A 72,089-nucleotide genomic window follows, 5' to 3' on the forward strand; every position below is an offset into this window, starting at 1 on the left:
ACGATCCCCTGCCGCGAAGAATCGTTGTTACATCCAAGTACTCATTTTACTGTTGAGTTAAACAGAGGCTAAAGTTAAGGATTTGCGCCCAGTAAATCCTCCCCGGCCAGGATACGAACCCATGACATAGCGCTCGCGGAACGCCAGGCGAGTGTCTTACCACTACACCACGGAGACTGTTAAAGATATGTTGGAAATTCCGGGCTGTGACGGGTTCAGAGATTACATAACAGGAACTATGACAATGGGTGGACCTAAGATAATAGTTGCGGTCATTTACAACCCTCCCCTAAACGACAGAAGACCCAGACAGAAGTTTGATAGAAACAACATGGCAACCAATCATATAATAGAGAGAGCAGCTTCAGTTGCCTGCAGGTGTGGCTCCAGACTCTTAATCATGGGTAATTTCAACCATGGAAAGATAGACTGGGAGAATGGGGACCAACATGGAGGTGAAGATACATGGAGAGCTAAAATCTTGGAAGTAGCAACAGGGAACATTTTGAGCCAGCACGTCAGAGAACCCACAAGAATGAGAGGCAATGATGAACCAGCTAGACTCGACCTGATATTCACATTGAATGAATCACAAATAAGGAAAGTCAAATTTGAATCCCCAATAGGAATGAGTGACCTCAGAGTATTCATATTTGAGTATCTGGTGGAGGAAGGGATAACATATCCAAGGATGGGATCGGAAGGGAAAAGACTAAATTACCGAAGAGGAAAATATGATGAGATGAAGAACTTCCTAAGGGGAATACCATGGGAAACAGAACTCAGAGAGAAGACTGTGCTGGATATGATGGATTATGTCACCCAGAAGTGCTAGGAAGCTACAGATAAGTTTATCCCAGTCCAAAAGGAGAAAAACGAAAAACAACAGAAGAATCCATTGTTCAACCAGGAATGTAAGATAGCGAAGAAATTGAGTAAAAGAACATGGAGAAACTACAGGAATAACAAAACACCTGAGAGCAGGGAGAGATACCAGAGGGCAAAGAATGAGTACCTCCGAGTGAGGAGAGAAGCAGAAAGACATTTTGAAAATGACATTGCGAGTAAAGCTAAGGCCCAATCAAAACTGCTCCACAACCACATCAGGAGGAAAACAGCAGTGAAGGAACAAGTGATGAAGCTTAGAAAAGGGGAGAACAGATACACAGAGAATGACATGAAGGTGTGTGAAGAACTCAATAGGAGATTCCAGGAGGTCTTCACAGAAGAACAAGAAGCCCATGCACTAAATGAGGCAAACCAAGCAACCTTGGAGGAATTTAACCTCACCAGTGATGAGGCCAGGTTTACCATAGAATTCTATGACCAAGCAACAAAAATTACGCAAGAAAGAGAAGGGTGGGCAGACTGCATTTTCTTGGACTGTCAGCAAGCCTTGCACACAGTACACCATAAAAGGCTGTTACAAAAGTTGGAGCAACAGGCAGGAGTAAAAGGAAAGGTGCACCAGTGGATAAAGAAGTATCTAAACAACAGGAAACAGCGAGTAACTGTTAGGGGACAGACATCAGAGTGGCGAGATTTCACCATCGGAGTCTGAGTTGGAAGATGGAAATCAGCACATCAGCAATCATGTTTGCTGATGATGCAAAAATTATGAGAAGAATCAAGACAGATGAAGATAGACAGAGACTACAGGATGACCTGGACAAACTGGAGGAATGGTCTAGAAAATGGCTGCTAAAGTTCAACTCAGGAAAGTGTAAAGTTATGAAATTAGGCGAAGGGAGCAGAAGGCTGAACACAAGGTACCATCTGGGAGGTGAAATTCTGTAACAGTCAAATAGAGAAAAAGATCTGGGGATTGATATCACATCGAACCTGTCCCCTGAGGCCCACATCAAAAAGATATCATCAGCGGCATATGCTAGGTTGGCCAACATAAGAACTACCTTTAAATACTTGTGTAAGGAATCGTTCAGGATCGTATACCACTGATGTCAGACCATTTCTGGAATATGCAGCTCCTGCCTGGAGTCCATATCTAGGTAAACACAAGACAAAGTTAGAGAAGATTCAGCGGTATGTCACCAAACTCGTCTCGGAACTGAGAGGTATGCGCTGCGCGGAAAAGCTAAAGGAGCTGAACCTCACGTCCCTGGAAAACTGAAGAGTAAGGGAGGACATTATAATCACCTTCAAAATTCTCAGGGGAACTGACAGGGTGGACAAAGACAAACTCTTCAGCACGGGTGGAACACGAACAAGGGGACACAGGTGGAAACTTAGTACCCAAATGAGCCCCAGAGACATTAGAAAGAATTTTTTCAGTGTCAGAGTAGTTAGTAAATGGAACGCACTAGGAATTGATATGGTGGAGGCTGACTCCATACAGTTTCAAATGTAGATATGATAGAGCCCAGTAGGCTCAAGAATCTGTACACCAAATCTACACAGTAAAATAACAACGTACTGGAGTGAACGACATGGAAGAAAATGTAGAATAGAACCAATGAAGAGCAGAGGTGCCATAGGCACAATCAGAGAACACTGTATAAACATCAGAGGTCCGCGGTTGTTCAACGTCCTCCCAGCAAGCATAAGAAATATTGCCGGAACAACCGTGGACATTTTCAAGAGGAAACTAGATTCATTCCTCCAAGGAGTGCCGGACCAACCGGGCTGTGGTGGGTATGTGGGCCTGCGGGCCGCTCCAAGCAACAGCCTGGTGGACCAAACTCTCACAAGTCGAGATTGGCCTCGGGCCGGGCTTGGGGAGTAGAAGAACTCCCAGAACCCCATCAACCAGGTACCAGTTGATTGACAGTTGAGAGGCGGGACCAAAGAGACACAGCTCAACCCCTGCAAGAACAAATAGGTGAGTACATACACATTCAGATACACACAGACACACACACCTATAGGGCTCTGTACAAGAACCTGTTGCTGATATAGGTGAATGATCTTCAAGAAAGTATAGACTCATTCCTCTCAATGTTTGCTGATGATGCTAAAATTATGAGAAGGATTACGACAGATGAGGACAGCAAGAGGCTACAGGATGACCTGGACAGACGGAAGGAATGGTCCATCAAATGGCTACTAGTGTCGGAAAATCCGACACTATTTACTAATATTAATACAATAAGCAGTTAATATTGCTGCTCTTGTATACACAAGCTAACCCATAGAAAATGTAGCTTGTAGTGAAATTTTCCTTCAATAGAAAATGGGATATCATTACCACATAGTGCTATAAATTCACCAGCTATTCTATTGGGAATTATTCTTAAATACAGCAGTCTTTGGACTTATTACATCATAAAAACATCTCATTTGAATTAACTTAATTATCAGTATCGAAATAAAGTAAATGTGACCCTACTATCACTTATTGACATCTGGACAAAGAGAGCCAGGAGCGTCAGTGGTGAGGGAGGTCATCCATTGTTTAAGAACATAGTGGCAGGAGCAAATTTAGCTTCTATAATTCTCCTTTGGACGAAGTGTTATAGAAATCAAATTAGTGCTTCTTCCATCATCAACACGCAGTCAACATCCAAACAAGGGAAGTGTCTTACCGAAACCCGTTTTTTACCACATTTCTGGCTTGTTAATGTTAGGAAGATATAGGGTGAACCGGTTAGCATGCTTAACAAGCCACTAAACCCAGGAACATAGAAGAGGAAACAAGAATTAATCTTGGTACATCAGTTACTTGGGTGTTGGAAGCCAGCCTCGCACGAGGATTATTTGGTGTCTACATCCTAGTTATACCTGGTGGACTAGGCCTACCATACAATAAGATAAGGCCTCATAATTGTATTACTAATATATGTAGTTTAATATTGTAGTTTGATTGGCTACATATATTAATTTAATATAACCCCCCCCCCCCCAATGTGTAAGAATCGATTTGTGAGAATATTGCAGAAATACAGTCCGCTAAACATCATACAAATTGCTATCGAAATATATAAATTAATGTAAATATAAATTATATATAAATTCATATAAATTAAATACATATAAATCTCACGAGTCGGTTCCCACAACTAGAGTTTAACTCGAGCAAGTGCAAGGTGATGAGGATAGGCGTAGGGAGCAAGACGCCAAACACAAAGTCCCAGCTGGGAGAGGAAATCTTTAAGGATTCAGAATGAGAGAAAGATCTGGGGGTTGATAACACACCAGACCTGTCCTCCTGATGACCACATTAAAAGGATAACATCGGCAGCATAGGTAAGGCTAACGAACATAAGAACTGCCTTCAGAAACATTTGTAAGGAATCATTCAGAACCTTGAAGACCTCATGTGTCTGACCAATACTGGAATATGTGGCTCCAGTGTGGATTCCATATCTAGCCAAAACAAAACTAAGTTAGAAGAGGTTCTGAGGTATGCCACTAGGCTAGTCTCCGAGCTTAGAGGTATGGGCAACGAGGATTTCTGGAACTAAATCTCACGACACTGGAAGACAGAAGAGTTAGGTGAGACATGATTGCTACCTATAAAATTCTCAGGAAAATAGATAAAATAAAATAGGGTAGATAAAGATAAACTGTTTAGCACGGGTGGTACGCAAACCCTGGGAACATAGGTGGAAACGTAGTACCCAACTGAGCTACAGGGACGTTTGAAAGAACTTTTTCAGTGTCAGAGAAGTTAACAGATGGAATGCATTGGGCAGCGGAGTGGTGGAAGCAGATTCCAAACAGTTTCATATGTAGATATGAAAGAGCTCGCCAAGCTCAGGAACCTGTACACCAGTTGATTGACAGTTGAGAGGCAGGACCAAAGAACCATAGCTCAACTCCCACAATCACAACTTCATGAGTACAAATGCACATACACACACACACAGTTTGTAGGACTCGCGGCTGAATAAACAGTGCTCTGGAATCGTAGTCCTAAGGTCTCGGGTTCGATTCCCGGCTGAGGTAGAATACAAATGGGCAGAGTTTCTTTTACCCTGATGTCTCTGTTCATATAGCAGTAAATAGGTACCTAGGAGTTATCCAGCTGCTACAAGTTGCTTTATGGGGCTGTGTGTGTGTACTCACCTAGTTGTACTCACCTATTTGTACTTGCGGGGGTTTAGCTCTGGCTGTTTAGTCCCGCCTCTCAACCGTCAATCAACTGGTGTACAGATTCTTGAGCCTACTGGGTTCTATCATATCTACATTTGAAACTATGTATGGAGTCAGACTCCACCACATCACTGCCTAAAACATTCCATCTGTTAACTACTCTGACACTGAAAAAGTTCTTTCGAACGTTCCTGTGGCTCATTTGCGTACTCAGTCTCCACCTGTGTCCTCTGTTCGCGTACCACCCTTGTTAAACAGTTTATCCATATCTACCCAGTCCATTCCTCTGAGAATTTTGTAGGTAGTGATCATGTCTCCTCTTACTCCTCTGTCTTCTAGTGTCGTGAGGTGCATTTCACGTAGCGTTTCCTCGTAACTCATGCCTCTTAGTTCTGGGACTTGCTTAGTGGCATACCTCTGAACTTTTTCCAGCTTCGTCTTATGCTTGACAAGGTACGGGCTCCATGTTGGGGCCGCATAATCCAGGATTGGCCTTACATATGCCGTGTACAAAGTTCTGAATGATTCCTTACACAGGTTCCTGAAGGCTGTTCTGATGGTAGCCAGTCCTCGTGTATGCCGCAGATGTAAGTCTTTTTATGTGGGTTTCAGGAGACAGGTTTGGTGTGATATCAACTCCTAGATCTTTTTCGCTGTCCGTTTCATGAAGTATTTAATTTCCCATTCGGTATATTGTGTCTGGCTTCTTTTTCCACCGCCTAGTTTCATGACATTGCATTTACTCGTGTTGAACTTTAGTAGCCATTTGTTGGATCCAGTCTGTCTAGGTCATCTTGTAGCCTCCTAGTATCCTCCTCTGTTTTAATCCTCCTCATAATTTTTGCATCATCAGCAAACAATGAGAGGAACTATTCTAAACCCTCTGGGAGATCATTTTCATATATCAGAAACAGTATAGGTCCAAGGACTGAACCCTGCGGGACTCCACTGGTGACGTCTCGCCAATCTGAGGCATCATCCCCTCATTGTGACTCGCTGTCTTCTGTTGCTTAGGTACTTCCTTATCCAATGGAGTACTTTCCCTTTCACTCCTGCCTGCAAATGGCAAATATGCCATTTGCAGGTAAATTTTCAGCCTGCTTTTTCTCCAGCTTTTTTACTAGCATCTTGTGAGGTACTGTATCAAAGGCTTTCTGTCAATCCAAAAATATGCAGTCTGTCCACCCCTCTTTTTCTTGCCTGATTTTTGTTGCCTGGTCATAGTATTCAGTTAATCCTATGAGGCAGAACTTGCAATCCCTGAGCCCATGTTGATGCTGTGTTACAAAGTTCTTTCGCTCCAGATGTTCCCACAAGCTTTTTTCGCACAACTTTCTCCACCAGCTTGCATGGTATGCAAGATAGGGACACTGGTCTGTAGCTCAGTTCTTCCTGTCTATTCCCCTTCTTGTATCAGAACTACATTACCAATATTCCAAATTTTTGGCAATTCCCCTGTTACCAGTGATTTGTTATACACTATGGAGAGTGGCAGGCACAGTGCTTCTGCTCCTTCCTTTAGTATCCATGGGGAGATTCCATCCAGGCCTATAGCCTTTGTCACATCCAACTCTAGGAAGAGTTTCCTTTCATCCCCACTGATAATCTCAAACTCTTTTAGTGGTTCCTGGTTAACTATTCCCTCTCTCATCTCTGGAACTTCCCCTTCCTCTAATGTGAAGACCTCCTGGAACTTCTTATTCAGTTCCTCGCACACTTCCTTGTCGTTTGTAGTGAATCTGTCTGCCCCTATCCTAAATTTCATTACCTGTTCCTTTACTGTTGTTTTTCTCCTGATGTGGCTGTGAAGCAATTTAGGTTGAGTCTTTGCCTTGCTTATGATGTCATTTTCGTATTGCCTTTCTGCCTCTCTTCTCAACCTGACATATTCATTCCTGGCACTCTGGTATCTTTCTCTGCTCTCGAGTGTCCTGTTGTTTCTATAGTTTCTCCACGCCCTTTTACTTTGGTGATTAGCTAGCTTACATCTGGTTAAACCATGGGTTTCTCATATGCATTTCGTTGTTTTCCTTTTGGACCGGGACAAACTTGTCTGCTGCCTCCTTACACTTCTGTGTGATGTAGTCCATCATGTCTTGGGTCGTCTTTCCTCTGAGCTCAGTTTCTCATGCTATGTCTGTTAGGAATTTTCTTATCTTTTCATAGTTTCCCTTTCGAAATGCCAGTCTTTTGTTTTCAGTTCCTCTTCTCGATTTTCTTAACCCTTCTTCAACCAGATACTCAAACGTCAGTACACTGTGGTTGCTCATTCCTACCGGGACCTCGAAACCGATATCCCTTATGTTAGAGTCGTTCAGAGTGAAGACTAGGTCAAGTCTTGCTGGTTCATCGTTTCCTCTTATCCTAGTGGTTTCCCTGACATTCTGGCTTAATAAGTTTCTTGTCGCCACTTCCAACAGTTTAGCTCTCCACGTATCCTCACCTCCATGCGGTTCCTCGTTCTCCCAGTCAATCCTTCCACGTTTGAATTCCCACATGATGAGCAGATGGGATCTATTTCTACAAGCCGCAGAGGCTGCCCTTTCAATTATAGTGTTAACTGCCATGTTGTTGTTGTCATACTCTGGCCTAGGTCTTCTGTCATTGGGTGGCAGGTTATATATCTCTGCTACTACTATTCTTGGTTCTCCCATTATCATGGTGCCTGTTATGTAGTCTCTGAATCCCTCGCAGCCCGGGATAGCCATCTCCTTGAAACTCCATTCCTTTCTCATTAGTATGGCCACTCCGCCTCCTCCCCTACCTTCCCTCTCATTCCTTATAACTGTGTAGTCCTGGGGAAACACTGCATACGTTATGATTTCTGAGAGTTTTGCTTCTGTGAGTCTGATTACATCTGGGTTTATTTCCTGTGCTCTTTCTATTAGTTCTCCTGCCTTGCTTGTAATCCCATCTATATTCGAGTACATCACCCTGAAACTGACTCTTCTGTCCTTCCTCAGTGTCTGATGACCCTTAATCAGGGAAGCAGGGAGGGTTCGGGGTGGAAGGGCCTAAGGAGGAGGACCTGGGGGATCTGGGGTTTGCGAGGGCTGGGAGGATCTGGTACGGGTAGGGTGGTGGAGGAGAGAGGGCATGTGGGGGAGGGTGAGAGGGGGGAGGTTTAGGGGGGGGGGTGAGTCGGGGAGGCGTGGGTGGTTATGAGAGGAGGGAGGGCCTGAAGGGGTATGAGGGGAGGGAAGGCTTGGGGGGGTGAGGGGAAGGGAGAGCTGAGTGGGATGAGGAAGAAGGGAGGGCTTAGGGGAGTGGGGGAGATGGGCGGGCTTAGACGGATGGGGGAGAATGGAAGGTTTAGGGAGGTGGTGGGGGGGAACGGAGGGCTTGGGGGTGGGGGAGACAGAAGGGCATGGGGGAGAAGGGAGGGCTTGAGGGGTTGGGGGAGAAGTGAGGTCCTGGGGAGGGGGGTGAGTGGGGGAGGATGCCCTATGTGGGCTCTTAATGGGGGGCTGTCAGGGGTTGGGGCAGGTAGGATGTCTATCAGGCAGAAGGCGGGGGTGGTGCTCCTCTCCCTGTAGCTGTTAAACTTCTTGTGGAGTGTTCCCCGTTCCTCTCTGGGATTGTAGGGTTTGGGGTTGTGGTTCCCTGACTTCTTTCTTTCTCCCTGTGCTCCTTCCTCGCATCTGCTAACCTCATTCTCTCGTCCCTTGTCATATCCCTCTGCAGGAATACTTTTTTGAACATCGGTGCAGTTGCTAGTCTGCTCTTCTTTGCTAACAGGTCCTCTTTTGTGGTCTCGCTCATGAATACCACCTTTATCAATCGGTCTCAGTCCTTGTTGTACTTTCCAAGCCTGAAAACCTTTTTGATATTCTGGTCAGCCCTCTCCATCCTTACCTTGTTAAGAATCTTAGTAACTGCCTTTTTGTCCTTGTTTCTCCTCTCTGCTCGGCTGGTCCCTGATTGCTTCTTAATACCTGCTACTACTACTGCTCTATTTCTCTCTATCAGCCAGCTAGTACATCTAGCTGCTTTCTGAGAAGAGGCCACTTCCATGGCAACTTCCCTTACTGCAGACCTAGCTTCAAGGTTCTTTTAAACAATGCTGCAAATGAGGGTTGTATTGTAGAAGTCTCCTCTTCAAGAATATTACCACCTTCTTGAGGGGTGGTTTGCGTCTGCTATTGAGTAGAATTCTTTCGCAGGCTTTTAAGTTCCTCCTTTGCTGCCTTCAGCTCATCCTACAGGCTGATTACTCTCTCCCTCATTAACCTCATTCCTTCACTGAAATCTTTCCACATTTGTTAGATTATATCCTTAATCCAGACTTCCTGTCTTTCCCCTTCCTCTGGGAATGATCATGTCATATTTGTCCTCCTGCGTTTGTTTCCCCGAGTTAGCCTCTCTGCCATGATTTTCCCTACGAGAGAGAGAGAAGTGATATGAGGGAGTGAAAGAAGGGAGAAATGAAGAAGGGAGAGAGTAAGAAGGGAGAGAGAAAGAAGGGGTAGAGTGAGAGAGAGAGAGAGAGAGAGAGAGAGAGAGAGAGAGAGAAGAGAGAGAGAGAGAGAGAGAGAGAGAGAGAGAGAGAGAGAGAGAGAGAGAGAGAGAGAGAGAGAGAGAGAGAGAGAGAGAGAGAGAGAGAGAGAGAGAGAGAGAGAAGAGAGAGAGAGAGAGAGAGAGAGAGAGAGAGAGAGAGAGAGAGAGAGAGAGAGAGAGAGAGAGAGAGAGAGAGAGAGAGAGAGAGAGAGAGAGAGAGAGAGAGTGCGTGAGGGCGAGGGGGGGGGGGGTTGTGCATAGTGGAAAAGGGAGGGAGGGGGGGGGGGGCGTGAATTGGGAGAGTGTAAGGCTTGGGAAGTTGGTGGGATAGGGTGAGGTGAGAGGAAGAGTTGACGGTCACCTGGACCTGTGTCTCATGGAAGTGTCAAGAACCTGTACCAGGAATGAGCGACCCAGAATTGTAGGTCTAAATATTCCAGACATATTTTGAATTAATTATTTAAAGACACTCAGTACACCTTATTGATGACATAGAGAGGGGTACCTACCATCAGCTCACCCCAAGCAAGAACATCTAGGTGAGTTTGAGGACATGTCCATATGATGGGGTTGGGTCGCCTGTCCTCTCCTGCTTCCCTGACATGCACGTGTTCCTGGCTGTCCCCATGTGTTCCTTGTATACTATTCAGTCCTATCTTCCTCACTGATCATCAATCAATAAGCACAACATAGTATACGTTCCTTTAACGGTGCACACACTTTGGGGGATTGATCATTATGAATGCTATAATTCGCTTCACGCATAATACTCGGCAAGGCAGTTCGTAGGTCCTGGCTAAATAATCCCACGACACGATACACTGATCTTGCCACTCAACCTTATTATTTTATCTTAATTGATCTACCGTTGTAGGAGCTCACTATATACTTGATCACAGCGTTTGTGTACACTCCTGTGACAAAAACTGTTTCTTGTCTCCGTAACACTACAATGTTTCAAGACAATTGATGTTATCTGTGGACGACCACTGACACACGTGTGTCACCCATGGCGGACTGCGACTGACTGCCTGTGTGTGTGTGTGTGTGTACTCACCTAGTTGTGCTTGTGGGGGTTGAGCTCTGGCTCTTTGGTCCCGCCTCGCAACTGTCAATCAACAGGTGTACAGGTTCCTGAGCCTATTGGGCTCTATCATATCTACACTTGAAACTGTGTATGGAGTCAGCCTCCACCACATCACTTCCTAATGCATTCCATTTGTCAACCACTCTGACACTGAAAAAGTTCTTTCTAATATCTCTGTGGCTCATTTGGGAACTCAGTTTCCACCTGTGTCCCCTAGTGTCTGTGCCCCTTGTGTTAAATAGCTTGTCTTTATCAACCCTGTCGATTCCCTTGAGAATCTTGAATGTGGTGATCATGTCCCCCTTAACTCTTCTGTCTTCCAACAAAGTGAGGTTTAATTCCCGTAGTCTCTCCTCGTAGCTCATACCTCTCAGCTCGGGTACTAGTCTGGTGGCAAACCTTTAAACCTTTTCCAGTTTAGCCTTATGCTTGACTAGATATGGACTCCTCGCTGGAGCCGCATACTCCAGGATTGGTCTGACATATGTGGTATATAATGTTCTAAAAGATTCCTTACACAGGTTTCTAAAGGCCGTTCTTATGTTAGCCAACCTGGCATATGCTGCTGATGTTATCCTCTTGATATGAGCTTCAGGGGACAGGTGATATCAACCCCCAGATCTTCCTCTCTCTCTGACTCTTGAAGTATTTCATCTCCCAAATGATACTTTGTATCTGGTCTCCTGCTTCCTACCCCTATCTTCATTACATTACATTTTCTTGGGTTAAACTCTAACAGCCATTTGTTCAACCATTCCTGCAGCTTGTCCAGGTCTTCTTGAAGCCTCAAGCTGTCCTCCTCTGTCTTAATCCTTCTCATAATTTTAGCGTCGTCAGCAAACATTGAGAACAATGAATCTATACCCTCTGGGAGATCATTTACGTATTTCAAAAACAGGATTGATCCAAGCACAGTGCCCTGTGGGACCCCACTGGTGACTTCACGCCATTCTGAAATCTCATCCCCTCACTGTAACTCTCTGCTTCCTATTGCTTAGGTACTCTCTTATCCACTGGAGAGCCCTACCAGTACCAGTTACTCCTGCCTGTTTCTCCAGCTTATGCATCAACCTTTTATGGGGTACTGTGTCAAAGGGTTTCCGACAGTCCAAAAAAATACAGTCCGCCCATCCTTCTCTTTCTTGCTTAATCTTTGTCACCTGATCATAGAATTCTATCAAGCCTGTAAGGCAAGATTTACCCTCCCTGAACCCATGTTGATGGGTTGTCACGAAGTCTCTTCTCTCCAGATGTGTTACTAGGTTTTTTCTCACAATCTTCTCCATCACCTTGCATGGTATACAAGTTAAGGACACTGGCCTGTAGTTCAGTGCCTCTTGTCTGTCACCCTTTTTGTATATTGGTACAACATTAGCAATCTTCCATATTTCTGGTAGGTCTCCCGTGTCCAGTGACCTACTATACACTATGGAGAGTGGCAAGCAAAGTACTCCTGCACACTCTTTCAATACCCATGGTGAGGTTCCATCCGGCCCAACAGCTTTTCTCACATCCAGCTCCAATAGGTGCTTCTTGACCTCATCTCTTGTAATTTCGAACCTTTCCAAGGTCACCTGGTTTGCTGCCAGTTCTCCTAGCGCCGTGACTTCTCCCTGTTCTATTGTAAAGACCTCCTGGAACCTTTTGTTGAGTTCTTCACACACCTCTTTGTCATTCTCTGTGTACCTGTCCTCGCCCACCCTAAGTTTCATCACCTGTTCCTTCACTGTTGTCTTCCTCCTGATGTGACTGTGTAGTAACTTTGGTTCGGTCTGGTTTTTATTAGCTATATCATTTTCATACCTTTTCTCAGCTGCTCTTCTCACACTAACATACTCGTTCCTGGTTCTCTGGTATCTCTCTCTACTTTCTGGTGTTCTGTTATTACGGAAGTTCCTCCATGCCCTTTTGTTCAGCTCCTTTGCTTTCATGCATTCCCTATTAAACCACGGATTCTTCCTTTGCTTCTCTGTTTTTTCCTGTTGGGCTGGGACAAACCTGCTTACAGCCTCCTGACATTTTTGGGTGACATAGTCCATCATGTCTTGTACGGACTTGGTTCCGAGTTCTGTGTCCCAATGTATATCCCATAGAAAATTATTCATCTCCTCATAGTTTCCCTTTCGGTACGCCAGCCCTTTGGTTCCAAGTTCTTTTTTGGGGGTGATAATTCCTAGCTCAACCAGGTACTCAAAGCTCAATACACTATGATCACTAATTCCCAAGGGGGCTTCCAACTTTACTTCCCTTATTACCGACTCATTTAGGGTTAATATCAGATCAAGCAAGGCTGGTTCATCCCCTCCTCTCATTCTTGTCGGTCCCTTGACGTGTTGACTTAGAAAGTTTCTTGTTGCCACATCTAGCAGCTTAGCTCTCCATGTGTCTGAGCCTCCATGTGGGTCTCTGTTCCCCAATCTATCTTCCCATGGTTGAAGTCTCCCATGATTAGTAGTCTGGATCCGGTCCTGCTAGCCGCAGAAGCTGCTCGCTCTACTATATTGATTGTGGCCAAGTTGATTCTATCATATTCCTGTCTGGGTCTTCTGTCATTCGGTGGGGGGTTATATATGACTACTACTATAATTTTCTGTCCTCCAGTTGCTATGGTGCCTGATATGTAGTCACTGAAACCTACACAGTTCTGAATTACCATCTCTTCGAAACTCCAACGTTCTCTTAGTAGCAAAGCTACACCACCTCCTCCTCTCCCTTCTCTCTCTTTCCTCAAAGACAATGGTGAATGCAAAAAATTTGAATAAAATTGAGATTGAAGATATTTTGGAGCAAATAAAGAGCAGTGTGACGAGTCCCGTCATAGATGGAATCAGATGATAATAATGTTCAAGGATGACTGCAAGAAACTGATAAAGGATTTAATTGAGAAATTTTGAAGCAAAATGTCAAAACTTTGAGAGGAACTACGGAATTTCAGAATCAGGGAGGCGACAACTGAGTGAGAACAGCGCCATTAGAGAATAATGAAACATGACTTAGAAGCTAAAAGCTTTTGGCAGAAGGAAATGGAGAAAATATGAATAACTTGAGAGAAGTTAGATGTAAATTACAGGAGATAGTTGTAAAGTGGGAACATAAATAAAATATGAAAGTTGGCAGATGACATGAACAAACCTCAAAGGAAGGAGACAATTGATGTATTGTACCAGGAGAGGCTATCAACCATTAAGACAAAACTCGAAAACCTGAACCCTGTAACAAATTGTCAGTATGAACATTGCAGTGGAAAAAAAGATGATGAATGCTGGTCTCAAATTGCAAATTCACAGACAATAAAACAACAAACTATGAGGATAATACTAAAACAAGGAACGATAATATTTCAGGGTCTGCCTAAGATAAAAAAAACAGACACCACAGTGAACCGTATGCAATTAGAAAGAGAATCATTAGTAAAGCTCCTAAGAGGGCTTCGCCTTCCAGAGGTTCAAACAGATCTGGTAGAAATGTACAATCTGGGATCATATACTGTCAAGAGAAATGTACGGGCTGGGGTCATATACTGTCACGAGAAATGTACGGGCTGGTGTCATATACTGTCACGAGAAATGTACAGGCTGGGGTCATATACTGTCACGAGAAATGTACATGCTGGGGTCATATACAGTCACGAGAAATGTACAGGCTAGTGTCATATACTGTCACGAAAAATGTACATGCTGGGGTCATGCACTGTCACGAGAAATGTACATGCTGGGGTCATATACAGTCACGAGAAATGTACAGGCTGGGGTCATATACAGTCACGAGAAATGTACATGCTGGGGTCATATACAGTCACGAGAAATGTACAGGCTAGTGTCATATACTGTCACGAGAAATGTACGGGCTGGGGTCATGCACTGTCAAGAGAAAGGTACAGGCTGGGGGTCATGTACTGTCACGAGAAATGTACGGGCTGGGGTCATGTACTTGTCACGAGAAATGTACAGGCTAGGGGTCATGTACTTGTCACGAGAAATGTACAGGCTAGGGTCATGTACTTGTCACGAGAAATGTACAGGCTAGGGGTCATGTACTTGTCACGAGAAATGTACAGGCTAGGGTCATGTACTTGTCACGAGAAATGTACAGGCTGGGGTTATGTACTTGTCACTCGTCCCTCACCTTGGCCTTGTGTTACGTGGGTTACAGTTAAACAGCGGGGGAATCATGCTACAAATCCTGTAACCCCACACCGCGGGTCTGCTCTCCCTCTACTAGGATACCATGCATCATCCCCAGGGAGCTCTCTAAGTCATGCCTCAAGTCTGGTCACCACTACTGGACCTTGGATCCAAGGGGGAGAGGAGAAGGCCCAGCGCACACTACTTGAGCTCGATCCTGCAATGCGCGACTCCCCAACCAGGTCTGCCCACCTGCACATATAAAGTTTTGCCGAATCACCGGCCATAACCTCAGTTCTCAACTTGATTTCCTGGTCGCCAGCTGGGTAATCTTCTTTGCGTCCCAGCTACGCTCTTAGTTCAAATGTAATGTCGTGCTACCAGCCAAGGGTCTCCCTTCCATATAATGCCAGTTTAAGTGTGGTGTAATCAAATATCATTTATTCTTAATTCTCAATGAGATGGAGGAGACACAAAAGCACGATAAAAGTTGATAAAATTTACTAAAGAAAGAACTATATAAACATGGGTGAAGTATGCATATAAAGACATGTATTGTAATAATAATAATAGTAGACATTAGCGCTTCTCTGGTGACCTCCAGCAACTTGCGTCAGCTGGGCGAATTTAAAGGGATTCCACAGCCTCCTCCTCCTGGAGCCGCCTCGCATCCTGTAGTCACACAGTCCTCCAATGGCTTGGCCACTCACGCCGCTCGCTGTTTTCGCCAGGCAGTAGATAATATATGCAAGCTGCCCTACAGCCTAATCTACTCCTATAGTATCTAGAAATACTCTAACATAACCTAAGTATATCACTAGGCCTATCTCGCCTAATACCAAGGGAAAATGTGAGGGAATAATGATTGTTGGAAATTTCCAACAATAATACAACACTGTTGTATTATTATTAATTATTACTAAATTTACTAATCACTGTAGTAATTAAAATTAACCAACCGTAGAGTTCACATATGCTAATAATTACATCTGTACAATAAGGCTAGAATTCTTACGTCACCAGATGCCAGTATTGCGTCAGATTTCATTATAATAAACACATCTATATCCAGTGTGTCAGAGAATTGAGTTTGATTCTCTATAAAACAACGGTGTTCTGTGTGATAATTATTTACAGATAAACTGAACCCCAACTAATGCCAAATAGAGGGTTTCTAGTTACAACTGTTATCTGGTAATAAATTTAACGTCACGCGTGAATGCCTTGGAGAGACTTTAATTCATCTCCATTGCTTGTTTACCATCGTAAAACGAGCAAATAATAATATTTAACTCCTCTGAATAATAAACCCGTCCTTATCCGAGCATTTCAATCGCAACTGCGAGAAATGATTTTATTCGTAATAAATAATTTGTGTATCAAATGCGGGACGCGGAGCGGGGGGCAGAGGAGACGCCATTGCTGGAGAGGACGCCACCGAGAACGGGGAGGAGGAAAGTCGCCACTGTGAGGTGTGAAGAATTGTTGACGAATATAGCAACTTATCTGGTTTTCAGTGTCACGGGATACCTCGTGGTGGATTGTCAACGAGAATTAACTTGACGTTCCGCCGGGAACCTGTTAATTGGTTCCGTGTAGACCAACGTGACCGGCCAGAGAAGCGCGTCAGCATCTAGGCTAGGCTCGACACCATGTGTTCATTATTACGACGCCAGAACCTAGGACGCGAGCTTTGGCCTCAACTTACACAGTGCCCTATTAGCTAAGTACCTTTATTCCCTTTTGATGCATCATTATGGATAGGTTATAGCTGGGTAGCTTGTCGTTACGCTGAGCGACTAAAACAAAACACAGGTTATTATCTGTCTCCACTCTCCATTTTAATTTCTTGAACATAGATATTTAGCAGCCTAATATGTTGCTACTGAATATATTTTGATTTGCAGCGTGTGTGAAGAATTCCCCGAGCTGTCATTTCCCGTGTTAATCATCTCCCAGTGTTCCATGATGAGTTCAGGAGATTCCGAGGATGAGTCACAACCGATGTCTTGGAAAACGTCTTCAAGCTAAGACCCTTTTCCGTATTCCTTTAATTACATTATCTGTAGTGTATTATTACTACGGATCACTGTTTTCTGGATTAACACGTGTTTATTATAATCATTAATTTCTCATGTTCATAATCTATGTTCTTATTGGTGATTGTTTTATTGATTCTATAATTGGTCATAGGATTAGATTATTGCATAATGAACTGGTGCACGAACCACACTAGTTCCTAGACATATATGAAGTTCTAGTAATAACCCCCCAATGTAGGTGTTGGAGGCTTTGATTCAGTTAAATTATATACAGCCCATTAATTATACAAGTGATTATATTCTCTAGTATTTATCCATAGTTACTGGTTCATCTAGGAATTTTCTAATGATCACATTTTATTAGTTTCCCTCTTTACTATAAAAGCGGGTGGTCCTTCGTAATTGATTTTCATTACATTAATATTTAAATAAATAGAGTCAAGCCCCAAATGTCCCACATTATGGTCCTTATCGAACAGGATAAACATAAATTATAATTATAAATACTAATTAGTAATAACTAATCTTTGTGTGATGTAATCTAGACTAACCATTTAATTAATTGTGTCTACCAACAGCGTAACACGTAAGTTAGTCTAAGTCACACCAATTCATTGCTACTTTCACCTCATGTATAAGGTAGCACTAGTGGGACACAGTCAATTACCCACAACACTTAGACCTATACTTCATACTGAAGTAAGAATCTTTAGGTCACCAGGAGCAACAGCTCATAACTTTTATAACAATTCCACACTAACACCTGCATTAAAGTGGCCTCACCATCTAACCATTATATACTTAGGCGGTAATGACATCCTTCCTACTCGTCATCCAGCTGAGGTGATCAAGCACCTTAAAGCCATAATTTCTTCTTTCAAGCTCATCAGTAATTCGGTAGTATTCACGTTAGTGGAACCTCGCCAACCAAGTCAAGATAATCGTTGGGGAGTAACAGCAGAATACTACCAGAGAGCTGCTAAGTACATAAATTTCAGGCTGAAAAAACGAGTGAGATTGGATGCCACTTATATCCAATTTACAGCCAGACCTTATTGACAAAACCTGACCAGAGATGGTGTACACTTGTCAGGGGAGTCTAGGTTGCATGTGGTTGACAAGTTGATCAACACCATCAACTATCACAAACGGCTGTGGCTAGCAAGCCAAACTTAACTGTACATAATTGATTTCACTTGTGTGTGCAAGTGCACCCTTATAAAAACAAAAAACCCAAAAATACAGCACAATTATATTCACCTTACTGCACCACAATAATCTTTACCAATCTTATTAGGTAGAATTTAGGCTGAGATTGTGCTGAATTTGGTACAAGCCCAGACTAAATAAAATTATAATTCTTAGGTAGGAATTATCACGACTAGACTTAAGCTAGTCAGTAGTGTATGTATTATACTATTTGTGCTGACACTATCCAGGGTGGGATTAAATTTTGAGATAACTCTGATAGGAGTGTCTCCATAATATTTCTCTTGTACTCATTATTGTATGTATCTATTTTGTGTATTGCTGGATGATCCCCATTACCTATAATGGTGATATAGAAGAGCTAACCGGACGAGAACTAATGGTGAAGTTCAGACAGTGCACAAAATATCTAGCTACTTGTTGTTAGGTAGGTACATTTAACCTCAAGTGAGGTAGAGTATAAATTAACCACATTAAATTAGGCTACATTTAATGTTACTTGTCAACTAATGAACAAGTACCCAAGCTTCATTAGTAATACTCATACTAATCCCATGAAGTTTGGACCCAAGCCCAACATGGCTACTCCTGAACAATTAAGGAGAACCTATATTGGCCTTAAAGGTCATTTGACCAGACTAATTAACAAGGCTGAGGGCTTATCTAAAGAAACTCCCATTGACTCTTCATCACTTAGAGACATCAGTAAGAGTAGCTGATCTGAAATTTGATCAAGTTAGAAATGCAAGTCAGTCTTACATTGCTCTACTGAATACCATAGAAACTGATCCTAATGAAGTAAGTCAAATTATAGACGATATCTCCCAGTACGAAGAGGAGACTCAAGATATACTTTACAGGCTATCTAAACTAGCAAAACAATCTAAATCCAATACCAGTAACACAGGGTCTCAATTCGGTAACCAACTACCAGAGGTTCGTTTACCTACTTTAGACTTACCTACATTTTCAGGATTAGATACAGAAAATTGGGACAATTTTTGGACTTCATTTGAAGTTCATATACATAAGAAATCGTCTCTTGACAAGGTTTCTAAATTCTCATACCTACTTAGTCTTCTCAAAGGAGAGGCTAAAAAGGTCGTACATAACCTAACTCTCGATGAGAGTAATTATTGTGGGAAAAACCTGCTGGGATTGATATAAGAGGAGACTACCAGGGACTTGTACTGAACTAAATTAAAAATTTACTGTCTGCAAATTAATTCAACTAAAATCTCTAGCTAGGGTTGTAAATCCTAGATCCTCTTTTCCTAATGACAGATTGTGGGCTGTAAGGGACAGGTGGGGTGAATGACTTAGTTGATAGAAGTTCCAATCCACCTGTAGACAGGGATCTCACATCAGCTTGTATTTTATACAAGGATAAGATTTAATAAATTCAGTTATCTGACTGAACACTGGCTCTGTTTAAATCAGAGATTTAAACATACATAGTCTAACCTAGCACCATAACTTACAGCCAATAGATTCTTATACTATAAACAACAAATTAAATTGTAAAAGTATAATAAATGACCTTAAATGTAGTCTTAATACTATTAAGTAAGTACTAGAAATTATATTCAATTAAATGAACTTATATGATAACTTAAAAATAACTAAGCAAGCTATTGATAACTTAATTTATATATTCAAATATATATGCAGACATATTCAATTTATATGATACAGTTAGCTTGAGTGAATCTCTTCCAAGACTATGGACACTTGTGAGGTTCTTACTTATTGAGGCTGAATACTTTTCTGACACAATGGACACTCATGAGGTTCAGTGCTTGGATAAGATTCAAAGCTACACTACAATTTTAATAAACGTACCGAAATGTGAGGCTTTGCCTCGCTTTTTAACCAACAGACAGATTTATAGGATATTAAAGTTACACAAGCATACAATTGGCCAATCATACACCAAATAACCCTCAATATACTTCTCTGCCAGTCGGGGTGCCTGTCTGACAAGTTTGCCAGACTGATTAACTCTCTCTTGTTGAGTTTAGGCACGATATTTTGCTACAGCGTTGCTGTATGATGATCTGGTAGCGTTGCTACTTGGATTTTTCTTTAACTGCGTTGCAGAAGAATGATATTTGATAAAGAATAGGAATGAAGGTGGTGGAAACCGCGTCACTGTGATCTCCACTACACTCTTATTTTTATGTAAATGTTCTAGGATTTTCCTTGTAGATATTGTCCAGGTACTCCCCCAGTTCTAGAGAGTATTCACTGGCGATAAAAATGTTAAATAAGGTGTCCTTGAGCTGGTAATGTTCGCTAAGGATCAGTCACTTGTTCACTCATTTGTAAACAAACGCGGAGTGCCGCTGGGCTTTGTTGGTGGGCGCTTCACTCCCCCCATCGCCCTGCCATGCTCTCTGAGCACGGTAGCCTTCTATGAATATTGATTGATTATTTTTACAGTCTAGACTTATGATTAAGATAAGATGTGATTATAATATAATTAGATATAAGATTTAAAGATTATAAGTAGTATTTGAAAGTACCACTGAATCTTATTAAGGATTCGATTTTTAATCCTACCGGATGTTGAATCAATGTTCCAATAGTTTTTTAATTAACAAATCCTTCTAGAAGCTTCTGGATCCTTGAGAAATCATGTACAAAGTCACGTAGGCATCAAAAGGGCCCCTGTTGCGTACGTGTTCATGGTGCCATTGTCATCCAGGATCAAGCTATATAATGAATCTATAATGATTCTAATATGATTTTGATACGATTTAGATATGATTTTGATATGATTTAGATATGATATAGAAATTATACATTTCTTAGATGATTATTAGGTATGATGGGTAAAAATTTCCCACATCTTCCAGAGGGAGAGAACTGGCACAGAGTCCAATACTTATGACAATAGTAACCATATGTATTTATTTACTCTCCATTGGATTGATAATACAAGTGCAAATTTTGCTTGCACTTTTGTGCTGCTGTCCGTTGTGGACGATTGTGTCTGTTAGGAGTCTGTGGGTCTTGTGGAGTTAGAGTGTCTTGAGGTCTCTCAGGATCTAACTGCAGCTGGCTCACTGATTCCATGTGGATGAGTTTGTCCAATGTCTTCAGGGAAGTTGTTCCTTTAGACAGGATTTTGACTATTCTCAAAATCCCCTGACTATCTGGATGGACTGAGACAACTTTACCTAATGGCCAGTCAGCCCTAGGGCCATCACTGTCTACCAAGACAATATCGCCAGATTGGAGATTAGCTATATTATGTGGGACATTGGCCCCATAGTGATGTTCTCGTAGAGATGTAAGATATTCTTTTGTCCAAATATCATTCCATTTTTGGATTATGCTGGACAGATGTTTATACCCCTGAACCAACTCGCTCTGACCCACATATGAGGGATCTCTGATCTCATCATCCACTAGAGATGGTACTGGAGTCAGAAGTCTTCCATACATTAGGTGGGCAGGACTTAATGGCTCATGTTGAGTAGGATCCTCAGACAAGTAAGTCAACGGCCGGTTATTCACCCTTGATTCTATTTCCGTGATTACTGTCTGGAGTTCTTGAAGATTGATTTTCTGACGGTGTAGAGATTTTCTCAAGGATCTTTTTGCAGTTCCTATTAACCGTTCATAAAATCCTCCGTGCCATGGGGCTCTCGGAGGGATAAATTTCCATCTGCAATGACGCTGTTCCAGTGTGGAAGTAACTGCAGGATGGGAACAGATTTCCCGTAGACATGCTTCTCCAGCTACCAAGTTTGCTCCGTTATCTGAAATCATCAGCTTAGGGCATGATCGGCGTGCTGCGAATCTGCGGAAAGCTTGAATAAATGATTGAGCAGTCATATCGGGTGTTACCTCTAGATGTACTGCCCTGGTGGTAGCACAGGTGAACAGACAGATGAATGCCTTGATAGGTTGCTTATCTGCAGTCCCTGTTAGATATATTGCTCCTGTATAATCTACTCCTGTCGTTTCGAAAGGTTGTAGATGGACCACTCGTTCCTTTGGTAGGGGTGGTGGCCCTGGATAAGAGCAAGTTCTTGCATCGTACCTTCGGCATATCATGCAATTCTTCAAGATTGATTTGACTGACTGTCTTCCCTGAGGAATCCAGTACTGCTGTCTGATTTGTGTGTGTCTAACACTCCTCCATGTTTGATGATTTGTTGATGTGTATGCAACACAATCAACCTTGTGATCCAATGATTTTTTGGTAAAAGCCATGGATGCACGGTATCTAGATTGATATCTGCGTGTTTAAGTCTCCCTCCACAACGCAGAATGTTGTGATTTTCTTGGTCTATCCACAGACCGAGATTGTGTTTTAACTTATGCGGAAGATTTTCATAGTTATTCCCATAAGTTTCTCTCTGGGCTTGTCTTACCCAATAGATAAGTGCATCAGGAAAAGTGTATTTTATACCTTTTTTCCTGAGATAATGAAACACGTTCTGTGTTACATTGATTAATTTGATGAGCGAGGAGTAACGAGTACAATCCAAGACTGATATTTGAGCTTGCTGCCTGGTGGTAGTTATGGTTTGTGTCGTAATGACGTGTGGCTTTTGTTCAGGCCAACTACCATTCACTAACCATCGAGGCCCATGAAACCAAATATCTGCCTTTGCAAACTGTTTAAATGTCATACCTCTTGATAAGAGATCAGCTGGATTATCCTTTGTTGGTACATGCAACAATTGAAAGCCTGCGGAAATTTCTTTAATTTCCGAGACGCGATTTTTTACATATGGAGTTGGACAGTTGTCGTTTCGTACCCATTGTAAGACAGCTTCATTGTCAGACCATATAATGACATCTTTGATGTTCATGGTAGACAAGACTTGTTTGATATGTACTGCTAAGCGTGTTCCAGTTAGCAGTGCTGTTAGTTCCATCTGAGGCAAAGTTCTCTTTTTTAATGGAGCGACTCTGGCCTTAGAGGTGATAAGATATGATTGATTAGAAGTCACTAAGTAAGCACAAGCTCCAAAAGCTTTGGCTGACGAGTCTGCGAATACATGTAGTGATACTTCCTCATTTTCCTCGACTATGTGTCTCGGAAAGATTATCTTTTCAACTAAAGTTTGTTCTTGAGCCACTTCCATCCAAGCTTTTTGTAACTGGATTGGTAGTGGATCATCCCAACCAACCTTAGCTTTCCATGCTTGTTGCACCAATAAACGCCACTTGATAGTCAAAGGATTTAGTAGACCAAGTGGGTCGAATACTTTGCTAACTTATGAAAGCAAATCCCTTTTTGTAGTGATGTTGTAATTTACTGGCACAGATTTGATCGATATTGTGTCCGAGATTAAATCCCAATCCATACCTAACACCTTTTGTGATTCTGGTACGTGATATTCAGGGTAATCTCTTGCTATTTGATTATTCAATGTTGCATTATTAGAGGCCCAAGATTGTAGTGGCATGTTGGCACCTTGTAGCTCCTTGTTGGCCTCTTGATATAATTGTAACAGTTCAGTAGTACTGTTAACTGTCCCTTGAAAATTATCTACATATAGATTTTGACTGATTTCAGTCTTACAGGGACTTGATGATTTCTTCAGATGAGTATCTGGAGTTGCTTGCAATAGAAATGGACTGCTTGTCGCGCCAAAAAGAACTGATGAGAATCTGAAAGTCACAACAGGACTATTGACATCTTCTGGGTTCTCTACCCATAGAAACTTAGTGAAGTCTCTATCTTCTTCTTGTAAGCCAACTCTTAGAAAGGCCTTACTTATATCTGCTGAATACGCATATTTGTTAAGTCTAAACTTCAACAGTATGTCATACAATTTCTGAGTTAGACTTGGACCTGTTTGCAAACAATCATTTAGACTGGTTCCTTGGGGTCCAGATTTAGAGCTACAATTAAAAACTATCCGTAAAGGAGTCGTTTTTGATTCTCTCATTACAGCCATGTGAGGTAAAAAATGGCCTGTTTGCGTATTGTCATGTTTCACGACTTCGATGAATTTATTCTTTAATTGTTGAGCAATAATCTCATGATAGAGTTTTAAATGCTCAGGCCTTTTTCTTAGCTTTGCTAGTTGAGATTTAAATTGACTGTAAGCCATGTGATAATTGGTAGGTAAGGTTTTATGGTTGATTTTCCATGGTAGCCTTACCCAGTACTGTCCATCATGGTACTGTACAGTTTCTAAGTATTGATTATATGCACAGACATCATCAGGACTTCGTTGTTCAGGAATTATTCCTATGGCATCAAGTTCCCACAATTGAGGTACAGATTCCAATCCATCATCAATCATGTGGGGGATTTTAAGTGGTGACTGTTCTTTGCCTAGTCATGCCACTATTACAGTTTCTGTATGATGTGATTTTTCAGGAGTTGAAGGTTCAAGATCTAGTATAGGTCCTGTCATCAATATGCCTCCTGCTGATTTGAGTATATTCATACCCATAGATTCTTCTGATCCCAGAATGAATCGATGATAGTAGTCAGCTCCAATCAGGATTCCGATATCTCCTATGTAGTCAGAATCAAGCAGAGGATCTGCTAATTGTATTCCTTTTTCTTTTAGGAATTTAATTGTGGCTGTCAGACCAGTCACTTCCATTTCAGTAGGAATTTTATCAACTACTATGGCTTCTACTGTCCTTTGGGATGTACCTAGACAGACATTGAGTTTTACTACTGGAAAGGTTCTACGACCAGAATTAGTAAAAAACCCTGATATGGAGGTAGATACTTGCTTTGAAGATTTAAGTTGTAAATCTTCTGCCATCTTTTTACTGATAAAGGTTTTCTGTGACCCTTGATCAAAAAAGCCTCTAGTTGGAATACAAATTCCTTGATTGCATAGTTCTAGCTGTGCAGTAGGCAATATGGCTGTTGTAACAATTTCTGTATCCAAGTCGTTGACATTGCTCATTACTGTACAGAATTGTACGGCTGTTGTGGTATTATCATCTTTGGGCTTTGCCTGAGATGCAGGTTGATTATTGGAAGTCTGTGATCTGGATTGAGTGTTAATATCACTACAGAGTGCTGTGTGATGTACACTTTTATGACAATATTGGCAGTTCTGCAATTGAGTGATACACTCACTTGTATCGTGCTTCCGTAGACAACGGATGCACCTGTTCAGAGATTTCAGTCGATCGATTCGACTGGCACGGCCTACATAAACAGTGCATTGATAAATGGTATGTGCTTCTTGACAGAATAAACATTTTGGGGCACTTGTAGCTCCTTTTGTCTTATCTGTCTTAGGAGCTTGGTTTCCTACAGTTCTGTTAACTGTGGGGGATATAGCATAAGAGCCAACATTATTCTGTTTCCACTTTGCAGAAGAGGAGTTTTGTTGTCTTGATTTTTGACTGCCATTCTGGACATTTTTGCTTTTGTCCGTGGATTCACCTTTGGGGATTTTTTCTTCAGATCTAAGTTTTCCTCGGCTTCGTAATCTTTGTACGTAAGCTCGAAGTCCATCAATGATTTGGCTTTGTGATAAGATGTTGGTGTTATAATGAGTGCATAGGCTGTCTATGACCTCATTTGGAAGTTTCCTTTGAATGATTAACTTTATAAGCCACTCTGCATCACCTACAGGTACTTTTGTACTGAGGGCTTTGATGATTGATTCTATAGACAATCGAAATGATTGTAGTGACTCATAACTTTTATTTGGAGAGGGTAAATCCAATAATTTGTATGAGAGACGTGCAATTGCAGTCTCCTTATCACTGTAGTTATCTTGTAACAACTGTAAGGCATGGTCGTAATCATCATCTGTTAATGACAAATTAGCAATGACCTGCCTTGCCTCTCCCCGTAACTGGCCTTGCAAATATTGAAACTTTGTCGCCTTTTTGAGAGAGGTCTTGGAGTTTATTATAGAATCAAAGTGTCTCCAGAAGGTATCCCAATCGTCTTCATCCTTGCCCTCAAAATATGGTAATTGTACCTTTGGGAGCTCTGCGGCTATATGTGTGATAGTTGCATTGCTCTGTTGAGTGGATGAGCTCACATTGGATTGGGTTCCTGCTTGAGATATTTGTTTGATTAAAGGATCAAGTTGATCTTGGATTTTATCTTCATACATTGTCATTTCAACGACAATTTCCTGAAGTTCCCTTCGGGTTAAATCTGCATTAGCCATTTCTGTTAGATAAATCTCTGCATGGCGTTTGATTTGTTCATACTTATCCACAGCTGCTTTTACTCTGGTATTCAGAATTATTAAATCAGGAGATGGTTGTCTAGCCAACTTTTGACATTTGTCAATCAGTTGAGTTAGGTGATCTTGCAGACCATTAAGTGTCCTCCTATTTCCTGTTTCAGCTGCTGGTGGAATACTGTTAGCCATTTTGACCTTTTCCGAGTTTCGGAGATTCCGAGATTTTTCTCTTTTTTCTGATGAATATGTTTGATGTTAATGTATTTTGATAAATGAGCTTTCCTGTCTACTTAGGTAATGATTCCAAAGATCGTCCTTCATTTCCTCCCTGGAATCTGGTTGTAGCAGGTGTTCAATTATCAAAAGTACTGTAATAATTTGATTTGTGACCCGAATGCACGAATGCACCAAGTTGGTAAATCCTGTAATAATTTTTTAAAAATAGTAAATGACACTATTTTTGCAAAGTTATTACAAAATCTGTTACCATAATAATTGATTGATAAATTACAGTAGAATGCCTACTGGTTTTACCTGTAATAGGGTTTGATACAGTTGATTTTGGTTAGATTGTAATGAATGCTCTTACAGTGATGATAACACTTTTTTAAAGAATATTATGTAATGAGCAGCTCTGAAAATCAGTAGATTAGAGATAATGCTAGATAATACACTTAAATATATATGTAATGTTACCACAATGAGGTAGGTAATTGGTATTTATGATTAAGATGCAGTTGTGTCTGTGACACTGATATACTTAAGTACTGTGGTTTCTTAACACAAAACAATATTAGTATGCTATGAATGCTTACTAGTTAATGGATATGGTGGCTTAAGCCACTGCAAACAATATGTTTACTTAGATATATAGCTATGATAAATATTGGCTGATAGCTAGGTTAGGCTAGAATATGTAAGAATTATTCCAATGCAAAATCAAGAAGTTTCTTATGTATTTGGCATTGAAATATTCGGTAAACGAATGATCATAAATATCTAGGTATAAAGGACCATTATTATCTAGGTTCGAAGGACCATAATGTGGGAAAAACCTGCTGGGATTGATATAAGAGGAGACTACCAGGGACTTGTACTGAACTAAATTAAAAATTTACTGTCTGCAAATTAATTCAACTAAAATCTCTAGCTAGGGTTGTAAATCCTAGATCCTCTTTTCCTAATGACAGATTGTGGGCTGTAAGGGACAGGTGGGGTGAATGACTTAGTTGATAGAAGTTCCAATCCACCTGTAGACAGGGATCTCACATCAGCTTGTATTTTATACAAGGATAAGATTTAATAAATTCAGTTATCTGACTGAACACTGGCTCTGTTTAAATCAGAGATTTAAACATACATAGTCTAACCTAGCACCATAACTTACAGCCAATAGATTCTTATACTATAAACAACAAATTAAATTGTAAAAGTATAATAAATGACCTTAAATGTAGTCTTAATACTATTAAGTAAGTACTAGAAATTATATTCAATTAAATGAACTTATATGATAACTTAAAAATAACTAAGCAAGCTATTGATAACTTAATTTATATATTCAAATATATATGCAGACATATTCAATTTATATGATACAGTTAGCTTGAGTGAATCTCTTCCAAGACTATGGACACTTGTGAGGTTCTTACTTATTGAGGCTGAATACTTTTCTGACACAATGGACACTCATGAGGTTCAGTGCTTGGATAAGATTCAAAGCTACACTACAATTTTAATAAACGTACCGAAATGTGAGGCTTTGCCTCGCTTTTTAACCAACAGACAGATTTATAGGATATTAAAGTTACACAAGCATACAATTGGCCAATCATACACCAAATAACCCTCAATATACTTCTCTGCCAGTCGGGGTGCCTGTCTGACAAGTTTGCCAGACTGATTAACTCTCTCTTGTTGAGTTTAGGCACGATATTTTGCTACAGCGTTGCTGTATGATGATCTGGTAGCGTTGCTACTTGGATTTTTCTTTAACTGCGTTGCAGAAGAATGATATTTGATAAAGAATAGGAATGAAGGTGGTGGAAACCGCGTCACTGTGATCTCCACTACACTCTTATTTTTATGTAAATGTTCTAGGATTTTCCTTGTAGATATTGTCCAGGTACTCCCCCAGTTCTAGAGAGTATTCACTGGCGATAAAAATGTTAAATAAGGTGTCCTTGAGCTGGTAATGTTCGCTAAGGATCAGTCACTTGTTCACTCATTTGTAAACAAACGCGGAGTGCCGCTGGGCTTTGTTGGTGGGCGCTTCACTCCCCCCATCGCCCTGCCATGCTCTCTGAGCACGGTAGCCTTCTATGAATATTGATTGATTATTTTTACAGTCTAGACTTATGATTAAGATAAGATGTGATTATAATATAATTAGATATAAGATTTAAAGATTATAAGTAGTATTTGAAAGTACCACTGAATCTTATTAAGGATTTGATTTTTAATCCTACCGGATGTTGAATCAATGTTCCAATAGTTTTTTAATTAACAAATCCTTCTAGAAGCTTCTGGATCCTTGAGAAATCATGTACAAAGTCACGTAGGCATCAAAAGGGCCCCTGTTGCGTACGTGTTCATGGTGCCATTGTCATCCAGGATCAAGCTATATAATGAATCTATAATGATTCTAATATGATTTTGATATGATTTAGATATGATTTTGATATGATTTAGATATGATATAGAAATTATACATTTCTTAGATGATTATTAGATATGGTGGGTAAAAATTTCCCACAATTATGAGGAAGCTATAAAACTGTTGAAGTTAAACTATTGCAACAAAGAGTTGAGTATAGCTACCCTCTATTACCAATTGCTAGATCTGAATGCACCAAATAGTAGACCAGAGTCACTTCAAAGCTTCAGACTAGAAGTAGAGTCTCTAGTAAAGGCCTTAGGTACTAAAGTTGATATACCAGCTTCAGAATGGTCAATCAAGTTACTTTTGCAGAGGAAATTACCTCGAAATGTCTTAACAGAGCTCTGCTCACACTATAACACCGAGTTTCTCACTCTTGACCAAATATTCGAGGGACTGAGAATAACGGTTAACAGGTTGAAGACTCATGATAAAATTAAACCTGAGTCTAAACCAACTAATACTGACACTTCAGTCAAACCCAAACAGACTTCGACTAAGTCTAGTAAATATAAATCCAAGACTACTCCATCCACTGGGAAAAGAAGTGGAAATGTAGGTACTTATTCGGTGTCTCCTTCTGAGATAACCAATGACTTGTCTACTAAAGAGACCAAGTCAACTAAAGAGAGAAGGTGTCTGTTTTGTAATCAAGGACATGCCACCTACCAATGCTCTGTTTATCCTACTTATAATACTAGGATTAAAAGGTTGCAAGAAATACACAAGTGCACCAGGTGCATGGGCTTTCATGATCCCAAAAAATGTGTAGTGCAGCTATGTTCCTGCAACAGATGCAACCAAGGTGTACATCACTACGCCTTATGTAGAAAATCTTCTACACCAACCATGACCACTGGGGAGAATTCCACGAATTCTACCACAGTGCAATATTGCAAAGTGCATCAAGAAATAAATGTACTTGCTACTGAGTCAGGCAATAATACCACTCTACCTACAGCTCAACTTAGACTAATAAACAGGAGATCTAGAGTTAACACTAGAGGTCTTTTTGATCAAGGATCACAGAAAACCTTCATTACACAACAGTTAGTAGAGCAGTTAAATTTAAAACCTGCCAAAAGTGTGAGGTTAAATATTTCTGGTTTCTTGACTAATAGTGGACCTCGTGAATACTAAGTAGTTAAGGTATTAGTGAGACTTGGATCTTCCACTAGTCCAATACAAGCGGTAGTAGTAGATAAACTTCCTACAGACCTGCAGGTCACAGGGTTAGCTCGCACTGCGAAACATCTTAAACGAAACCGCATGAGGCTAGCAGATTACAAAATAAATTCTGACTGCCTCACTGATGTTGGAATACTTATAGGCGCGGATCATTATTACAAATTTATAACTGGATGCACCAGACAACAAGGAATGAATTTGTTGTCATCTGCTGGAGGCAAATTGCTTACTGGACCGGTGCTTTTCCGACAAAATCCAGCGTCAACAAACCAACAGTCTAACAACATAATAGTGGCGTGACTAGGCTTGGAACAGTCACCCCTAAGTTTCAGAGAAATATCTGAAGATATTGAGTCTGATCCACCTGTACATCGTCTGTGGGATTTAGACACTTTAGGTATTATCCCTGAACAACCAAGCCCTGATGATATGTGGAGTTACCAGCAATATCTGGATACAGTTGTCTATAAAAATAAACAATACTGGGTAAGACTCCCATGGAAGTTGAATCATCCACAACTTCCAGTTAATTATTTTATGGCAGCCTCACAATTGCAGTCTCAATTAGCACGACTACAGAAGCAGCCAGACAAACTGAACATGTATCATCAACTCATCCAACAACAACTTAACAGTAAATTTATTGAAGTTGTTGATAACGATGACCGAAAAATAGGTCATTATTTACCTCATCACGCTGTGGTGAAAGACTCATTGACAACACCTATTCGTATTGTCTTCAACTGTAGTGCTAAAGTAAAGCCAAGCAGTGTGTCTTTAAATGCATGTCTCCAAACGGGACCTAGCCTAACACAAAGGCTACATGATGTACTGTTACGATTCCGCACTGATATTTTCGCCTATACTGCTGATATCAGCAAAGCTTTCTTCCGAGTAGGTTTGCAGGAGGAAGATCGTAACTACACAAAGTTTCTCTGGATTAACGACCCACTGGATCCTAACAGTGACATATTCACATATCGTTTTGCCTCAGTATTATTCGGAGCGACGTCTTCCCCGTTTCTTTTGCAAGCAACATTAGATACACATTTGAGGAAGTCAAATAGCCCTTATAAGGCAGACATTAGCGACAACTTGTATGTCGACAATTTCCAGGGAACAACTAATGATCAAACTAATTTGGTAGAAATCTACCATGAGGCTAACCGTGAGCTATTAGGAGCCAATATGCCACTACAGTCATGGGCCTCAAATAATGAATTACTAAACCAGGTAATCGAGAAAGAATTTCCAGGTTATCAGGTACCCAATCAATTAAAGGTTCTAGGCGTGGAATGGAACACCAGTACTGACGAGATGAATGTTAAGTCAGTACAAACCGATAACTCAACCCTTACCATGAGAACATTGCTCTCGTTTGTCAGTCAACCATTTGACCCTTTAGGCTTACTTAGTCCTATATTAATAAAGGGCAAACTCCTAATGCAGGAGTGCTGGCAGAAACATATGGGATGGGATGATCCTTTACCAAGTGAGTTACAAGCTAAATGGCAGATACTCTCAACGGATTTTAATCAGTTAGGTGTTTTGAAATTTCCTCGTAATGCTTCAGGACCGAACTTACCCACCAATTTGCACGTTTTCTGCGATGCCTCTGGCAAAGCATATGGCGCTGTAGCCTACTTAGTTAATAGTGCACAATCAATTTTGCTCACATCTAAAGCAAGAGTTGCTCCCATTAAGAAGAGATCTTTACCTCAAATGGAGTTGACTGCATTGCTGGTGGGAGTAAGATTGGCTCATTGCCTGACAAAGACACTCAATAATATCCACTTTGGTGAGATTGTCGTGTGGTCAGACAATGAGGCAGTCTTGCAATGGGTAAAAAACAACAACAATAAGACTCCCTACGTCAGTAATCGTGTTAGGGAGATTCATGAGTTATCTGCTGGATATAAATTCAGACATGTTCCTACTAAGGACAATCCTGCAGATTATTTATCTCGAGGATTAACACTAAAACAACTTATCAAGTCTTCACTGTGGTTCAATGGACCTTCATGGCTTGTTGGTGGTCAGTGGCCCAAACAAAAGCCACAAGTCATAGTGACCAATATCACCACTCCCATGAAAGAACCAGAACCTCAACGAATCTTAGCCATTGATCCTCACAATTATTCTAACTTAAGTAAGTTATTAAGAGTGACTGCACATGTGTTTGACTTTCTTGCTAAGATAGGAATTCGACATAAGTTTCCCAATCCTATCCTCTATTGGATCAAACGTGCACAACAAGAGACATATGGAAGCGAGTATGAAAATCTTCCAGATAAATTAACTAAGTCTCTAGGTATCTGGTATGATGCCAACACTCATAATATCCTAAGATCTGGAGGACGTTTGCTTCATGCAAAAATTGATCTGGACACAAAGAATCCAATTCCTCTACCACGTCACCACATCATCACTAAACTTCTAGTTTTACATCACCATCAATATGGTACTTTACATGGTGGAGTGTTAGATACTCTCACCGACCTTAGACAAAAGTACTGGCTTCCTCAAGGTCGTCAGACAGTCAAGTCAATTATTAAATTCTGTGTAATCTGTAAAAGATACGATGCTAGAGTATGTCCGTACCCAGGACCTCCACCACTCCCTGAAGAAAGAGTGGTTCATCTTCGTCCTTTTGAAACCACTGGTGTTGATTACACAGGAGCCTTACTTCTCACTGGCAACCCAGACAAGATACCAGTGAAAGCATACATTTGTCTCTTTACGTGTGCTACAACCAGAGGCGTACATTTAGAAGTGACTTCAGATATGACTGCTGAAGCCTTTATCCAAGCCTTCCGCAGATTTGCAGCTCGCAGATCTTGTCCCAAACTAATGATATCGGACAATGGTTCCAATTTTGTGGCAGGAGAAGCCTGTCTGCGAGAAGTCTGGAATCATCCAGAAGTACAGTCAGTCCTGCAGAGACGACAATGTTCACTGGAAATTTATAGCACCAAGAGCCCCTTGGCAAGGTGGGTTCTATGAGCGAATGATAGGCACTGTTAAGAAGTGTTTAAGAAAAACCTTACACAGACAAAAGGTCAGTTACTCCGAACTAAAAAACCATTGTTGTGGAAATCGAGGCGCGAGTCATTAACCGCCCATTAACATACCTGTCTGATGATTTCTCCCAGAGAGAACCTCTGAGTCCCTCACACTTGATACATGGAGGCCTAGTGAGCCCTCTCATACCTTTAACCGAAGAGGACCCCGTAGACCCTTCACATGTAACCAGAGGTGACTTAGTAGAAAGCTACCAGCATCTCTCAAGGGTTATTAACAGGTGGAATGAGGTGTGGACTCGAGAGTACCTCACAGCTCTACGAGAGTACCACTACGGAGCTTCGAGTCCTTATAATAAAGTGCAACTTAAACCAGTGGACCTAGTACTAGTCGACAGTGATGGACCAAGGTCAGAGTGGCCCATAGGCAAAATTGTTGCCATTCATCCAGATCATCAAGGTGTCCTGAGAGTAGTGAAAGTTTTATGCCGAAGCAACACTACTCTAAAAACTTTAGAGAAGCTGGTTCCTCTCGAATTAGCAGAACGAGAGTATCTGCCAGAACCAGTTTCTCCAGTAGTTTCCGAGGACAGTAATTCTGATCCTCCGAGCAACCGTCCCACTAGAGCTGCTGCTCAACAATGTAAGCGGAAACTGCAAGCCTATTACAGCTCTGACCAAGAGTAAATCCCTTTACATCCAATTTAAGCAACCATGATGATACTGTGGTGTGATGTCAAGTAACAAACCATTACAAGTCACTATGATCCAGGACATTCTCATCACCGTAGATTCTGTTATTTGAATTGTGTGATTTAAATCTTTAATTGTTGTATAGACTATAAATAACATTATTTATCTAGAGTATCTGAGAGTTTGAAGACTTTGAGATTTTGTAACATACACATTACATGTCATAGCGACACCAGTCACAGAGTCTATTGTAAGTTTTCTTAGTTATCAGCTTTAGGTAATTCATAATAACATGTTCCATTTAACATGAAATCAGCAAGACTTAAGTTTCTTGTATGTCCTTGACATATACAGGACATTCGTTATGTGTGTACTAACATACTAACATACTAATGTTAATACTAACTTCGGGATGGGTGTGACAGTACTCCACATTACACTGCGACCCGATAAATCTCCCCCCGGAGTTATGTTGGAAATTTCCAACAATAATACAACACTGTTGTATTATTATTAATTATTACTAAATTTACTAATCACTGTAGTAATTAGAATTAACCAACCGTAGAGTTCACATGTACTAATAATTGCATCTGTACAATAAGGCTAGAATTCTTACATCACCAGACGCCAGTATTGCGTCAGATTCCATTATAATAAACACATCTATATCCAGTGTGTCAGAGAATTGAGTTTGATTCTCTATAAAACAACGGTGTTCTGTGTGATAATTATTTACAGATAAACTGATCCCCAACTAATGCCAAATAGAGCGTTTCTAGTTACAACTGTTATCTGGTAATAAATTTAACGTCACACGTGAATGCCCTGGAGAGACTTTAATTCATCTCCATTGCTTGTTTACCATCGTAAAACGAGCAAATAATAATATTTAACTCTTCTGAATAATAAACCTGTCCTTATCTGAGCATTTCAATCGCAACTGCGATAAATTATATTATTCGTTGTAAATATTTTGTGTATCAAATGCGGGACGCGGAGCGGGGGGCAGAGGGGACGCCATTGCTGGAGAGGACGAGGACGCCACCGAGAATGGGGAGGAGGAAAGTCGCCACTGTGAGGTGTGAAGAATTGTTGCAGAATATAGCAACTTATCTGGTTTTCAGTGTCACGGGATACCTCGTGGTGGATCGTCAACGAGAATTAACTTGACGTTTTGCCGGGAACCTGTTAATTGGTTCCGTGTAGACCAACGTGACCGGCCAGAGAAGCGTGTCAGCATCTAGGCTAGGCTCGACACCACGTGTTCATTATTACGACGCCAGAACCTAGGACGCGAGCTTCGGCAAGCCTCAACTTACACAGTGCCCTATTAGCTAAGTACTTTTATTCCCTTTTGATGCATCATTATGGATAGGTTATAGCTGAGTAGCTTGTCGTTACGCCGAGGGACTAAAACAAAACACAGGTTATTATCTGTCTCCACTCTCCATTTTAATTTCTTGAACATAGATATTTAGCAGCCTAATATGCTGCTACTGAATATATTTTGATTTGCAGCGTGTGTGAAGAATTCCCCGAGCTGTCATTTCCCGTGTTAATCATCTCCCAGTGTTCCATGATGAGTTCAGGAGATTCCGAGGATGAGTCACAACCGATATCTTGGAAAACGTCTTCAAGCTAAGACCCTTTTCCATATTCCTTTAATTACATTATCTGTAGTGTATTATTACTACGGATCACTGTTTTCTGGATTAACACGTGTTTATTATAATCATTAATTTCTCATGTTCATAATCTATGTTCTTATTGGTGATTGTTTTATTGATTCTATAATTGGTCATAGGATTAGATTATTGCATAATGAACTGGTGCACGAACCACACTAGTTCCTAGACATATATGAAGTTCTAGTAATAACCCCCCAATGTAGGTGTTGGAGGCTTTGATTCAGTTAAATTATATACAGCCCATTAATTATACAAGTGATTATATTCTCTAGTATTTATCCATAGTTACTGGTTCATCTAGGAATTTTCTAATGATCACATTTTATTAGTTTCCCTCTTTACTATAAAAGCGGGTGGTCCTTCGTAATTGATTTTCATTACATTAATATTTAAATAAATAGAGTCAAGCCCCAAATGTCCCACAATGATCTACTTTTAATACAATCCTGTCCTCAGATGCCTGGACTCCGTTGTTCGTCATGGTCCTTGTCCCTCACGTCATTCCTCGGCAATCCGGTTGCGTTATCGTGAAGACACGTGTCGTCTCCATGCTCACTCCCATATTGCAGTTCCCAGTCACTGGTTCATCCAGTCGTCACTGCTCACTTCATCTCCCTCAGTCGCCCCTTTACCGCGACCACATAATCATGGACCTGGAAGCGCATTCTCCTTCATGAGTTCCCAATGGGCGTGATCCAATCACAGCATCTCTGAGTATCTCTTTTTCACTGACGCTGAAAAACGACGGTGTTTTTCACTGACGGCGAACCACTCACTACTCTTGCCGTCGCCACTCCAGACTCTTCCAAGACTATCAGCTCACAATCCTCGGCGTCCTTATGCTGCTGGAACTCGACTTCCTCGCACTTCTCTGAAGTGTTTAGTCGTCTGTAGTCGCTGTGCACTTATCATGCTGCGTTACTCCACTGAATAAAGCTCCTGGACTTCGAACTCGAGAGCTCAACCAGCGCACGTCTGCTCTCAATGAAGCGCTGTGAATCTCTGCAGGTTCAGTGCCCTGCAGGCTCTGAGCCAGGCCTCCCGGTGACATCACAGCTTTCAGGGGCGGGCTCTCATTGGTCACTCACGTCACGTGTACACAGCCAGCCAGTCGGCAGCTTGCTGGCGTCTTCATATTTTAAGCGCAATCCAGGCACGGCCGTCGCCATTTTGTATGTACTAGGGGCCTAAGCCCTCTTACAAGCCAAAACTAAAATAACAGTTTTAGTCCAAAAACGTACTTTTGCTAGCTGTCACCTATGTCAAACTGATCCCTGCAACTTAGATAATCTGCAGGGTGTATAGACATGACTCTTCTCGCTGGATAAGGGAATATATAGGAGAGGGCACCGTAACAACTGTCACAAGAAATGTATGGCCTGGGGTCATATTCTGTCACGAGAAATGTACGGGCTAGGGATGTATACTGACACGAGAAATGTACAGGCTTGGGTCATATACTGTCATGAGAAATGTATAGGCTGGGGTCATATACTGTCACGAGGAATGTACGGACTGGGGTCATATATTGTCACGAGGATTGTACGGACTGTGGTTATGTACTGTCACGAGAAATGTACAGGCTGGGGTTATATATTGTTATGAGAAATGTACAGGCTGGGGTTATATATTGTTATGAGAAATGTACAGGCTGGGGTCATGTACTGTCAAGAGAAATGTACAGGCTGGGGTCATGTACTGTCAAGAGAAATGTACTGGCTGGGGTCATATACTGTCACAAGAAAATAAGAAACCTAGTCCAATCAAACTGATAGTTACTAATGAAAATGCTTCAAGCATCTTGATGAATTGAAAAAGAGTTCTGAGAACAATGAGAGGGATTTCACAGGCTCTTCCTCCAGAATGATATGAGCAGGCAGGAAATAAAAACAATGATAGAACAAACAAGGAGCAGGGCAGAGAAAAGGATTGAAGGAAGGAGAGTGGGCAATATAGCCAGCTAGAGGAGAGAGTGAGACAAGAGACAAGAGATTTCTAATTCACCCAGGAAACGCGAGAGCAACACCCACATAGTAGAAATATAGTGTAAGACCATGTAAACAGGTAACATGACTAACGAGCAGCTAGAACCCCAGTTAGAAGGAATCGGTTCCTAGGCTTGACAAGGAACGAAAAACTGAAATACCTCTAGCTCCTCCCCCAAACCAAACATACCAGAAATCCAACATATCTACAGACTTACTTCCAACAACATTCCCCCATGGAGATATTGAAGGACGTACCTAGGCTGGAATCTAGACATTCAAAGGACAATACAGCAATAGAGACTCTAGAAGCCAAAGCACCAAAGTACATCAAAGCCAATGGATTGTCTGATAAAGCATATGAACTTGACTAAAGGACTGAGGAAACAGTAATGTAATGTAATAACATTAGAAGAAACCAAAGTAACTGGTATGGTTAGCATTTCCCAAGGAAATTCCAAATACTGAGAAGCGAAAGACTACTGAGAGGAGGAAAAGATTGTAGAAGAAGTAGTAGAGAGGAACACTCCTGATGCAACATGTCAAAGAGGAAACAAGGAGAAGGGGATAGTGACCAAACAGCTAGGGTAGATCTGGTCTTTGCGCAGAAAGAGATGGACATTGCAAACATAAACATGAAATGCCATAAGGAGCCACTGGCTGCTCTGTTCTTGTCCTGGAATACGTGGTGACAATGGCGACCATAAAAAGATGTATCAAGGGGGATAATATAAGGTTAGCATACAAGAGAGAAGAATACCAGAAGGTCAGCATATTCCTGTAGCAGATAGAATGGGGAAGAGAACTCGGAGGGAAATCAACACATGGCATGATGGACTACATATCGAACAAACTCTGACAGATGTAATCCATTACACACATAAATCACAATAGTGTGATGCATCAAATGATTTGTTTTCGATTTGTTCATTTAATCCATCACTAAGGGAAAAAAACGCGCATTAGCCATTGGTTCAACAGTAAATATCCGAGAGCAAAGGGAACAAGAAAAAAATCTTGGAAGAAATATTTAAAGCAGAGAATAATAAGAAATTCCAATGTATCAAAGAGGCCAGAAATGTGTACACAGAAACTAGGAAAGTAGCAGAGAAGCAGTATGAGAATGACATTGCACACAAGTTAACCCAAGTTCTGGAGGAATTCAGGAGGGAGATGCATGAAATGAGGATTACAATTAACAACCTGCAAAGTGAGCTGACATCGGCAAGGGAGGAGATCAAATCCCTTACAGAGAAAAATAAAGAGACTGAGCATCAGATTATCATCCAAAGGGAAGGTGGGAATGTTACATTGGAAGGAAATGCCTCTGCACCAGAAACATTTGCAGACATACTGAAAAAGAGCTCAGAACCAATGGCAAAAGTGAGGGAGGTAGCCATGCAAGCTGCTACCACACAGGAAGCAGCAACGTGCACCACTCAGCTGATGGAGAGAAAAAGATCAGTGGTAGTTGTAGGCATCAAAGAACAGGAAGGATCCAACAGGCAAGAACGGAATAGCAGGGATAGAGAGGCAGTACACGGGCTACTGAAAGAGTTACAGATGGAAGGGGCTGAACAAAACATTGAGAAGGTTTTCAGGTTGGGCTGGTACAACAAGGACAGAAACCGACTTCTAAAGGTGGTGTTTACAAATGAAACCACGAAGGAGGATATTCTCGAAAGGAAGAGTCATCTGCAGCATGTGGAGGGATACAATAAAGTATTCCTGCAGAGGGACAGGATGAAGGAGGAGAGAGCCCGGGCAGCAGAGACAAGGAGGAAGCGCAGGGAGAGAGGAGCAAACCAGGAAATCACAGCCCCCAACACAACAGTCCTAGAGACAAGAGGGGAACCCAAAACCAGCATCCCAGCAACACCAGATGGGAGGGCAACACCACCACCCCCCTCTGCATAGAAACCCTCCCTTCCCCTCACCCTACCTGCCCCCACCCAACCCTCCCTCCCCCCTCACCCCATTCTGACCCTGTCACCCCTTCCCCATTCCCGTCATGTCCCCCCTGTCACTTTTCCCCCTGTCTCCCCTCCCCCTTCATCCCATACCCTTCCTATCCCTCCTCCCCCCTCACCCCGTGTCTTCCATGTCCCCCCTATCTCTTTAACCCACACCCTACCTGTCCCCCCTTCCCTTAAGCCCCCACCCCCCCACCCCAAAATCCTCTGAGACCCTGTAAACCATCTCACAGATCTTCTCACCCACGGAACAGCTTCCCACACAAGCAGAATGCTCGCCAAAAAAGGGACAAGAAAATGAACAGAAGAAAGTGAGCTTCAAGGCAATGTACACTAACATAGATGGGATTACAAATAAAACAAGTGAACTCGGAGAATGGGCACTAGAAGAAAACCCAGACATAATAGCACTCACAGAAACAAAGCTAACGAAAACCAAACCAAACGCTGTGTTTCCACAGGGCTACTATGTAGTGAGGAAAGAGAGAGAAGGGCGAGGAGGAAGTGGTGTAGCTTTGCTACTAAGAGAAGGTTGGAGTTTCGAAGAGATGGTAATTCAGAACTGTGAAGGTTTCAGTGACTACATATCAGGCACCATAGCAGCTGGAGGACAGAAAATTATAGTAGTAGTCATATATAACCCCCCACCGAATGACAGAAGACCCAGACAGGAATATGATAGAAACAACTTGGCCACCATCAATATAATAGAGAGAGCAACTTCTGTGGCTAGCAGGAACAGATCCAGACTACTAATCATGGGAGACTTCAACCATGGGAAGATAGATTGGGGGAACAGAGACCCACATGGAGGCCCAGACACATGGAGAGCTAAGCTGCTGGATGTGGCAACAAGAAACTTTCTAAGTCAACACGTCAAGGGACCGACAAGAATGAGAGGAGGGGATGAACCAGCCTTGCTTGATCTGATATTATCCCTAAATGAGTCAGATATAAGGGAAGTTAAGTTGGAAGCCCCCTTGGGAATGAGTGATCATAGTGTATTGAGCTTTGAGTACCTGGTTGAGCTAGGAATTATCACCCCCAAAAAAGAACTTGGAAACAAAGGGCTGGCGTACCTAAAGGGAAACTATGAGGAGATGAATAAATTCCTATGGGAACTTGGAACCAAGTCCGTACAAGACATGATGGACTATGTCACCCAAAAATGTCAAGAGGCTGTAAGCAGGTTTGTCCCAGCCCAACAGGAAAAAACAGAGAAGCAAAGGAAGAATCCGTTGTTTAATAGGGAGTGTATGAAAGCAAAGGAGCTGAACAAAAGATCATGGAGGAACTTCCGTAATAACAGAACACCAGAAAGAAGAGAGAGATACCAGAGAACCAGGAACGAGTATGTTAGTGTGAGAAGAGCAGCTGAGAAAAGGTATGAAAATGATATAGCTAATAAAGCCAAGACCGAACCAAAGCTACTACACAGTCACATCAGGAGGAAGACAACAGTGAAGGAACAGGTGATGAGACTTAGGGTGGGCGAGGACAGGTACACAGAGAATGACAAAGAGGTGTGTGAAGAACTCAACAAAAGGTTCCAGGAGGTCTTTACAATTGAACAGGGAGAAGTCACAGCGCTAGGAGAGGTGGCAGCAAACCAGGTGACCTTGGAAAGGTTCGAAATTACAAGAGATGAGGTCAAGAAGCACCTATTAGAGCTGGATGTGAGAAAAGCTGTTGGGCCGGACGGAATCTCACCATGGGTATTGAAAGAGTGTGCAGGAGCACTTTGCTTTTCACTCTCCATAATGTATAGTAGGTCACTGGAAACGGGAGACCTACCAGAAATATGGAAGACTGCTAATGTAGTACCAATATGCAAAAAGGGTGACAGACAAGAGGTACTGAACTACAGGCCAGTGTCCTTAACTTGTATACCATGCAAGGTGATGGAGAAGATTGTGAGAAAAAACCTAGTAACAAATCTGGACAGAAGAGACTTCGTAACAACCCATCAACATGGGTTCAGGGAGGGTAAATCTTGCCTTACAGGCTTAATAGAATTCTATGATCAGGTGACAAAGATTAAGCAAGAAAGAGAAGGATGGGCGGACTGCGTTTTTTTTGGACTGTCCGAAAGCCTTTGACACAGTACCCCATAAAAGGTTGATGCATAAGCTGGAGAAACAGGCAGGAGTAACTGGTAGGGCGCTCCAGTGGATAAGGGAGTACCTAAGCAATAGGAAGCAGAGAGTTACAGTGAAGGGTGAGTCCTCAGAATGGCGTGAAGTCACCAGTGGAGTCCCACAGGGCTCTGTGCTTGGACCTATCCTGGTTCTGATATACGTAAATGAACTCCCAGAGGGTATAGACTCATTCCTCTCAATGTTTGCTGACGACGCCAAAATTATGAGAAGGATTAAGACAGAGGAGGACAGCTTGAGGCTTCAAGAAGACCTGGACAAGCTGCAGGAATGGTCGAACAAATGGTTGTTAGAGTTTAACTCATGCAAATGTAATGTAATGAAGATAGAGGTAGGAAGCAGGAGACCAGATACAAGGTATCAATTGGGAGATGAAATACTTCAGGAGTCAGAGAGAGAGAAAGACCTGGGGGTTGATATCACGCCAGACCTGTCCCCTGAAGCTCATATCAAGTGAGTAACATCAGCGGCATATGCCAGGTTGGCTAACATAAGAACGGCATTTAGAAACTTGTGTAAGGAATCTTTCAGACATTATACCACATATGTCAGACAAATCCTGGAGTATGCAGCTCCAGCATGGAGTCCATATCTAGTCAAGCATAAGACTAAACTGGAAAAGGTTCAAAGGTTTGCTACCAGACTAGTACCCGAGCTGAGAGGTATGAGCTACGAGGAGAGACTACGGGAATTAAACCTCACTTCGGTGGAAGACGGACGAGTTAGGGGGACATGATCACCACATTCAAGATTCTCAAGGAAATCGACAGGGTAGATAAAGACAGGTTATTTAACACAAGGGGCACATGCACAAAGGGACACAGGTGGAAACTGGAGTGCCCAAATGAGCCACAGAGATGTTAGAAAGAACTTTTTTAGTGTCAGAGTGGTTGACAAATGGAATGCATTAGGAAGTGATGTGGTGGTGGCTGACTCCATACACAGTTTCAAGTGTAGATATGATAGAGCCCAGTAGGCTCAGGAACCTGTACACCTGTTGATCGACAGTTGAGAGGCAGGACCAAAGAACCAGAGCTCAACCCCCGCAAACACAATTAGGTGAGTACACACGCTTGGGGGCCTGGTAGCCTGGTGAATAGCGTGCAGTACTCGTAATTCTGTGGTGCGGGTTCGATTCCGGCACCAGGCAGAAACAAATGGGCAAAGCTTCTTTCACCCTGAATGCCCCTGTTACCTATGAGTAAATAGGTACCTGGGAGTTAGTCAGCTGTCACGGGCTGCTTCCTGGGGTGTGTGTGTGTGTGGTGTGGAAAAAAAAGTAGTTAGTAAACAGTTGATTGACAGTTGAGGGGCGGGCAGAATGAGCAAAAAACTCAACCCAAGCAAACACAACTAGGTGAATACACAAACAAGCAGTATGTAGCTCTGCTGGTTAGAAAAGGCTCGCGTTTTGAGGAAATGGTTATTCAGGGCTGTGAAGGTTTCAGTGACTACATAACAGATACCACAGCAACAGGAGGACAAAAAATTATAGTCCTAGTCAGATATAATCCACCACCAAATGACGGAAGGCCCAGACAGGAATATGATAGAAACAACATTGCCACAATTAACATAATGGAGAGAGCAGCTTCTGTCGCTAGCAGGAATGGATCTGGACTACTAATCATGGGAGACTTCAAGCACGGGAAGACAGATTCGGAGAACAGAGGCCTAAATGGAGGAAGATACATGGAGAGCTAAGCTGCTGGACGTGGCAACAAGAAACTTTCTAAGCCATCACATCAAAGAACCAACAAGAATGAGAGGAGGGGATGAACCAGCAATGCTTGATCTGATTTTTACCCTAAATGAGTGGGATATAAGAGAAGCTAAGTTGGAAGCACCCTTGGGAATGAGTGATCACAGTGCATTGATCTTTGAGTACCTGGTACAGCTAGGATTTACCTCCCGCAAGAAAGAACTAGGAAATAAAAGGCTGGCATACCGAAAGGGGAATTATGAAGAGATGAGAAGTTTCCTATGGGATATACCATGGGACACAGACCTTAGAGCTAAGTCTGTACAATACATGATGGACTATGTCACCCAAAAGTGTCAGAAGGCAGTAAACAGGTTTATCCCGGACCAAAAGGAAAAATCTGAGAAGCAAAAGAAGAATCCATGGTTTAATAGGGCATGTATGAAAGCAAAGGAACTGAACAAAAGGATGTGGAGGAACTTCCGAAATAACAGAACACCAGAAAGCAGAGAGAGATACCAGAGAACCAGGAATGAGTATGTAAGTGTGAGAAAAGAAGCAGAGAAAAATTATGAAAAGGCAAGACCAAACCAAAGCTACTCCACAGTCACATCAGGAGGAAAACAACAGTGAAAGAACAGGTAACGAAACTTAGAACAGGCGAGGACAGGTATATTGAGACTGATAAAGTGGTGTGTGAAGAACTCAACAAGAGATTCCGGGAGATCTTCATAATCGAACAGGGTGAGGTCACTGTGCTAGGAGAGAGGGCAGTAAACCAGGCGGCCTTGGAAGGATTTGAAATTACGAGAGTTAAGGTCAAGAGAATTGGATGTGAGAAAGGCTGTTGGTCTAGAGGGGTTCTCGCCATGGGTATTGAAAAAGTGTGAAGAGGCACTTTGCTTGCCGCTCTCCATAGTGGAGAGTCACTGGAAACGGAAGACCTACCAGAAATATGAAATACGGCTAATGTAGTCCCAATATACAAAAAAGGCGACAGACAATACACACTGAACTACAGGCCAGTGTCCTTGACTTGTATACCATGCAAGGTGATGGAGACGATCGTGAGGAAAAACCTAGTAACACATCTGGAGAGAAGAGACTTCGTGACAAATCACCAACATGGGTTCAGGGAGGGTAAATCTTGCTTACTGGTTTAATAGAATTGTATGACCAGGTGACAAAGATTAAGCAAGAAAGAGAGGGCTGGGCGGACTGAATTTTCTTGGATTGTCGGAAAGCTTTTGACACAGTACCCCATAGGAGGCTGGTATATATGCTAGAGTGACAGGCAGAAGTAACTGGTAAGTTGCTCCAGTGGATAAGGGAGTACCTAAGCTATAGAAAGCAAAAAGTTACAGTGATGTGTGAGACCTCAGATTGGCGTGAATTCACCAGTGGAGTCCCACAGGGCTCTGTACTCGGTCCTATCTTGTTTCTGATATACGTAAATGATCTCCAGGAGGGTATAGACTCATTTCTCTCAATGTTTGCTGACGATGCCAAAATTATGAGAAGGATTAAGACAGAGGAGGATTACTTAAGTCTTCAAGAAGACTTAGACAAATTGAAGGAATGGTCGAACAAATGGTTGTTAGACTTTAACCCAAGCAAATGTAATGTAATGAAGGTAGGTGTAGGGAGCAGGAGGCCAGATACAAGGTATCATTTGGTTGATGAAATTCTGCAAGAGTCACAGAGAGTAAAAAACTTGGTGGTTGAAATCACGCCAGACCTGTCCAGTGATGCCCATATCAAGAGGATAACATCAGCGGAATATGCCAGGTTGGCCAACATACGAACGGTATTCAGAAACTTGTGTAAGGAAAAATTTAGAACTTTGTATACCACATATGACAGACCAATCCTGGAGTATGCAGCCCCAGCATGAAGTCCATATCTAGTCAAGCATAAGACTAAACTGGAAAAGGTTCAAAGGTTTGCAACCAGACTAGAACCCGAGCTGAGAGGTATGAGCCGCGAGGGAATTAAACCACACGTCGCTGGAAGACAGAAGAGTTAGGGGGGACGCGATCACCACATACAAGATTCTCAAATGAATTGATAGGGGAAGATAGAGACAGGGTATTTAACACAAGGGGCAGATGCACTAGGGGACACATGTGTAAATTGAGCGCCCAAATGAGCCATTGAGACGTTAGAAAGAATTTTTCCAGTGTCACAGTAGTAGACAAATGAAATGCACTAGGAAGTGATGTGGCTGACTCCATACACAGCTTCAAGTGTAGATATGAGAGAGTCCAGTAGGCTTAGAAACCTGTACATTAGTTGACTGACAGTTGAGAGGCGGGACAAAAGAGCCAGAGCTCAAACCCCGCAAGCATAACTAGGTAAGTACAACTAGGTAAGTACACACACACACACGCACACACACACACACACACACACTCACACGCACACACACACACACACACACACACACACACACACACACACACACACACACACACACACACCCCTCTTACACTCACCCCCAAACCCCACCTAACCCTCACCCCTTCTATGCACCTCCAGCCCACATTTAACCCCCGCACCTTGTGACCCCCTAACACCTTCCCCCGTCTCCCTCTTCCCCTCTTCTACCCCAAAACCCCCACCTACCCCCAATTCCCCCCTAACTAATACACCCTCTCTTCCACTCCCAGCACCCATGCTCCATTCTCCTCTCAGCCCTCTGCCCGCAATATCCCTCTCCCCCCAACCTCTCAACCTCTATCTGACTCTCAGTCTCACTCTAGTTCTCAACCCCCCTATGCTTTTCAGACCCCTAACTTTCAGACCCATTATGCCCTTCCTACCCCCCTAGATGCCCAGACCCCATTCGCCTACCAGGCACTCCCAGGCACCCCCTATCACCCCCACAGCTCCCACTCGCCCCCCAGACACCCCCAGTTCCCCCCAGACCCCCGGTGAAAGGGGAACTCTGACACCCGAGTTTCCAAGAAGAGTCTCAAGGTTTGGTACACCAATGCTGATGGGGTAGCCAATAAAGCAGAAGAGATAAACGAAAGAGTTAGTGAGGCAGACCCAGACATAGTGGCAATAGTGGAAACTAAAATAAATGGTATGATCTTGGATGCAATCTTTCCAGAGGGGTACCAGGTGATAAGAACAGAAAGGACACAGAGACAGGGAGGAGGAGTGGCACTCCTAATTAAGCGGAAATGGATGTTTGATGAGCTGGAAAATCCGGGTACTAATGAAAGCATGAGCTTCATACTTGGAACTCAGACAGTGGATGGGAAGAAGATTGTAATCTTGATACTCTACAATCCCCCACCAAACAGTAGAAGGCCCAGGCAGGAGTACGAGGACAGCAACAAGACATGTATAGATGAACTGCAGAGGGCAGCAACTATAGCACATAGAATGAGAGCGAAGTTGCTGGTCATGGGGGACCTAAATCACGGAGAGATAGATTGAGAAACGAGGAATCCCTATGGTGGGGAGGAGACCTGGGGAGCGAAGCTGGTAGACGTTATTGACAGGAATTTCCTAACACAGCATGTGAAGGAAGATACTAGGGAAAGAGGAGGGGGATACGCCCAGCCTATTAGATATCATTTTCACCCAGAATGTAGAAGACATCGAGCAGTTGGAACATGAAATACCAATAGGACCCAGTGACCATTGTGTCCTAGTCTTTGACTACATGATGGAGCTTAAAATTGTGACCAAAGGACAAGAGGTCCGGGAAAGGAGACTTGATTACAGAAAAGGGGACTACAGAAGGATAACGGACTACCTGGGAGAAGTGCAGTGGGAGGAAGAACTTAGAGGAAAAACAGTGCAAGGTATGATGAACCAGGTCATATTGAAATGCAAGGAAGCTGAAGAGAGATTTATTCCAACAATAAAGGAAAAAAGCAGGAGGGAATATAATAACCCATGGTTTAATAGACAGTGTCAGGAAGCAAAGGCGGGAAGCAGGAGGGAGTGGAGGAAGTACAGAAGACAAAGGACAGAGGACAACAGGATTAGATGTAACAGAGCTAGGAATGATTACATTAACATAAGACGAGTGTCGGAAAGAAATTATGAGAATGATATTGCAGTCAAAGCGAAAAAGCAACCTAAACTACTACATAGCCATATAAGAAGGAAGATGTCGGTAAATGACCAAGTGACAAGACTGAGGAAAACAGAAGGAGCATATACAGAAAGCGACAAGGAAATCTGCGAGGTACTGAATGCAAAATTCCATGGAGTGTTCACAACCGAGCCTGAGCAGCTCCCAGTGTTAGAAGCGATTACCCTAGATGTAATATTTAATTCTAGTTTCCTTAGAATATTTAATTCTAAGGAAACTACTCCAAGCTTGTACTAAAGAGGCACCCTTCTTGAGCCCGGATGGGCATATGTATAAGCAAGTAGATGGGGTCGCCATGGGTTCTCCCGTAGGTGTCCTGTTTGCAAACTTCTACATGGGTACCATCGAGCAAAAAGTCTTAGTCGACATGAACTTGAAACCGGCCATATACTGCAGGTATGTTGACGACATTTTTACACAGGTACCTGATGTCAGACATCTGCAGGAGCTGAAGGAGGCATTTGAGCAGAGTTCCGTGCTGCGTTTCACTTACGAGATGGAAAAGGATGGGAAGCTGCCCTTTCTAGATGTAACAGTCATGGAAAAGAGCGGAGGTTTCCACACTGCAGTCTACACTAAGGAAACAAACATAGGAATGTGCCTAAATGCCAACAGCGACTGCCCAGACAGGTACAAGAGGAGTGTTGTTAACACATATGTCGACTGTGCTCTAAGCCACAGCTCAGAATGGAAGGAAGTCGACGAAGAACTCTGTAGGGTAAGGCAGGTCCTAGTCAACAACGGCTTCTCCAATGGTTTCGTGGAAGACATCATAAGAAGGAAAGTGAAACGCCATGCAACCTCTGAAGAGACAACTAACACAACACCTATACCCACTATTAGACTATTTTACAGGAACTTCTTTTCCACAGCTCATAAAACAGAGGAAAGGGTCCTGAAAGATATTGTTAATAGAAACGTTACCCCTACAGACAAAAATCACAGGATACAACTGACGATTTACTATAAAACCAGAAAAACGGCCAGCCTACTCATGAGAAACTCTCCAGACACAAAGCAGAACGCTTTAAAAGAGACCAACGTCGTCTATGCCTTCAAATGCCCACTTGGGGACTGTAAGCTCCAAAAAAAACAGTATATAGGCAAGACAACAACATCTCTTTCTAGGCGTTTAACGACGCATAAACAACAGGGCTCCATTAAGGAACATATAATCTCTTCCCACAACCAAAAGATCGCCAGAGAAATCCTAGTAAACAACATAGAAATCATCGATAGATATAGCGATAGCAGGCGGCTTGACGTTTGCGAGGCACTACACATTAAAAAGTCAACACCAGCAATCAACAGCCAATTAATGCACAACTATATTCTACCCACCTCAAGACTCCGCTCCAATATAGAAGCATCAAGAAATATGGACCAATAGGCTTTCTACAATCACTTCCATTTCAATACCCATTGTTTCGTGTTCTGTCTTGTGTTGATGAAATTAATACCCTATTAATGCCACCTCTTGTTCTGTCTTGTGTTGATGAAATTAATACCCTATTAATGCCACCTCACCCCATGCACCTCACTCAAATGTAGATATAAACAAAATCGGAGATGTGTAAGTTCTATTCAGTTGTGCATTTGTAAACTAAAGTCTTTCAAAATGTAATAAGTTTTACGAAACGCGCTCGTGTCGAGCCAGACTAGAAATAAAAATGAATTTTGGAGAATTGATTTTTGAATTACCTCCAACAGTGAAAAGAAATGTACGAAAGATTGAGAAAATTCGTGTTAGAATTATTAATCTTACTTTTTCGGTCATATTTAATAATATATGTCTACAGGAAAGACTGCTACCAAAATATACTAATATATATATATATATATATATATATATATATATATATATATATATATATATATATATATATATATATATATATATGTCGTACCTAATAGCCAGAACGAACTTCTCGGCCTACTACGCAAGGGCTGATTTGCCTAATAAGCCAAGTTTTCCTGAATTAATATATTTTCTCAATTTTTTTTCTTATGAAATGATAAAGCTACCCATTTCATTATGTATGAGGTCAATTTGTTTTTATTGGAGTTAAAATTAACATAGATATATGACCAAACCTAACCAACCCTACCTAACCTAGCCTAACCTATCTTTATAGGTTAGGTTAGGTTAGGTAGCCGAAAACGTTAGGTTAGGTTAGGTTAGGTAGGTTAGGTAGTCGAAAAACAATTAATTCATGAAAACTTGGCTTATTAGGCAAATCGGGCCTTGCATAGTAGGCTGAGAAGTGCGTTCTGGCTACTAGGTACGACATATATATATATATATATATATATATATATATATATATATATATATATATATATATATATATATATATATATATATATATATATATATATATATGTCGTACCTAATTGCCAGAACGCACTTCTTAGCCTACTATGCAAGGCCCGATTTGATTAATAAGCCAAGTTTTCATGAATTAATATATTTTCTCGAATTTTTTGCTTATGAAATGATAAAGCTACCCATTTCATTATGTATGAGGTCAATTTTTTTTTATTGGAGTTAAAATTGACGTAGATATATGACCGAACCTAACCAACCCTACCTAACCTAACCTAACCTATCTTTATAGGTTAGGTTAGGTTAGGTAGCCGAAAAAGTTAGGTTAGGCTAGGTTAGGTAGGTTAGGTACTCGAAAAACAATTAATTCATGAAAACTTGGCTTATTAGACAAATTGAGCCTTGCATAGTAGGCTGAGAAGTGCGTTCTGGCTACTAGGTACGACATATATATATATATATATATATATATATATATATATATATATATATATATATATATATATATATATATATATATATATATGTCGTACCTAGTAGCCAGAACGCACTTGTCAGCCTACTATGCAAGGCCCGAATTGCCTAATAAGCCAAGTTTTCATGAATTAATTGTTTTTCGGCTACCTAACCTACCTAACCAAACCTAACCTAACTTTTTCGGCTACCTAACATAACCTAACCTATAAAGATAGGTTAGGTTAGGTTAGGTAGGGTTGGTTAGGTTCGTTCATATATCTACGTTAATTTTAACCCCAATAAAAAAAAAATTGACCTCATACATAATGAAATGGGTAGCTTTATCATTTCATAAGAAAAAAATTAGAGAAAATATATTAATTCATGAAATCTTGGCTTATTAGGCAAATCGGGCCTTGCATAGTAGGCTGAGAAGTGCGTTCTGGCTACTAGGTACGACATATATATATATATATATATATATATATATATATATATATATATATATATATATATATATATATATATATATATATATATATATGTCGTACCTATTAGCCAGAACGCACTTCTCTGCCTAATATGCAAGGCCCGATTTGCCTAACAAGCCAAGTTTTCATGAATTAATTATTTTTCGACTACCTAACCTAACCTAACCTAACTTTTTCGGCCACCTAACCTAACCTAACCTATAAAGATAGGTTAGGTTAGGTTAGGTAGGGTTGGTTAGGTTCGGTCATATATCTACGTTAATTTTAACTCCAATACAAAACAATTGACGTCGTACATAATGAAATGGGTAGCTTTATCATTTCGTAAGAAAAAAAACTGATAAAATATATTAATTTAGGAAAACTTGACTTATTAGGCAAATCAGGCCTTGCATAGTAGGCTGAGAAGTGCGTTCTGGCTACTATTTACGACATATATATATATATATATATATATATATATATATATATATATATATATATATATATATATATATATATTTATATATATATATTTATATATATATATATATATATATATATATATATATATATATATATATATATGTCGTACCTAGTAGCCAGAACGCACTTCTCAGCCTACTATGCAAGGCCAGATTTGCCTAATAAGCCAAGTTTTTATGAATTAATTATTTTTCGACAACCTAACCTACCTAACCTAACCTAACCTAACTTTTTCGGCTACCTAACCTAAGCTAACCTATAAAGATAGGTTAGATTAGGTTAGGTAGGGTTAGTTAGGTTTGGTCATATATCTACGTTAATTTTAACTCCAATAAAATAAAATTGACATCATACATAATGAAATGGTTAGCTTTATCATTTCATAAGAAAAAAATTAGAGAAAATATAATATTTCAGGAAAACTTGGCTTATAAGGCAAATCGGGCCTTGCATAGTAGGCCGAGAAGTGCATTCTGGCTACTAGGTACGACATATATATATATATATATATATATATATATATATATATATATATATATATATATATATGTCGTACCTAGTAGCCAGAACGTCGTACTAGGCCTACTATGCAAGGACCGAATTGCCTAATAAGCCAAGTTTTCTTGAATTTATATATATTTTCAATATTTTTTTCTTATGAAATGATTATGCTATCCATTTCATTATGTATGAGTTAATTTTTTTTTAAATTTGAGTTAAAAATATCGTAGATATATGACCGAACCAAATCAACCATACCTAACCTAACCAACCCTACCTAACCTAACCTATCCTATCCTAACCTAAACTAACACAATTAGGTTAATAATTTATGTTCCTAATATAATATAATAATAATATTCCAAATAAACTAATTGGAAACATTTTTTTGAAAATAAAGTAAATCACTCGGCCTATTAGGCAAATCGGGCCTTGCATAGCACGCCAAGAAGCGTGTTCTGGCTACTAGGTACGACATATATATATATATATATATATATATATATATATATATATATATATATATATATATATATATATATATATATATATATATATATATATATATATATATATATATATATATATATATATATATATATATATATATATATATATATATGTCGTACCTAGTAGCCAGAACGCACTTTTCAGCCTACTATGCAAGGCCCGATTTGCCTAGTAAGCCAAGTTTTCATGAATTAATTGTTTTTCGACTACCTAACCTACCTAACCTAACCTAACCTAACTTTTTCGGCTATCTAACCTAACCTAACCTATAAAGATAGGTTAGGTTAGGTTAGGTAGGGATGGTTAGGTTCGGTCATATAACTACGTTAATTTTAACTCCAATAAAAAAAATTGACCTCATACATCATGAAATTGGTAGCTTTATCATTTCATAAGAAAAAAATTAGAGAAAATATATTAATTCAGGAAAACTTGGCTTATTAGGCAAATCGGGCCTTGCATAGTAGGCTGAGAAGTGCGTTCTGGCTACTAGGTACGACATATATATATATACATATATATATATATATATATATATATATATATATATATATATATATATATATATATATATATATATATATATATATATATATATATATATATATATATATATATATATATATATATATATATATATGAGAACACAAAAGACGAACTTCCAGCAAGGAAGAGCAGACTATTAAATGTAACGGTATTGAAAACAATATTCCTTCAGAGAGATGTGACAAGGGACGAGAGAATGAGGGAGGCAGATGCAATGAGGCAGAGCAAGGAGAGAGAAAGGAATCAAGGAACTACGGCCCATTTCCCAACAATCCCAGAGAGGAGTGGGAAACTCTCTACAAGCATTTCAGCAAACCCAGAGAGAAGAGTATCAATCCGATCTTCAACCCATTAGTCCTTCCTACCCCAAGCCCTCCTAGCCTCCCACTAAATACTCACCCAATCCCCCCTCCCCCACTCCCCCCTCTCCCAAAGCCCACCCTTTCTCCTCCATCCTTTGAACCATGCCCCACCCCACATCCTCCAAACCCATGTTAAGTATCACACCGCACACCAACCCCATCCATGCAGCATAGTCCATCGAGCAACTGTCTGCACCAGTGGAACAGCCAGCCAGAGTGACAGTAAGTGAGGAGGGACAGACGGGAGAGAGGTTCTAAGTGATGTACACAAACAATAGATGAGATTATAAATAAAACAAGTAAACTTTGAGATAGGACACAAGAAGAAAACCCGGTCTAACATCACTCACAGAAACAAAACTTCCACACATCATAACAAATGCAGTGTTTCTGCAGGACTACTGTAGTTAGGAAAGAGAGGGAGGGAAGTGAAAGAGGAGGAGTGGCTCTGATGATAAGGTAGGCATGGCGTTTCAGTCAGAAGGACATCCTAGGCTGTGAAGATTTCTAAGACTACATAAAAGGTATTATGACAATGGGAGGACAAAAATAATGACAGGAGTAATATATATAACCCCCAGGTAATTACAAATGACCCAGACAGGAGTATAACAGGAACGACGTGGCAACCATTAACATAATAGAGAGAAAAGCTTCTATTGCCAGCATGAAGAAATCCAAACTGTTGATCATGGGTGACTTTACCCATGGAAAGATAGACTGGGAAAACAGAGAACCACACGGAGGGAGAGAAACAAGGAGAGCTAAATTATTAGACGTGCCGACAAGAAACGTTCTAGGCCATCATGTCAAGGGGCCTAAATGAATGAGAGGAAATGATGAACCAGCAAGACTTCATCTGATATTCACCCTGAATGAGTCAGACATAAAGTAAAATCAGAACCCTCCATAGGAGTGAGTGTCCACAAGGTCCTAACAGTTTAGTATCTGGTGGAAGTAGAAATAACCCATCCAAGGAAATGATCGAAAAGTAAAAGGCTGGCATACCGAAGGGAAATTATGTTGAGATTAGTATTTCTAATAGGAATTCCATTGGAGACAGAGTTCAGAGAAAAGTCTGTACAAGGCATGATGGACTACATCACCTAGAAGTGTCAGAAGGCAGAAAACAGGCTTATCCCAGCCAAGCGAGAAAAAAACGAAAAGCAAAATGGAGGAATCCGTCGTTCAATAAGACATTATATAAGAAAGCAAGGAGAGAGAGAGATACCAGAGAGCCAGAAATGGGCACCTAAGTGTGAAAAGGAAAGCAAAGAGACACTTTGAAAATGACATAGCAAATAAAGCCAAGACCCAACCAAAACTGCTATACAGCCACATCAGGAGGAAAACTACAGTAAAATAACAGGTGATGAAAGTGAAAAAGGGAGAGGACGGGCACACAGAGAATAACAAAGAGATGTGTGAAAATTTCAACAAGAGATCCCAAGAAGTCTTCACAATAGAGCAAGGAGAAGTCCCTGAGCTGAGAGGGGGGTTGCGATAAACCAATCAAACTTGGAAGATATTGAAATTACCAGACACGAGATAAGGAGGTATCTGCTCGATCTAGACGTGACTAAGGCTATTGGACCTGATGGAATCTCACCATGAATGCAAAAAGAACAGGCGGAATCACTCTTCATGCCTCTCTCTACGGTGTATACAAAGTCACTGGAAACAGGAGACCTACTAGTGAGTTTCAAAACAGCTAACGTAGTCCCAATATAAAAAAAAAAAACGGGCTAGGCAGGAAGCCCTAAACTACAGCCCGTTGTCCTAAACTTGAATACCAAGCAAGACGATCGTGAGAAAAAGGCTGGTAGCGCATCTGGAGAGAAGAGACTTTGTAACACACCACCAGCATGGGTTCAGGGAGGCCAAGTCATGTCTCATTGGTTTAACAGAATTCTATGGCCAAGCAACAAGGGTGAGAAGGGTAGGCAGACTGCATTTTCTTGGATTGTCAGAGAGCTTTTGACACATTACCCCATAAGAGACTGTTGCATAATTAGGAGAAACAAGCTGGCGTAAGCGGTAGGGTGCTACAATGGATAAGAGAGTACCTAAACAACAGGAAGCATATAGTTACTGTGAGTGGTGATTCCTCAGAATAGTGTGATGTCACCAGCAGTTCTGTACTCGGGCCTATCTTGTTTCTGATATACATGAATGATCTTCAAGATGGTATAGACTCATTCCTCTCAATGTTTGCTGATGATGATAAAATTATAAGAAGGATTAAGACAGGAGGACAGCAAGAGGCTACAGGATGACCTGGACAGACTGAAGTAATGGTACCAAAAATGCCTACTAGAATTTAACTCGAGCAAGTGCAAGGTGATGAAGATAGGCGTAGGGAGAAAAATGCCTATCACAAGGTACCAGCTGGAATAGGAAATTTTTCAGGAGTTAGGAAGAGAGAAAGACCTGGGGGTTGATATCACGCCAGACCTGGCCCCTGAAACCCATATCAAAAGCATAACTTCAGCGACATATGCCAGGTTGGCCAAATAAGAACAGTTTTTAGAAACTTTTGTAAGGAATAATTTAGAACCTTGTGTACCACATATGTCAGACCAATCCTGTAGTATGCCGCTCCAGCATGGCGTCCATATCTCGTCAAGCATAAGACTAAACTGGAGAAGGTACAAAGATTTGCCACCAGACTAGTCCACGAACTGAAGGGTATGAGCTACGAGGAGAGACTACGGGAATTAAACCTCACTTCGCTGGAAGACAGAAGAGGTCAGGGGAACATGATCACCACAAACCAGATTCTGAAGAGAACTGATAGGGTAGACAAACACATATTTTTTAACATAAGGGGCACACACACTAGAGAACACAGGTGGAAATTGAGTGACTAAATGAGCCCTAGAGACATTAGAAATAATTTTTTTAGTGTCAGAGTAGTTGACAAATTGAATTCTTTATGTGGTGATGTGGTGGAGACTAACTCCATATCCAGTTTCAAGTGTAGATATGATAGAGCCCAGTAGGATCAGGAGCCTGTATACCAGTAGATTGACAGTTGAGAGGCGGGACCTAAGAGCCTAAGCTCAACTCCTGCAAGCATAATTTGGTGAATACAGACACAGACAGACTTACAAAAAAAGGGCTAGCTTTCCGAAAGGTAAACTATAAGAAAACATGAACATTCTTAACAGATATATCATGGGAAACCGATCTTAGAGAAAAAACAGCACAAGACATGATGGACTATTCCACGCAGAAGTGTAAGGTGGCAGTAGACAAGTTTGTTACAATCCAAAAAGAAAAAAAAATGCAAATGAGGAATCCATGGTTTAATCAGAGATGTAAGCTGGCACAGCAACTAAGTACAAGGGTATTAAGAAACTATAGAAATAACAACACTAGAAAGCAAAGAAAGATACCAGAGGGCCAGGAATGAATACGTCAAGATGATAAGAGCGGCATCAAGCGACAAAAATCAGGCAAGAATGAGACGGGTGGGCAGACTGCATATTTTTGGATGGTCAGAAAGCCCTTGACACAGTACCCCATAGGAGATTATTGTACAAGATGTAGATGCAGTTAGGAGTAAAAGAGAAGGTACTTCTCTTTTACCTAAGCAACAGGTAAAAGAGAAGGTACCTAAGCAACAGAAGACAGCAAGTCTCTGTGAATGGTGAGGTCTCAGAGAGGTGAGGCGTCATCAGTGGAGTCTCGCAGGGTTCAGTCTTTGGACCTATCTTGTTTCTGATTGTTACGAACCCAAGTGCATCGTCAGAGCACGGAGCAGTGACGTTAACGCCATCTGTGAGTCAGTTCCCGAAACCCCCACAACAAGGACAATGTCATCTTGTGATGACAGGAATATACCGGCGAGAGGCGCTAGATTCCTGTCCTAGTCGGCTCGTGAGGTAGCTGGTGACCTCTAGTGAGGTGGTGTTTAGAAAAGCAGCGCCATCTGTCATAAGCGGAGTTGGATGTATGTGTCTAAGCAAGTAAGTGATGTTTCCTAGTGGTCCCATGTCGTGTCCCAGTGTACTGATGACGTGTCTGTATTCACAGAGTCAATGTAGGGCTGCTGTGATACAAGGAGAGGCAGTCTACCCAGGGCAGCCAAGGTCTCTACACCAGTCTGCTTTAAGGAAGCAGTGAGCCGCCGCCGGAAGAGAACTGTTAAGTGTTCTACTGTCTGCCTGTGGAGTGGCAGTGACGGGATTCGCCGTACCCGGGGCTGGCTAGTAGAAGAGACAACGGACTAATGTGCCGAAGAGGAGAGTAACCAGCGAGTTGCACGAAGCTCCTGCCTAGGGCCCGCTACCCTAGTATCTGCAAGTGGCCCAGCAGCGCGAGGCTGATTGGTACCTGCCAGCAACAGGCTGGACTGTGGTAGTGAGCCTTCATGAAGAGGCACTTAGTGCCTCCCTAGTGCCTTAGGGAGCCAGTCGGCCGAGTGGATAGCACGCTGGACTGTGATCCTGTGGTCCCAGGTTCGATCCTGGGCGCCGGCGAGAAACAATGGGCAGAGTTTCTTTCACCCTATACCCCTGTTACCTAGCAGTAAATAGGTACCTGGGTGCTAGTCAGCTGTCATGGGCTGCTTCCTGGGGGTGGAGGCCTGGTCAAGGACCGGGCCGCGGGAACACTAAAGCCCCGAAATCATCTCATGATAACCTCAAGAAATGGAATTGTGACTTGGCTGGTCCATGGCCAGGGTAGACTCATTGTTGTTTCCCGGTACTTACAGAGAGTAGTACCACGGATGACGAAACACGGTACAAGACTGCATCGATTGAGCTTCGCCGACTGTTTAGTGCCTTCTGAGAGAGACGTTGGTGTACATATAGTGTAGTAATACTTCCTTTTAAGAGTTATATATATATATATATATATATATATATATATATATATATATATATATATATATATATATATATATATATATTATATATAATATATATATATATATATATATATATATATATATATATGGTGATGGGAAAATAACTATATATGGATAAAGTGATGAACTGTTGTATTTTATGTACCTCCCCCTTTTATTTTACTTGCATTACTGACCTCAACCCTTGAAAGTCTCTACTAACTTGGGGCCGGATACCAGAACTTTCGTACCACCAAAAAAGAACCCGGTTGCGACCCATTGAGGCCGTAACACTGATACATGTAAATGATCTCCCAGATGGAATAGACTCGTTCCATGCAATGTTTGCTGAGTATGAAAAAATTCTGAGGAGGATTAAGACCAAGGAAGATGAACTAGACAAACTAAAGGAATGGTCCTGCAAATGGCTACTAAAGTTCAACCAAAGTAAATGTAAGGCAATGCAACTGGGCTAAGAGAACAGGAGACAAGACACATGATACCGAAAGCGAGACGAAATCCTTCATAAAAACGGTTATCTAGGAGTTAATATTATGCTAAACTTGTCTCTTGAAGCCCACATCCATAGAATATCATCATTTGCATATGCGAGGCAACAAACATCAAAACTACCTTTAGAAACTTGCGTAAGGAATCATTTAGAACCTAGTATATCACATATGTCAGACCAATCCTGGAGTATGTGGCCCCATGTGATGCACAAGGTGTAGGTAGAGAAGGCTCCGAAGTATGCTGCTAAACGACTCCCAGAATTAAGGAGCACGAGTTACGAGAAAAGGCTGAATGAATTGCTTTTCACCTCGCTGGAAGACCAAGGAGATCGGGAAGACAAGATCACCACATACAAAATTCTCCGAGAATTGACAGGGTAGACAAGGATGGATTAACACCGGTGGTACTCACAGAAGGGGACACAGGTTGAAATTGAGTATCCAAATGAGCCACAGGGACTTTTGAAAGAAATTTTCAGTGTCAGAGTAGGTAATGAATAGACTGCATTAGGAAGTGATGTGAAGGAGTCTGATTTCATATAGGTTCAAATGTAGATAAGATAGAACACAATAAGCTCGGGAACCTGAACTCCAGTTGATTAGCAGTTGCGAGGAGGGCCTAAGGAGCCGAAGCTAAACCTCACAAACACAATTAGGTGAGTATACACACTTACTTTACTTACGTGGCCAGTTGCTGGAAGAAGACAAATTTGTACCAATTTTTAAGACGAAATAGGAAAACTTTACTAAAGACCTGTATCACTAACAAGTCTCCCCCTACAAAGTCCATGAATGAATAATTAGGTTAAGACTGGTTACATTCTTAAAGATAATTAGGTAAATAAACAAAACACCAACATGGGTTCTGGGAAGGGAAATCATACCTAACAAAGTTTCTGGAATTCTATAATAAAGTAACAGGAATAAGGCAGGACGAGGATGGAAGGATTGCATATTTATGTCATGCCAAAAAGCCTTTGATACAATACCACACAGGAGACTAATATACAAACTCGAGAGAGGGACATTGTTAAGAGATAAAGCCTTAACATAGGTAAGGAATTAACTAGCAGGCAGGAGACAGAGAGTTGGCGAGAAGTCAGAATGGCGAGCAGTAAAATTGGAATTCCTCAAGAATCGGTTCTTGGACAAGTTCAATTTCTAATATACATAACAGACGTCTACAGGAGTTGAGTCTCTTATGTCGATGTTCGCGGATGTATTATAAATGTGACGAGTTGTGACAGATGATGACTGTAGGATACTCCAAGAGGACTTGAACAAGTTGAGGAGATGGTCGGAGAAATGGGTACTGGAGATCAACACGACGCAGGTGTAAAGTAATGGAAATGGCACAAAGTGACAGGAGGCCACAGGGACCGTACAAAGTGGAGGAAAACTACCTACTTTTGATGACTCGAGAAGGAGACCTGGAAGTGGATACAATACCAAATCTTACTCCTGAGGCACATAAAAATAGGATAACGACAGCAGCGTACTCTACGCTAGCAAAAGTTAGAACATCATTCAGGAACCTAAATAAGGAAGAATTTAGAACACTTTACACTTCCTACATGAGACCAGCATTAGAGTATGCCGCCCCATCATGCCCTCACCTAAAGAAACATAAAGAAATTAGAAAAGGTTCAAAAGTTTGCGATGAGGCTCGTCTCAGAATTGTGAGGTAAGGGGCATGAAGGACTGAAGGAACTGCACCTGACGACGCAAGAATAAAGGAAGGATTGGGGAGATATGATAGAAACATATAACATACTTAAGGGGATTGAGAATGTGGAAATAGACGAAATGTTCACACTGAGTACCAACAAAACACGGGGGAATGGGTGGAAGCTCAAAACTCAGATGAGTCATAGAGGTGTTAACAAGTTTTCATATAGCAAAAGAGTTGTGGGAAAATGGAATGAACTAAAGGAGCAAGTTGTGGAAGCAACCTTTATTCATAATTTTAAACACTCATATAATAGGGAAAGAGGGCAGGAGTCATTGCTTTAAACCACCTGCGGCAAGATATGCGAGGTCCCGGAGCCAAGGCTAGATCCTGCAGGCACAAATAGTTGAGTACAAATAGGTTAGAACACAAACGCATGTAAAAATACATACTCACACGCAGGGAGGAATGGGATGCAGACATATAAAATACTTAAGAGGATTGACAAGGTGGAAATACAGAAAATGTTTACTATGAATGCTAATAGAACTTGGGGGGGGGGGGGGATGGATGGAAGCTTGAGAGACAACTGTGTCATAGAGATGTTAGAACATTTTCTTCTAGCATAATGGTAGTGAGTAAACAGATGGACCTAAAGAAGCTGGTTGTAGAGGCCAACTCAGTTCACAACTGTAAAAGCAGGTATAATAGGAAATAGGTCAGGTGTCATTGTAATAGACAACCAACTGCTAGAAAAATGGGGTCCAAGAGCTGCATCTCGATCCTGCAGGTACAAATAAGTGAGTACACACACACACTCTGGCTGACTGGACAGCACACTTGACGCGTGATCCTGTGGTCCCGGGATCGATTCCCGGCGCCAGCGAGAAACAATGGGCTGAGTTTCTTTCACCCTGATGCGAATGTTACCTAGCAGTAAATAGTGTATTCACCTAGTTGTGCATGCGGGGGTTGAGCTCTGCTCTTTCGGCCTGCTTCTTAACTGTCAATCAACTGTTTCTACTACTACTACTACTATTTTTCTCCACACCACACACATACACACACACCAGGAAGTAGCCTGTGACAGCTGACTAGCTCCCAGGTACCTATTTACTGCTAGGTAACAGGGGCATAGGGTGAAAGAAACTTTGCCCATCGTTTCTCGACGGCGCCTGGGATCGAACCCGGGACCACAGGATCACGTGTTCAGCGTGCTATCCGCTCGGCCACCGGCTCCCCACTGTGTGTGTGGGGGGGGGAGGCAAAAAAGACATAGTAGTTACTAACAGTTGATTGATTGACAGTTGAGATCCAGGCCGAAAGATCGAGCTCAACCCCCGCATGCACAACTAGGTGAATACAACTAGGTGAATACACAATACTCACACACAAACCCACAACAGTGGGCGTTGAAAATGAATTGTGGGCAACGATTCTCAGCTGTGACGAGAAAATAATTAATAAGAAAGAAACACACTCCCTAGGTTGTTAAGTAGGAAGGGGAGGATGTAATTAAGCATGTATTTTGGCTATATGGGGCAATGAAGTGAATCGTGAAGCTTCGTATTTCTTTTATTTTCGCTAGCCTGCTCTTAATAAATGCAGTACAATACATAACCTGTAAAGACCATGCTAATAAGACGTATTCCTCTCTACCTTACCTTGGTGGTCTAAGGAAATGTGCAACATTCAATATCTAAGAATACACACCATGGAGAGGAGAAGCATTGTTGGGGATGGGGTCAGGGAGGAAATCGTTGTAGAGACAATAGTGGTGAGTATATATAACAAGGTTATACCAGGAGTGGGGAGCTATACGGGCACAAATGCACAAAACATATATTAGAATCACAGATATGAGGGAACAATGTATGAACCAGATGAAATAAGCAATAAATGGGAAAAATAAAAATATGGGAGAGGTACTACAGAAACTCAAGAGTCAATTAGAATAAAGAGAACAGAGAAGGAAAATAATATTTACATAAAGAACTAAAAGAGTGCCAAGAGAGGGTGCAGAAACAAAGGGTAGACGCAGTGAAGAAATTTAAGGAAGAATGAGAATATATGGCAACCTACTGGAATAGCCAATGGGAAGAGTTATGTGAGAAATGTGACAGAGAACATTCAAACATGGAGAAGAACTACGGAAAACTCAAGTAAAGGAGGCAGCAATTTATGACAAACAAACCCAGAAGATAACAACCTTAGAAAACAAATTAGGGAGACTGAACGCTGAAAATAGGAACACATTGGCCAAAGTACCCAGGAAAATTTAAATAATTTGGGAAAGAATGTTGGATATGGATCTACAAATAGCAAACCTTCAAAGCATGAATACAGTCCAGAGAGAAAAGAAATAATATTCAAAGTCTTCCAGATACAGCAGGAAACCAGGGCTGAACGCTTGCAAAATGAAAGGGAATCACCCACACATCCTTTGGCTACTATTCCCATGCAAGGAAACCTAGAAGTTTACAGTCTGGGTTCATATACAACACCACAAGAACATCGAAGAAATATACCATTAAAACTGGTATTTATAAATGAGTTGGCATCAAGAATCCTGGTGAGATGCAAAGATAACCTCAGTGGTATGGGAGGATTCAGAAAGGTATATACCTTTAATTTTACAAAAATAAAAATAAATAAAGTAGAAGATAAAACCGAGCAGGGAATGAGTAAAGAGGAGGGAGGGAGAGAGAGAGAGATAGAGAAACTCTAAGTGTGGAGGAAGCGAGAAGTAGACAGCAGGGGAAAGGAACCCAAACCACTTCTCCAACTGCCTGAGGAGCAACAAGTCGAAGTATTGGCATTAGGAATCAAGAGGATGATATAATACAACAAGAGTAGTCAGAAAGGCAGTAACTGTCATTCCTTGTTACTAATTGTACCAGTAACGGTACAATCAGTAACCAGGGATGATAACGAGTAATTATCCCAGGCTCCACACCATTATCCTTACCCCAGACAAACCCAACATACTCCCAAAAGCTATCTACCATTCTACTCATCACATTTTCCAAAACCTCTCCTTTTCTTCACCCCCATTTATTCCTGTTGTTCAAGATATGTTGTTGAACGTTCCTTCTCTTGCCAGCACATAGGGCTCCAGCAGCATCTTCAAGGACAAAACCTACACCGAATCCCAAGGGAGTGGTGGAGCTTAAAAAACACTACAGCCACATATCTGCTTCTTGGGGTGTCGTCTACATCACTTCATACACGATACAGAGCTCACTCAACCTTTGCTCACTGTAAAATCCTGAAAACTCAGTTTGCATCCTGTCCAGTCATCAAATAAATTATGTTGATTTAGGGTGCGATGATGATCGAGGGATCGGATGCGCCCCTGCGTACACGTAAAGGGTTTATTGTGAAGTCTAATGACAATGAATTTTGCCTATCGGCGGAAGCTAATGTGTGTTACGGCAAATAAAGATATGAATGGGCAGATAATTGGATAGCCCCAAGAGACCTTAAGGGTGGCAAGCACCGTCTCCACCCCACACAGAGAACACTGGGTAGCAAAAGTGAAAACTTGGCCTTCAACTAAAACTCAAAAGGTAATTCAATGTTCATGGCAAAACGGGAAGTCATTCACCTACCAAGTCTGAGCACACTCCGGGAAGGGAACTATAAGGGGAAAGCGGCACTCAAATATAACTGTATAGCACTGGGAAGGGCTCAGGATAGAGACTATGAATGGGACGGGGTAAAGGAATTTTGCCCAACCACTTGGATGGTTGGGGATGGAATGCCGACATGCATGATGCCAGACCGTCTCTCTACCGTCCATCCCAAGCGATTGACGACACACCAGGAGCCCACCACGTCTGAGGGCACACCAGGCGCCCACCACGGCTGAGGGCACACCAGGAGCCCACCACGTCTGAGGGCACATCAGGCGCCCACCACGGCTGAGGGCACACCAGGAGCCCACCACGGCTGAGGGCATACCAGGAGCCCACCACTGCTGAGGGCATACCAGGAGCCCACCACTGCTGAGGACACACCAGGAGCCCACCAAGACCCGTAGACCCCCAGCACCTCTCGGGCCAGCCGGCGCTGGACACTGTCACCCCGCCGGTAGAACCAGCAAGAAAAGGTTCAAAATCTATCAATAATCCTGTGACCCAAGGTGATATGTGTGCCAGGCGTCATAATGCGGACTATTGAATCGGAACGCAAAACGGCAGTATCAAAACTTAAAATCGCCCGAGATGGAGCAGGTGTCCAGACGGCCGTTCGTTGTCAAGCTTGTACCAGTAGCCCATCAAATAACTGGCGAAGCTAAAATACCCAGCAAGATACTCCATTAGAATTAATCAAACTCTAAGTCAAGGCAAAATGCTAGCAGTAGCACTGTGGGACCCTCACTACTTTGGTACTACAGACTCTTGTCAAGTATAGACAAACACCTCCAGAGTTAATCTACAGTTTCTTGGTGTATGCTGATAGTTCTGTGCCTCACATCTCATGCATGTCCAAGAGTGTTTTTGCTGGATAATAGTATTCAGCAGTAATACATGTCATCAATAATAACAGAGAGAACCCATAAATACAGTTTAATATATGACATATAATGAAATAAAAGAAATACTACCCAATTTTCGAACTGGAATCACTGTAAAGTTTAAACAAAACCTCCTAATGGGTGTCAGCACAGCCAGTCTGCTAATGCCCCATTTATAGTCAAAATTATTCTCTACTGCACATTACTTTTTTCTATACCTGTAGAATGCATGCAAGATTGTCAAAAAGCAAATAAATCGAAAATCTACTCAGAAAACAGAAGTTATTGAGGTTGTCGTCATCAACTTTACAATTATTTTAACAGTTAACTCATCAGCTCAAAGAACTGGGAAACGCATAAGTTATAAATCTATGGCCCTCTCTACGGGGTGGCAAACAATTTTGAGTCCCGCTGAAAATGTTACTGCAAGTGTCTCTGTTGCTACTTACTATAACTGGGCCACTGCACTGCCGAAACTTCACTATACAAGAATGTCAAAGGTCTCTCACATGGCGACTGCTTCACTGCATTGTTCTTACCTTGAAGATTTCACAACGGATCCTTGCCGACCAGGACTGTCTATAGTTCTGTAGCACTCCTTGAGAAAACTGATGTGTAGTTATGCCTCGACCCCCCCCCCCCTCCCCAACCACACTTTGGTCCTACACAGCTCGTTGGATGGCCGTCACTCCATCCACCACACGTTAGCCGCCTCCCATTGCTTCAACTCTGCAACATTCTAGAAAATCGATGAATTTCACCTATTTGAGAATCATTAGGCTTCTCCTCACAACTTCAGAATGTCCCTGTTATCAACAAGTTATGGACATAAGGTTTAAAAAAATTCTTCTAAAACTCTAGAGGGATGCCAGGGAAGGCCTGGCACACCTTCCCTCAACTAAAACTAAGCCAACATCCAGCCAATGAGACTTGTCAGAAAACCCGACACCATTTACTGACATTTAATACAACAGGCAAATAATATTGCTATTGTTTTGTAATAACAAATTAACCCTAAAAAAAATAAAAATTAACTCATAGAAAACGAGAGCATAGTGGAAATTTCCTCCAGTGGAAAACTGGGGATATCATTGCCACGTCGTTATTAAATTCACCAGATATATTATTGGGATTCTTAATCCGAACGCAATGATCATTCTTAATACAGCAATCTCTGGACTGTAAATATAATAAAAAACATTTCCCTTGACTCAACTTAATTATTAGTACCAAAATAGAGTAAATGTGGGTCCCTTAACTACTTCTTGACATCTGGGTAAAACAACCAACATATCAGTGGGAGAGGGCCAGAAGAGTTGCCATTAATTTTTAACACAACGAGTCTTGTTGGAGCAGAACAACTGTAATTTACACTTGGACCAGTGTTATGGGACTAAAGTGCTCCTGTTATTAACTCCAACTTCGTCTACAATAAGAGAAGGGTCTTCTCCAATTCCTATATTATCTACCTTACTATTGGCCAGTAATATTAGATTTAGGATATATTCTGGTCAGGACACATAGCAAGCCACCCAATAATATAAATATTATTTAACTCTTACTCAATCAATATAATAATAATAATAATAATAATAATTTATTTAGGAAAAGTACATACATTTTTTGAGATTTTTTTTTTTGAGATATATACAAGAGTTGTTACATTCTTGTACAGCCACTAGTACGCGTAGCGTTTCGGGCAAGTCCTTAATCCTATGGTCCCTGGAATACGATCCCCTGCCGCGAAGAATCGTTTTTTCATCCAAGTACACATTTTACTGTTGCGTTAAACAGAGGCTACAGTTAAGTAATTGCGCCTAGTAAATCCTCCCCGGCCAGGATACGAACCCATGACATAGCGCTCGCGGAACGCCAGGCGAGTGTCTTACCACTACACCACGGAGACTGCAAGGGTGCAGGGTTACAGTACAAACATTCTGTTAGATTTAAAGATAGAGGTAGTACATACAATACCTAAAGCCACTAGTATGCATAGCGTTTCAGGCAAGGAGAGGTGGAAAAAAAACTTAGACTAAAACTTAACAGTAATTGAGCTTAAAGTATAAATTGCGTTGAAAGAAAAAAAAATAATAAAAGATAAAAAAAAGGGGAAGAACATGGTAGAAAATAGCCAATATACAACTTGGCCAACAAACAGCCTTTTATTTTTTAAATAGTAAGACATGGGTTGATATTTAGAAGTAAGGTAGGTTACATGGACTTAATTAGGTAGTACTTAGTTTTCATCTTAAACTGTTTGAGAGAGGTACAATCTTTGACATGATTGGGAAGGTCATTCCACATTCTGGGTCCCTTGATTTGTAGAGCATTCCTAGTTTGATTAAGTCTTACTCTTGGAATATCAAATAAATATTTGTTTCTGGTGTGGTGCTCATGGGTTCTGTTACAACCTTCTAGGAAGCGTTGAAGGTCAGGATTGATATTACAATTCAGAGTTTTAAAGTACACAAGAGTACATATAGAGTACACAAGAGAGGATGTGCAGTTACTTAATATCTAACATATTCAGAGATTTGAGTAAGGGTACCGAGTGCTGTCTGGGGCCAGAGTTAGATATTGTTCTAATAGCAGCTTTGTGTTGGTTAATTAGAGGACGTAAATGATTTTGGGTTATCTTGAGATAATTTCGGGGCTTTAGGGTCCCTGCAGCCCGGTCCTCGACCAGTCCTCTACCCCCAGGAAGCAGCCTGTGACAGCTGACAAACACCCAGGTACCAATTTTAGTGCTAGGTAACAGGGGCATAGGGTGAAAGAAACTCTGCCCATTGTTTCTCGTCGGCGCCCGGGATCGAACCCTGGACCACAGGATCACAAGTCCAGTGTGCTGTCCGCTCGGCCGACCGGCTCCCTGGGTTATCTTGAGATGATTTCGGGGCTTTAGTGTCCCCGCCGCCGGTCCTCGACCAGGCCTCCACCTCCCAGGAAGCAGCCCGTGACAGCTGACTAACACCCAGGTACCTATTTTACTGCTAGGTAGCAGGGGCATATGTGGGAAAAACCTGCTGGGATTGATATGTGAGGAGATTACCAGGGACTTGAACTGAACTAAATTAAAAAATTATTGTCTGCAAATTAATTCAACTAAAATCTCTAGCTAGGGTAGTAAATCCTAGCTCCTCTTTTCCTAATGACAGATTGTGGGCTATAAGGGGCAGGTGGGGTGAATGATTTTTTTTTTTTTTTTTACATGCAAAGCATGCAATTTAAATACAATAAAAACAATAAAGAATATATAACAAAGGAAAACAATAGACCACCGGCCAGAAGGGCCGACAGCATAGCACAACAAAACACATACGAGAAAACATAGAAAACTACAGCATACATCAAAAACACAAAACATAATACAATGGCAAACAAGCAATCACAGTAACATCCAGAAACATAGCAGGAAACAGAACAGGACAAACACAATACATTCCAAACAAAACATAAAGAACAAACACATACAACAGGCAAAGCAATATAAAAACACCAGGCCAAATGCACAGCACAAACAATACAGGAATAAAAAAAACACACACCAAGCCATCCGCCCCGTAAACAAAGGACGAGGCCAACATAAACAATAATAAGAAACAAGCAAAACACGCACACCTGAAAACAAAACAGGCACAAACACAACAACATACATGCACCGGCCTAAAGGACCGATAATAAAACAACAAAGCACATCAAGAAACATAACAAGACACTGTAGCACAAAATAAATCAATACAAATTCATACAAAGACACGAAACACCGGCCTGAAGGCCCGACAACAAAAACAGAAACATAATGAAACACAAGAAAAAGACACCATACAATACAACAAAACAACGGTCATTGAAAACAAACATAACACCGGCCTGAAGGGCGCACAATAGGTACAACACATTGCAAACAAACCACAGGTCCAAGCACACACCAAACACACAGCAAGCACACAGATTACTAAAATTTCTCATACTTTTCCGGCCACTCCGCCACCGGGAATCGAATGCAATACGCTTCCCAAAGTAACATAATGTCCTCCGAAACAGGGTCATTACGAACCGTACGAGGATCAGGCATTAACTCCGGCACACCCACAATAAAACATCGAGCTCGTCGAATCCAGATGGAAGCAGGGCACCATGGAACAGGACGCACGCGGTCATCAATGTCAAAACGCAAAGGATGTTCAGCATCATTCGCCACTCCGGAGGCCAAGACAAGAGGGAGAGGCTCCTTCCCATGAGGCCGGGCAATGGGCAGCGCACTGGGAGCCTCCTCGGCTGCCTCACAGGGCCCCGCGTCAACCACCGAACGTTGTACATGCTGGGACCCCCCACGCTTGGCATCCTTCTTCAGCACCAGGTTGATGCCTCGGCTCGCACCAGAACCCACACCACCCACGTCTGTAGGAGCAACCACCTCCCACTTCGTAGAACCTTTTGCAGGAGAAAGAACAGGAGGTAAATCAGACGCACAACCATCGGCAACAGCAGACACATGGACGTCAGCCACCACCAGCGACGGAGAGCACGAAGCACCCGGAATCGCCACATCATCTCCCGAAGCTCCACCTGCGTCGTAGTCCTCCGCATCAGCCCAAGCAGTAGAAGAACGCCTGGAACGCTTGGGCACTGGCCGTACATCCTCACAGCCGGAGGCGGACCCAGAACCACGGGCCTCACGAACCGGGCGAACCAACGCCCGTCGCAGTACGGCAGCAGCCTCAACCACATGGGGAACCGGGCCGCACACAACAGGACGCTCCGCAGCCCCCCCCAACACCCAGCACAGCCGTAACACCTGGCGAGGGTGCAGGACCAGGTACAGCTGCAGGAGTCGAGGAAGACGCAGACGACCCGCAGAGACCATCCGGAAGACCCTCGGGAGCAACTGGCACAGCGAAGTGATCAGCGACAGGAGCCACCGGAACACTCGGCGGAGGGACAACAACCACCAGGGGCATGTCGGGTGACGCATCAGCAGCGAATGGGACCTGCCCCTCTTCATCTCCGGAATCCAAGCCCTGAGGGAGCTTGAAATCCTCTTCCCGAAACAAGTTAACAGGTGCAGCAGGGGCCTCAGAGCACCCGGCAGCCTGATGCCCTAACTGGCCACACCGGAAACAAGTACGGGGCTGCCGGGCATAATACACCCGAACGTAGTAACCTAGCAGCCGGACAGAAGATGGGATATCCGACCGCAGGCGCATACCTAAGGTATGGACGTTCGTCTGCTTCCCAGCATACTTCCCCGAGGAAAGCGTGTTCACCCGCACACTGATGACAGCACCATACCTCCTGAAGAAGCGCCGGAGAAGGTCTTCAGGGAACTCCAGGGGCGCACCGTGCACACTGACATATGTCAGGGCACCACTTCAGTCCGAGATCGTAACGGAGCCAGCGTCATCCGGCAACTGCAACGAACGCCCTTCGTTCCGCCGGAGGAAGTCCCGATACTCCTCCTCCCGCATGAACTTGACAATCACCCGGTGGGCCGTAACAAGCTCAACTCCATATACAGCCTCCACCGGGACACGAAGCATGTCGCATATTACCAACTCAATGGCCGGATAACCAGCCTTGCACGAGAATTCTAGTCCCACGGAATTCACCCGCAAAACAGGAGAAATTGCAAGGCCCCCCATGTCAAAACGGCCACGTCAACACGCAGCCAGGCAGGCAACAACACTGGGAGGGCAGTGATGCCCCACCACCAGGCGACCAAACGGCAAACAACTCCAACAGGCACGGAGGGTCGGTAAACGTCCTCACTCCACGGCCGCTAGCAGTCAACCAGGTGAATGAATTAGTTGATAGGTTGATTGAAGATCCACAATCCACCTGCCAACAGGTATCTCACATCAGCTTGTATTTTATACAAGGATAAGATTTTATAAATTCAGTTATATGACTGAACACTGGCTCTGTTTAAATCACAGATTTAAACATGTACATAGTCTAGCCTAGCACTGTAACTATTAACAGCCAATATGTTCTTATACTATAAACAACAATTTAAATTGTAAAAGTATAATAAATGAATTTAAACATAGTCAAAGTACTGTTACTAAGTACAGAATTATATTCAATTAAATGAACTTATATGATAACTTAAAAATAACTAAGCAAGCAATTGTTAACTTAAATCATATATTCAAGTATATATGCAATGTATTTATATTCAATTTATATGATTAGGTACAATCAGCCTGACTGAATCTCTTCCAACACCATGGACACTTATAAGGTCTTGTTTACTTATTGCGACTGAATCTTTTCTCACAATGGACACTGATGAGGTCTAGTGCTTGGATAAGATTCTACTGCTGCTTAATATTCTACTTGGATAAGATTCTACTGATTCTTAACAAACTTACTGAGATATGAGGCGTTGCCTCGCTTTATAACCAACAGACAGACATAGAATATTAAAGCCACACAAGCATACAATTGGCCAATTATATACCAAAATAACCTCAATATACTTCTCTGCTTGTCTGACAGTGTGTCAGACTTGATAACTCTCTTGTCGCGAGTTTAGGCACGATATTTTATATAACAGTGTTGCTGTATGATGTACTAGTAGCATTGCTACGTGATTTTTCTTTAATTGCAGTTGCAAAAAATGATAGTGGTGAAGGTGGAGACAAGAGTCACTGTGTGCTCCACTCTACACATATAGATATAAAATGTTCTAGAGATTTCTCTTGTAGATATATTGTTCAGGTACTCCCCCAGTTCTAGAGAGTATTCACTGGTGATAAAGATAATTAGATAAGATGTCCTGAGCTAAATAATGTTTGCTAAGGATCCGTCACTGTTCACTCAGTTGTAAACAAACGCGAAGTGCCGCGAGGTATGGTCGTGGGCGCTTTATGTTCCCAAGATGCCCCTCCTTCTCCCTTAAGAGGTAGCTTTCAATGAATATTGATTGATTATTTTTACAGTCTAGACTTATGATTGAGATAAGATGTGATTATAATATAATTAGATATAGGATTTAAAGATTATAAGTAGTACTTGATAGTACCACTGATTCTTATTAAGGATTCGATTTATAATCCCTACCGGAAGCAATTAATGTTCCAATAGTTTTTAATTAAGAAATCCTTCTAGAAGCTTCTGGATCCTTAAGAGATCATGCACAAAGTCACATAGGCATCTATAGGACCCTATGGCGTACGTGATCCAAGTGGCATTGTCATCTAGGATCAAGCTGTATAATGAATCTATAATGATTCTAATATGATTTGAAATGATTTTGTTACGATTTAGATATGATATAGATATGATACAGAAATAATTTAGAAATTATACATTTCTTAGATGATTATATAGGTAGGTGGGTAAATTTCCCACAGCATAGGGTGAAAGAAACTCTGCCCATTGTTTCTCGCCGGCACCCGGGATCGAACCCGGGACCACAGGATCACAAGTCCAGTGTGCTGTCTGCTCGGCCGACCGGCTCCCAACTAGAAGTAGTAGTAGTCTACTACCGGGTTAGTAGAACCCTAAGCACAAATACCATAGTTGAGATAAGG

The sequence above is a fragment of the Procambarus clarkii genome, chromosome 70 (assembly GCF_040958095.1).
Source record: "Procambarus clarkii isolate CNS0578487 chromosome 70, FALCON_Pclarkii_2.0, whole genome shotgun sequence".
NCBI lineage: Eukaryota > Metazoa > Arthropoda > Malacostraca > Decapoda > Cambaridae > Procambarus > Procambarus clarkii.